This window comes from Cryptomeria japonica, chromosome 11 (assembly GCF_030272615.1).
Source record: "Cryptomeria japonica chromosome 11, Sugi_1.0, whole genome shotgun sequence".
NCBI classification, from domain to species: domain Eukaryota; kingdom Viridiplantae; phylum Streptophyta; class Pinopsida; order Cupressales; family Cupressaceae; genus Cryptomeria; species Cryptomeria japonica.
In genome coordinates this window covers 115,361,504-115,433,592 of record NC_081415.1, presented here as the reverse complement: position 1 = coordinate 115,433,592, position 72,089 = coordinate 115,361,504, and the positions used below count along the sequence as shown (strand labels likewise).

At 34.0% G+C, this 72,089-nt stretch overlaps 1 protein-coding gene across 1 annotated transcript; it reads right to left on the bottom strand.

Annotated features, from left to right (window-relative positions):
• Nucleotides 1-52,995: 52,995 nt before the first annotated feature.
• LOC131037619 (uncharacterized) lies at nt 52,996-54,374 on the bottom strand. Its single transcript, XM_057969809.2, has one exon. It carries the CDS (start codon nt 53,939-53,941, stop codon nt 53,375-53,377), a length of 567 nt encoding a protein of 188 aa, XP_057825792.2. The 5' UTR covers nt 53,942-54,374; the 3' UTR covers nt 52,996-53,374.
• Nucleotides 54,375-72,089: the final 17,715 nt, after the last annotated feature.

Genomic DNA, 72,089 nt, shown 5'->3' with positions numbered 1-72,089 from the left:
TAGAACCAGATCCTATGACTGTTCTTACATCCAAAGCAGACAGAGTAATTCATATTTGTCAGCTCTGAACTTAGCTAATACTTATTTAGTTACAATCTTTTGTTATTGTTAAGATTTCCTGTAACCATTCAGTTGTTATATTTTTGCTTGTTTATTTCAAATAGACTTAGTTGTTGCAGTAGTGCACAATGACTATCATAGGAACTTAGTGCATATACAATGTAGACCCATTTCAAATAAACGTCCCTGGGTCGACAAGTAAATGAACTTCAGTCATGGAGATAATAGCTACTCAGAATGAATAACTAATCTTTGGGTTAAGACTTTAGCTCTAGTTATTGTTCCTATTGGTGAGGCAAACAATGCTTACGCTCTCTCCCCCGCTTTGAGCAATATTAGAGATCATAAGAACCTAGTGTCTCTTTTCCTTTAGGAAGCATGTTTGGGTATTTCATCACCCCAAGGGGTGACCTCATTCATGGTTTATGACAAGATATAGAAAGGGAGGAGAACGAAAGTTGTACCTCAAGGAATGGAAATCATCATGTTTGGTTGAGCCCTAAGACCCTTGGTATGTTAAGAGTAGGTGGTGAAGAGTCTAGGAGGAACCATCCTAGCTCAAGCATTCATAGACAAGCCCTTTGTTCATGTATTTGTGCCTTGGAGTACCTTGCGTAAATTGAGGACTCCCTAGATGTCTTGTATTTATCCCATTGTAAGACCATCAATCATTTTTTTCGTGTGGTACTTTTTCACTAGTGGAAATGCTCACATGTACCTTCAATGTTTTGAGATAGAGTCTACTTTGTACCAAGTGTGAGTCTCCAAGGTAAGGGATGTAAGGTGCTACATGACTTTGCATCTCCTATCTATTTGATTCTGTGCTATATGGTATTGATGGAATGAATGCCATCATTCTAGTTGAGTGGAGATGGAAATAGTCATCTTGTAAGGATTAAGACACCTTGAATAAATCTAGGACTTATGGCATGTTTAGCATGTCTTGAATGTGTTAGACCAATAAATTCCTTTATCCTACAAGCTTTCAAGTGTCCATCCAAGTTTTTTCATGTTTTCTATGTGTTAGATCCTTTATCCAAAACTTAACCATTTGGAAGATCTATTATGTACTTCAATGGTTCTATCTTACTCATATAGAGAGGCTATCCTAAAAAAAAACTATCCAAAATTGTTAATCTTTAAATCAAGAAAATTGTCATACTTTCAATAAATTCTTCTTAATTTTTAATAGTTTCATCCTATCTAATTTACTAGTCTAAGCTATCATTCCATATAGTCTAAAATTGTCAAATAAACTTTCAACGATCATATCCATAAACTAGTGGGTCCATTCTATTTATCAACATGGATTCTTCTTGCCTTTGTTTGACCACTGAAATTTCCATCAAATCTATCAAACTATATTTTAATAGTCTTGAATCAAATTTAATGAATCGGTTCTATTTCTCTATGGTTCTATTTTTTCTTTATTATACCTATCTTTATGTCAAAAAAAATTCAAACTGTATTGCAATAGTTGTGTCATTGTTTCATCAAATATGCTCTATGTTTCAGTGGTTTCATTTTCCATCCAAAATTCATAGAGATAAATTTTGGGTCCAAAACAAAGTAATAGCTCCCTTGACTCCAAAAAAGTAAGAAAGCATCCCATAACACACCATATTCAAACATAACAATTATATCTTTCACCTCAAACATGAGATATCAACCCCAAATCACATTCCCTTTGACAGGGACAAATTTTAAAAACAGTATCCCCTATATGTTTCATAAAAAACATCATTACACCATCTAGTATCAAAAAATCTAACTTCGGAAACTTAATCAAGATATTAAACTTGAGAAAAATATCTCATATACTTTCTTGAGAACATAGCCTATCTCAAGTTAGTAATCCATCTACTAGTTTATTCACCTTGATCCAAGGAAATAGTTTGTATCCACACTCCTTCACTTAAGAACTTATCCTATCTCAAGTAAGGAATCCACAAAAAATAAATTTAATCCTAAGATTTTGACTATAGTCAAAGGATATTATATAATCATCCAACCATACACCACTCCACAACAATAACTATATCCTTGTACTTAAGGGATATTACACTAAACACTACTTCACCGTAGCTACATCTACACATATCAACTTCATGCTCATTTCACACTTGCAAGATAAGAAAAAAATAGAGAAACAATTACCTTTTTCCCAAAAAATTCCTAGATATGAGGGCCTTTATTTTATAAATCTTGGAGAATCATCAAATCAACCAAATCCACAAGAGAAATCAAGTGAACAAGAAATGATGGAATAAACCAAAATTTTCTCCATGATTCCAAGACTTCATAATAAATCTTTAGAATAGGGACTTGGTTGATAGGGTCATATAACTAAAGAAGAACATCATCCTTGAAAAACTTATAAATTGAGGTGTAAAACTTCCCCATTATTTTGGCTTGTCTAAATTGGACAACATTTTGAGACAACAAATTATCGAACCATATTTTGAAAACCCATGGGGTAATATTTACTCACAAGACCTCATCCTTGGTAGTATTGTATTGTTACAACTTCCACACTCTCAATATTGCATACCTTCTTTGCCTATCAAACCCATAATAATTTTGGGTCATGACCTCATTTCCATGTCTTAAATTCAACTTAAAATATCATCTATTCTAGCTCAACCTAATACACCATGAATTGCAATCCATGCTCTTGGTTTGTCCCTCCTATTAATACATCCATTCATCTTCAATTCCATCTCCCTCCCTTATTATTATCTCAATCTTCATACGTATGTATGTTCTCACATCATGTTATTTCCCTCACTCATCCTCCTAATACATTACTCAACCACTTTCCTCATATGTCACTAAACTACCTTACTCATATGTCACTCAACAACCCACTTTCTACATCCAACAATCCTCTTCTTCTTATATACCATAAATATCTCCATCATACACCCCTCAACCAACTCACGTATCTCAATTTTTCATTTTTAGGAAAATGGCATCTTAAAGTTGCAATTATGAAAGGTTACTATTGGCAAATGAGCACAAGGGGTTGCAATGGGGTACCCCACTTGCAAGGTCTAGGGAGAATGGCCCATTAGGGGGTTTAGGGGTTGTGTGCCATGACAGGGGTTTGAGAGAAACACCCCTAAAAGCCACCATTTATGTATAATTTATCATTGTAAATCTTGATCGTTTATCATTATGTCATAGATCTAAAGGTGGATATTATATGTTCTTTCTTTGCCCTAAAGGGCATCCCTAGTTTATGAGGGTATTATATTACAACTATTTATTATGAGATTTTGATAGCTATTGAGTTGCCTTTGGATCTCCGGTTGGTGTTACTCATATGAGAAGCTTGCTCTACAAGTATATTATAATTTGTTATTGATTTCTAAATAATATACTGGGTATCTTTTGGAGTGTGTGTTTTTCTGTCAAAAGGGTTTTCCCCACATAAATCACTATGTTGTGGTATGCATGCTATTTATGTTTATTTCTTTTAAGTTTCTATAAGTATTGCAAAGATATAAAAAAAATGCATTACCATCCTCTCAAGGTTAGTGTAGGAAGTTGTTATGCTACCTTAACTTCCCTTCAAATGCTATCAGAGTCTGATCAGCTTTGGTTTCACTTGTGGTTTGTTAGATTTTTTGAGCTAATCTAGATTTGAGTGGGATCCTGTGCAAAAGAACAATTTGTGATCTTTTTGTAGGAATTTTTAGATGGCAAGTTCATTAGTAAGAATAGAGGTGGAGAAATTTTCAAGAAATAATTTTAAGATGTGGAATTTGAAGATCAAGGATCTATTAATAGATTGAGATCTATGAGAATCTTCTATTGATCAGAAGATATTCAGACTTAGGAATCCTACTTTGGTTGGTCAATATGATGCTATGGACCATAAATCTAGGGGTCTAATCAAATTGGTCTTGGAAGACTCTCTTAATCAATGTCCATGAAGAGTCCTCTACAAAGAAGCTATGGAAGAAACTTGGTGAGATGTATAAACCCAAATCTTTAGTGAACAAGATGTTCTCGAAGAATAAATGTATTCCCTGAGAATAGAAGAGGGTGGATGAATTACAAACCACCTACAAGAATTCAATATGTTAGTGGCTCAATTAGCATCCGTTGGTGTTAAGATGAACGAGGAGAAGAAATGTTGCTATGTTCTTTGCCTGATTCATGTGATTCTCTTGTTATGGCTATTATAAATACTTATATTATTTTGAAGATTGAATATATGGTGGGTTTTCTTCTTTATAAAGAGATGAGGAAGAGGGTATTCATTAGTGCCAAGGAGGCCCTAAATGTTCACAAAAGACCTAAGTAAAAAGGAAAGAAGAATGAGAAGCATGATATATCCAAGTCGAAGGTGAGATCCAAATCTCCTAGGAAGTTCAAAGTTATTTGTTGGATTTGCAGTAAGCTTGGACATTTTCGTAAGGAGTACAAAGAAGGAAATAAGAAGAAAAAGAATAAATTTGATTTTGATTCTAGGTCTAAGAAGGAAGATTGTGATGCATTATTTATAGTTTTAGTCACTCATGCAGGTAATGATGCATGGTAAATTGACTCAACTACATCTTTTCATATGACCTCTTTAGAATACAGTTTAGTTTTCTAATGCACGGTCAATGGTATTCCCCACATAAATCATTGTGTTGTGGTATGCATGCTATTTATGTATATTTTTCTTAAGTTTTTGTAACTATTGTAAATAACTATAAAGTTTTGCATAACCCTCCTCTCAAGGTTAGTGTAGGAAGTCGTTCCACTACCTTAACTTCCTTTCAATTTTGAGATGTGGCAAGGGTATTAATGTTTCATTAGGTTTTGAAGTTAAAAATTGGTATATATCAATTCACCCACCCCCCCCCCCCCCCCCGCTCTCTCTCAATGTATTTGTGTGATAACAACAAGAAAGATGAATATCATGTGCAATAGATTGGTTTAAAGGAAGTAACATAGTTGAGTATAGAAATTGGAACAACTATATCATAAAATTTTAATGAAAAGAAAAATTGAACTATGAGGAAAGCAACATTGGAATGATAAACATAAGAAAAAAATTCTAGGGTAATAAAGGAAATGAGGATTGGTAAAGTGTGAGTAGAAGGAAGTAATTGTAGTCTTATGAGGTGAAATATAGTAGATTGGGAGAGTAATAAATTTTAACATAAGAATTTAACTATATGATGGATATGCTAGAAGAGTTATAATAGAAGAATAAAATATGGTACAAAATTGGTAGTGTAGGAACTCATTAATAAAGAAAAATGTGAAAGTGATAGGCAACGACTAGAGTAGGAAAAATTGCACTAATAATAGAGTGCAAAATTATGTGTAAGTAAAGGTGCAATGATTTAGGATGCATCAAAACAAGGTCTAAAAGTGAAAGGTAACATTGAGAAAATGATTTAAGATAGTAACAAAGGAATAATCGAACATGGGAACTGATGCCCTCCTAAATGACACAAGATTAGTTCTTGATCAAACAACACAAAACACACAAACCATTAGTGTTAGTCAATCGAAAACTAATCTAAAAAGGCATACCAAAAGAGAGACTAAAAGCATGCAAGCATATTTAACTATCAAAGCAAACATGATGAGGCATCTCCAAATACCTCCTAACATACTCCTAGTTCCTTCTCCCTTGTTCCTCTCCTCTCCAAGTTCCAAAATAGTGTAGCTCTCAGCAGCTTTTTGCACTATGGATGCTTATGGAGGATTGAGATTTATAGAATAGCTCTAAATATGAAATGAAAAGCTATTTTAATGCTAAAATGATGTGTTTTAACCAAAAAGACAATATTTAGTTATGCTATTGCTAAATGCTCTCTAAAATGGCTATAGTCTAAATGCATACAAGTTTTCAGGATCTGGATTATGAAGGAATGGGCTCTATTTATAGGAAAAATGGAGCAATGGATGGTTGAGATTGAGCAATCTCAACAAGGGTCAGGATTGAATGATTTCAAATCCATGTGAGGGCTTTCAACCCAATCCCAGGATGACAAGTGTCAATGTGAGATAGGTTGAGAGGAGAGGGAATAAGCATTAAATGCCTGATATGACCTTGGGATTTTGAGTCAAGGTTGGTTGAATGAATAAACTCTTTATTCAAAGAATAAAGCTTTTATCCAATGGATAAAATCTTGTGCAAATGTGAAATGGATGAATATGGTCAAACAATAAATGTTTGGGGAGACAAGATTGAAATAACCATAAATGGTTATGTAAGAGACATAAATGGTCATGTAAGAGCCATTAGTGGTCTTGGAAGACTTTGGGAGATTAAGTGGTTGAAAGTTGGAAGCCTTTAATGGTTTTCAAAGACTTTGGGGTATTTGAGAAGTGACTCCATTTTGCTTAGGAATGTGACAATAATTAGGGGATGGATTAGGCTAATTAGGAAGGGGTTAGAAGAATCTAGAAGGGGATTAGATTTTGCAAGTGGATTTGGTGGGTGAGGGAAAATAGGATTTTATTTAAAATAAAAATTCATTTATTTCAAAATGTGTGCAAGTTGCATTTGTAGGAAAATGCAAGTGGGATGGGGATAATGATTTAAATAAATGTTTTATTTAATTTATTTAAAAGAGGAAAAGGGGATTTAATTAAATAAATTGATTTTATTTATTTAATTGATGGGAATTGGATTTAATGAATTAATTAAAATAAATTGAATAATTTATTTAATTAATAGAAGAATGTTTGGGGATGAATTAATTAAATATTAATTTAATTAATTGATGGCTAGTGGATTTTTAATCAAATAAATACGAAATATTCATTTAATTAAAATGGACAGATTTATGTGACTACAGGAACAATAGCCCGATCATCCCCAAATATGTTCCTATACATTTTTCATTATAGTAAGAATAAATAGTGCTCTCCTATCATTTTGATCATGCCCATTTTTTCAAACTACAAGCCTTTCATACATATTTTTATCTGTACTTTAAGTTCCTTAATGGGGATATTTAATTTTCATGTCATGTCCATTAACATGATTAAATATATGTATATAAAATTGTTGATTTTCAAGCTGATTTCGATTCATAAACTTTGCTAAGGAGATGTAGGGTCCTCAAGTTGGTTAAAAAATCTTAAAATTACTACAAAATACTAAGTATTGGTAAATTTTTAGAGTTCAAAATTGTCCTTGAAAATGTATGCATTTTGCTTGTAAACCTCACAAGTTTTCTAGATAACATGATATTAAAATTGTGGAGTTCTTTAACAATTATACACAAATTATGTCAACCTAGCTTGTATATACCCCTCGAGATTTGGTAAATCATACTGTCTAAAAAACCTAAGGCTTCACAAATATTTGTGTTACACTTTTGAGAATTATCTTTTAACTTCTTCACCCTAACCTTCTATATATAAATCGAAGCTTCACACAAACTTCCACTTTGTGTGAACAAAACTCAATGTTTGTAAATAACTCTCATGATCTTTGCCCCACAACTCTATCATCACTATGTCAACGCACTGGACTATACGCCTTAAACATAGTCATGTACACTATATAAACATGTTTACATTTTCACTCCCTATTTTTCCAAAGCTTAATGTATTAAAGATGTAGACATTTTACATGCTCATGCAATTTTTTCTCTTCGTATGCTCATTGCCAACTCCCAACTTCACACAAACATATTGGATTGCATATAGAGTAGTGCAGCTAGCACTCATGCTTCTCGAACTTGTAATTTGATTTTTTTCTCCACACTCTATATTCACACTTCCCACCATGTCTGTGTAATCAAGAGTGTCTTTTGCAATTAATGGATCAACAACTTGGGACTCCACAAAATGCAATAAAACAAAACCACCAAAAACATTAATGGAATACATATGTGAATGGGATTTATAAATCAATTTTCTTGACTCAATTACACACCCTTGCTCACATGTCTGCATGTATTGTGTTGTTGATTGAAATCCCTTATAATTTCACACTTCTCTTTTAGGACCTTTCTTTAGTGTGCCCTTTCCTATGTTATTTCAAGTTTATCTAGGTTCAATCCTATTTTAAATTTCAAGGCACTTTATTCTCCTCTTAAATGTCATTAATCTACAAGACATTTATAGAACCAATATTAGGCCCCTAATATCTTGCTTCCCACAAAAGTGAGGCCTATTTTGTCAGGCCACTGGTCAAAATTGAATAGTGACTAATTCTTTTTGGCTAAAATTTCAAAGGATTAGCGTGTTGGCCTTAACATTGCAGAATCTAGTCTCAAAATGTGGATATGACCATTGTAAGTCAGCCTAAATTCAAAAATACCTTGAGAAGTTCTCTATATAAGACATCATCTCTAATCCATTTTAATCAATCTTTCATATCTAGCAATTTTCATTCCAAGAGAAATTGTTCCTTCATTCAAGAGAAAATTTGAGTACAAGGAGCATCAAGCTATAACAAGTTATCTTCAAGTATGCTTTTATGGATTTTGTTATTATTTATCATGTTATTGCATCAACACTTGGAGGACTTATCTAAAGATAATTGTATCATCAATCAAAGGTATAATCATTTCATTTTAACACTCCAATTCAATATTTCTTTCAGATTTAGCCTCTTCCCTACCATGGGTAAGCTCTCTTTTTATCATTGTTGTAGTGGAGGTTAAAACTATCGTGAGTGTGAAGTAGGGTACTTGCAGCTGCAACACAAACACTCAATAGATCATTACAAGCATGGTTAGCAAATTGAAATCAAATGAAGGATAAACCATGACAAAACGACCTATCGCCTCCTAAGAGATGCGAGTGTGGATTTGCTCTCATATCTATATGAGCAATCCCAGTGACTTGACTACACCAAGACGGGGGATTTAAAATGATATGATGTGCAAGCTAGATAAATGCATGATTAAGCTAGATTGATCCAAGAAGCTAATTATGTTAATGGTATGCATGATTATGGTAAATGATAGATGCAATTAAGCTAGATGAGAGATTGATTATGCTATATGATAAAAACAATAATGCTATAATATTAAGCTAGATCTAAGATGCAATTTCCAATAATAACAAATGATATGCCTATAATAACAATGCTAAGATGAGATGGGATGGGATCCTTTGTGCTCCAAAATGGGGGATATTTATAGGATTTCCAAAGCCAAGAGTGAGGTGGCAGGAATCAACGGTCAAGATTGAGTCTAAAGATATCAAGGGTCAAATTGGAGGAGGTTGGAGAAGAGGTTGGAGGGAGGGACACTTTTCATCTCTATGGTGACAAGTGCAAGGAATCTTGCTCATAAGAGGGAAAGTGTCCAAGGAAGGAGACATGTGGCATAAGTGCCATGTGTCTCAAGGGGAGAATATCCAACCCATAAGAGGTTAGGATAAGGAGGTTAGGATGAGGAGGTTAGGATAGGGTTAGCTAAACCTAGGATTAGGTGGAATGGGTCAGGTGGTTAGAAGTTAGGAGGCATGTGGGAAATTTGAATTTAAAAATTTAAATAATAGGAAAAGGTTAATTAACTTTCAACAACTCATAAATTGATTTGTTTTAATTAATTAGGGGATTAGAAGAATGAATTAAATGGGGGAGGATCAATTAATTCAGATTAATTAATCAAAGGGGACTATTGAAATGAACTTATTAAATAAATCCTTAGATTTATTAATAAGCAGGTGAATGGGGGAGTTTAATCAAATTGCTAGTGAATTCAATTAAATTGGGAAGGGGGATTAATTAAATAATTGCTTATTTAATTAATTATCTTCAGACCATTTTTAGGTGTATACATTTTTCCCCTCTTTGAAGTGAGGTGTGATGATGCATTGATTCAAAGAATAACCTCATTTTGATGATGTTGATGATATTGATTTGATAGGATGCCCCATACATTGATTGATAAATTACATTACGATGATGCCCCCTCGAGAGATCAATTGAGATAATTTACATTTGGTGTGTTTGAATCTTTGCGAAATTGATTTCCTGATTAGAAATGATTTGATTTCTGCAACGTTGATTGATGAAAGTGTGAGTTCTTCGATCACCGTAATGTGGTTCTCGATGTGATGATTGATAGAGTTTGATTGAATTGATAAGATTGATGAGATCAAGATCTAGTTTGGTTTCAGGAATGACACCTCCTATATAAGACAAAGATGATCAAAGCGTCTGGTTTCAGGAACGATATATCCTGTATAAGACTCTGATGTTGGTACATTTGAGGGAGTAGTATAAGATTCACTTTGGGTCGACAACACCTGGAGAGAGATGAGTCATCATTCTGATTGTGTATACACCTATGATGATACATTGATGATTACTGCGATAGATTTGGCCTTGGATAGGATGAGATTTTGTGATCCTATGCAAGAATGAAATGCAAACTAAATGCCAATGCAAATGCAATGTTGTGATCGGACCAGTCATCGGGTTATTGTGTTTTGTCATCATTGAGATTTTTAAAATGTGGGAAATGAGTGCAAATATTGATGGTATAATTGAACCATGATGACTTGAGCACTACTTTCCTGGATTTTGATATGGCAAGTTAGCACAAGCATTGAGGTATAATTGAACCAAGATGACCCGAGTGTTGCTTGCGTAAAACAAGTAGTATTAACCATGTCTATATGGAAATTGAAAATGTCTTCAATGATACTTCGATGATCATGTCCTGAGACAAATTTGCACATATTAATGATTAATTTACAAATAACAAACAAGAAAAATATCATGTTTCATCCTTGTTCCTCTAGTCAAAGACATCCTAGAGTCACTCAGAAATCATGATAGTAAAAATCAAGATAGATAAGTTGAACCAAAGTGTTGAAATCGTTAGTCAAAAGATATCATCCATTGAAAAGTGTGTGTCATGCTTAGACTGACATGTGATAGGTTTATGGTTGATAATTTGATCTCATGTTCAACGTTGGATGTGTCTCTGTTTCGCTTGATGAGAGTTGTCTAACTATTGGTCTACCTATTTGATTAAGCTCAAAATGATTGAAAATTTTGCCCCCAGCTAGGTTCAGGATTTTGCCCCTAGCCTAGAAACAAACTTATTATGATATGCCCAATTATCCAAACCATGGTGAGAAATTAGTTGCAATGCTTGCGTATGTACAAAGGCTTATTTGTGGATATGAACAACGCTGACAGAAAATGAAATGCAAGCGGAAGGATGCATGAACTAATAGATGGAAGAGCTAGTTGACAGATAGCGCCTATTGCCAGGTTTTCACCATCTGTTTATATTGCACTTTTTTTTTCATATTTGATTTTTTTTTCTTTGTTTTCGTTATTTTTGTATTTTCTGATTTTCCCCTATTTTGGGATTTTTCTGCTTTTCCACTATTTTTGTTTGGATTTTTCTTCTTTTTCACTGTTTTTGGATTTTTCTGCTTTTCCAATGTTTTTTGGATTTTCTGCTTTTTCACTGTTTTTGGATTTTATGCTTTTTCACTGTTTTTTTTTATTTTTTGACTTTTCAGACATAAAACTTCTTCAGATGCATGCTATTGATGGGTTCCTTGAGCTGATCCACATCATGTGTTGATAGCTGATATGCTCCTGATCCAAATAGTGTTGTGACCACAAACAGACCTAACTTGTTTGGTTCAAACTTCCCTTTCTTTTCTCGAGCTGCCTAATTGCGTGGATTTTCCTTTAGTACTAGTTCTCTAATTTGAAAGGCTCTTGGTTTGACTTTGTGATTATAACTGCGACACATTATTTGCTGATACACTTTTAATTGATCAAAGACATTTTGTCTTCGTTCATGGATCAATTCTAGTTCTTGTAGTCTAGATACTCATTGTTCTTCATCTGGGATAAGGCCTTTTAAGGATACTCATAGAGAAGGTACCTCTACTTCTATTGGTAGTATTTCTTCCAATCCATAAATAAGAGAGAAAGTTGTGGCCCCTGTTGGTGTGCGGATACTGGTACGGTAGGCCCATAGAGTAGGGTTCAATTGAATATGCTAATCTCTGCTAGCATCATTCACTATCTTTTTGAGGATTTTCAGAATAATTGTGTTTGATGCTTCTGCTTGCCCATTCCCTTGTGGATAGTAGGGTGTGGAAAATTTGTGTTGGATCTTGAATTTCTCACATAGCTCTTATACATCCTGGTTCTTGAATGGTTGCCCATTATTAGCGATAATGGTTATGGGTATGGCATAGTGACATATGATGTAGTTCAAGATAAATGCAACAATTTATTTTCCTATGATATTTATGAGAGGTACTACCTCAATCCATTTTGTGAAATATTTTATAGCTACAAGAATGAATTTGTGACCATTGGATGAAGGAGGATTTATCTTTCCTACTAGATCAAGAGCCCATTGGCAGAAAGGCCAAGAGGTTTCCAAAGCATGAAGTTCTTGTGCTGGTGTATGAATCAAATTTCCATGGATCTGACATTGTTTGCATGTTTTAGCTATTTGAAAAGAATCTCATTCCATAGTTGGCCAATAATAGCCCAAGCATATGAGTTTTTTGGAAAGGGTAAGACCACTTGAATGAATGCCACAAATGTTGTTGTGGACTTCATTTAAGGTCTTCTCAGATTCTTCTTGCTCGAGACATCTTGAGAGAGTATCGTCCAGACCTCATTTAAAAAGGGTATCCGTGACAAGAGTATAATGGGAGGATTGGCGAATAAATTTTCTCTTTTGGTTCTTTGACAAGTCAGGAGGGAGGATATTATCTTTCAGGTATGTATAAGTTTGGCCATAACATGAGGAATCGTGCCCAACAAGGCGACGGGTAGTTTGGGAATTAGGACAATTATGAGAAGGGTAAAACAACTCTTCCACCAGGAATTCGTAAGGCTCTTGATTTTTCTATGTCTGAAGTAGAGAATCAAGTGTTGCCATTGCATCTGCTACTTTGTTGTCATTCCTCAGAATCTGCTCAAAAGTTATTTCGACAAAGTATTTATTGACATCATCAACCATCTTCTTATAAGGCATTAGTTTTTCATCCTTTGTTTGATAATCATCATTGATTTGATTGATGATGAGCTGAGAGTCTCCAAAGACTCGAAGCTATGTAATGTTCCATTCTATGGCCATTTTGATTCCTATGACCAAAGCTTCATATTTTGTTGTGTTATTGGTACATGGAAAGCTTATTTTGTATGCTTTTGGAATTGTATGACCTCGTGGTGTGATGAATAGAATGTCTACTCCTGATCCATGTTGTGTAAATGAACCATAAAAGTACAACTACCATGTCTTTGTGGTGACCATTAGGATATCAGCATCTGGAAATTCAATGTGTAAAGGACGATCATCTTGAAGTGGCGCCTCTGCTAGCTGGTCTGCAATGACTTGTCCTTTGATAGATTTTTTGTCCACATACTCAATATCAAACTCGCTTAGAATCATGATCCATTTTGCTAATCTTCTTGTTAATGTCGCCTTGCTGAGAAAATACTTCAATGGATCGATTTTAGCAATCAACTTGGTGGAGTGAGATAGTAGATAGTGTCTTAATTTTTGAGAAGCAAAGACTACTGCCAAGCATGCTTTTTCTGTTGGTGAATAGTTGAGCTTGTATCCCACTAATGTTCTGCTGATGTAGTAGATAGCTCATTCTTTTCCTTCATTATCCTGTTGTGCGAGCAAAACTCCAAATGATACTTCTGTGGTTGATACATATAGTAGCAATGACATTCCTTGAATTGGTGACATTAGGACTGGTGGTTGCATGAGATATTTTTTGATTTTGTTGAATGCTTCTTCACATTGATTATCCCATTTGAAATTAGCATTCTTGTGTAACAGATGAGTAAATGGTTGACATTTATCTGGTTTGGAAATAGGAACGATGTTTGATACCCATTGAGGATATACTACAGGTCTGATGAATCCTACATCCAATAATTTCTTTAGCTATGCTTTGACAAGAAGAGCGATATGAGGATACATCTTCCTTAATTTATGTTTAACTGGTTTGGCTCCTGGACCGACATTTAAGTGATGCATAATAAGATCTAGATCCAACCCTGGCATGTTTGCATATGACCAGGCGAAATTGATTTACCATCGTTTGAAGAATTCCATATATTGTTGTACCTCTTGTTTTGATAGAGAAGTTGTTGGATGTAGAATCTTTGGTTGCTCGGTTGTCCCAATGTTAACTGCCTCTATTGGTTCGATGAATATGGATGACCTTTCTTGATAGTATTTAAGTAAGGTGTCAAATCTCCCATCTTTTGGTGCCTCTAGGAGGTTTTCATCGTTAGATACATCCTTTCTTTTTATTTTTTCTTGATCCAATGTTGCCAATAAATGGTTTTCAACATTAGACCTGATATTGTTTTCTTTATTTTCACTTTTGCCACTGGGAGATTTGGCACCCACTTGACTGGAAGATGTGTTATTGAAATTCCTGGTGAAATTTGTTGCGGGTTCGATTGCATTAAGATATAAGGATATGGCATGGTCATTAGGAAAGGTATCAATGGTAGTATGTCTTTCATTTTCCCAGTCAATAAGTTCAGGATGGATTAGAGGTAAGGGGTCCTCAGGTTGAGATGATTCAAAGGTATTAAGGGTCATGATAGAGATGTCAAATTTTTCGATATGTATTTCAATGTCTAGCATGATACTCTCATCAGAATAACCTCTCACAAGTAGCTCTTGATTGTCCTCGATTAAGTCCAAGTCAATTGAATGTGATTCTAATTCAAGTGGGCTAGTTCATAATGTTTGCCCCGCGTATGCATGAACTACATTGACTCCTACATCTTCTTCAAAGCAAGTTTCTTCGGCTGATTGTTCAAAATGATAGGAATCCCATTCCCATTCATTAGAATTTGTCTCACTTGCAGCTTGTAATCTGCATATTTGTTCATATAGCATTTGATTTGTTTCTTCTATTTTTCTTGCTATATCTTTTCTTGTCTCATATTCAGCTTCCTCTGGGCTGATATCGAGTTATGTCAACCTTGCTATTAGCTCTCCTTGATTTGTACCGGCTTCTTGTTTGTTTTGATTAGGAGTTAACTCTACTTGGGAGGTGCCTTTAGTTTGTTTTTCCTGTTGATTAGAAGCTTTCTTCTTTTGCCATTTCATGTTTGTTTGTTCTCGTTGTTTGACATATGTTTCTTTCCTTTCAATTGCACGTTGCTATTGTCTATTATCATGTTCATCTTATTGTTGGCTAGAAGATGTGTCCTCTTATAGAGTAACTTGGCCATACCCTAAGCCTGATTTGTCTGTAGCCTGCTAAGTATGAGGTTGGATAGGTTCTGAGATACCTTCTTTCCTTTTTCCTACATGACCCGTTCCAATGTATCTCATTTTCTGAAGGATGTTAAATCCTTTTCCATATTTTTCTGTAGGTATTATGAGAATGCTGATCTTTTGTTGGACTTCTTCATCCTTGTATAGCCATTGTAGCACATCTTTGTCTTATGTTTCTTCAGATAAGGTCCTGACACTAACCAATTCTCCATCAAATTTTGGAAGATGTTTCACAATTGGTTGTTGTTTAGAGTTTGATGGTTTTCCATAGGATTTAGGAGAAAGTGGCAACTGTGATAATGAATATTCTTCGTTCCCTCAATCTCTTAGAACTGCATTTTTTTTTCCATACTTGACAAAATTGAGACAAATGATTTGTCCTTGGATTGTGTGTTTGAAGACGATGCCTCCCTATTATGAGGAACAATGACCTCTTGAGCTGGTTTTAGATTAATACAGTACTGGAATGGATTTGAATTTGCTGAGATCGTGATTTCTTGCTCATTGTAGGGAAATTTCAAGCACTGATGATATGTTGATAGAATAGCTTGTATGTCATGTATCCAGGGTCTTCCCAAGAGTATGTTGTATGATAAATCCAAGTCTAGAACTTGGCATGTTGTATCTTTCTGCAAAGGTCCCACGCTGATGGGTAAGACCACAATTCCTTTAGAGGAATGCTCTTCTTCATAATATTCTTTGATTGTGATCTTTTTCCAGGGATCAACTGCATCTTCAGAATAACCTAGAGCACGAACAAGACTTAATGAGCAAATGTTTAAGCCAGCTCCCCCATCTATTGGGACATGTTTAACGTGCATCTTGTGAATGAGGACTTCAATATGCAAGGTAGCATTATGGGTATGTTGCAAGGACATGTCTTCTTCGGTGAATGATAAGCAGTGAGGGGTTGTGAGGTGTCCCACCATGATTTGGAATTGATTTACATCAAGATCTTTGGACACTGTCGTATCTACTAATGCACTTTCAAGAATTTCTTTTTGTGTAGGTGAAAGCCTTAAAAGTTCTAAGATGGATATTTGCATGAGAGTTTTCTATAGTTGATCCACTAGACTGTATTATTTTGAAGTGGAGGACGTGTTAGTTGTAGGACCCAACAAAACAAATTTGGCTTTGTTTCTTGTGATAGCATGAGCCGGTTCTTGATATTGTTTTTCTTTAACTACAATCACATTTACCACATTATTATATGCATGAGCATAGTTCACCTTTTCTTTACCCTTACCATTATGTGTTGTTGATGATTCACCCTTCTCATAGTTAGGAAGCAGAGTTGTGAAAGCTGTATGAACTTCATTTGTCGTATGTCTATCCACAGTCATCACTCCATTATCAATCAAGTCTTGGATGATATGTTTCAACTGCTGACAATTATCCATGTGGTGTCCCTTGTTTCGATGAAAATTGCAATAATGGTTGTCATTCCACCAAGAGGGTTTCACTTGAGGTTTGAATTTCCTTCCTTCTGGCAAAGTAATCAACTTGTTTGCGAGAAGCGTCTTTAATGTTGACCTAAGTGGTTCACCAATGTTTGTAAATTTCCATTGAAAGAAATTGTTGAAAGTTGATTTTTGGTGATTGTTGTTTTGTTGAGCCATTGTCGAGTGATTGGATAAATTGAAAACCGGTTGCTTTGGTTTTATATTGTTGTTATCCACTATCCCATCATTGACAATATTTCGATTTCTATTCCAAAATTTGGGCTTGTCATTGTTGTTGTTGCTAGTATTGTTGTTAGGAGGATTAACTCCTTCTTTGTATAGCTTCAACTCACCCTTCTTTACCATGGCTTCCTCCATTTTGATTCCATTATCAATCATCTTTTTAAAATTTTGATGGCTTTGCATTTTTAGATGATAACTCATTTGTCCGTTTAGGTTGTCGATGAATATGTCCATTTTCTCGTATTCTGGCACCGTACGAGGATATCGTGAAGCTAACAATTTCCATCTTTGTAGAAATGTCATGAAAGGTTCTCCAGTCTTTTTTTAGTATTGCATAGGTCTAGCATTGTGACCTCATGTTGAATGTTGTAAGAGTATTGTGAAACAAACTTATCCACCAATTCTGCGAATGATCTAATTCCATGTGGAAATCTGGAGAACCATTCCATAGCTAGTCCACTTAAGCTCTTTGGAAATAATCTCATTAGGTATGTATCCTCATGTGAAAATTTCATACTCATCGTGCAAAATTCTTGTATATGATCCTAGGGATCAATGCTTCCATTATATATATCATATCTAGGAGTTTCACAACCTGTAGGAAATGGTATCATGTTTAGATTTCTGTCGAATGGGTAAGGACAAATTTCTTGAAGCGAGTATCTTCTAACTGTTCCTCTCTTCATATCTTGAATCTATGTTTGCAGCGTTTGTATTTGTTGTGTAAGAGCTGTGATAGGATTGTCAACATGATTTATTCTTGTATAACCCTGAGTTTGTGTCCTAGTATGATCTTGATCTATTCTTATATCATCTCGACTCTTTCTTGTGTCCTCATTAGATTTAGCCTTGTTGAGAATTTCTACGTCATCCCTTTTGGGAATGAAAGTTTCCTCATGAGTTCTTGTGTTATCAGGAATTGACGTGTCATCCTTTTTGTGACTAGAATTCTCCTCGTGTCGTTCATTATCATGGAAAGGGTAACTTCTTCTTTGTCCTAAATTGCTCACATCAAAATCTTGGGGGAGTGTAGCACTAGATTTTGCTAACATTAGGAAGTATTTTTCTTTTTCTTCCTCCAATATTTTCTCCATAAATTTATCGAATTTAGGTTCTTGTTTGATTTCTCTGATATGTTGATCTGTTATGTGTTCTTCTTGTATTTCACTTTGGTAACCCATGTTCCTATAATCTTCAGTCATTTCAAATGTTTCTATTTCCATTTTTGCGATCTTATGTCTCTGCGCTCTAGTTAAAATGGACATACACGTGTGTTGAATATTGTGCAAGGATTCAATTGTCGAAAAGGTGTTTCGATAAGTGACCAATTGTCAATGTAGATATGATAGAGTGATATGACATGAAAAGATAATTCAAGTATTTGTAAGTTTGTAAGTATTTCGATCTTCGGTTAGAGTGCAATGATGATGATTTTGATAAGACCAAGTCCAATAGGAATGATATATCCTATGATACAGGACGAGGTTATCCTGATCAAACATTGTAGTTTCGTGATAGAGGATGATAGATCCTGATGAGAAACTATGTTTTGAGTGATCAGTTTATCAAAGAGGTGATGATGCACTTTGAGATTTTAGATCTTGAACTTGTTGAAGATGAATACTTGAAAATCTTGGGGTGTCTAGTTCTAGAATCCGTTTTGATAGAAGATTACTTAACCGAGCAAACTAAGAAGATGACCTAAGCACAAAATGACAGATATCAGGTGTATATGCTCACTGTAAATTGACCAAGCAAACATGATAGATCTGGAAAAGACATACAATAAGACAACTCTGGATTGACAGAGACAGAACCTCGTACGACAGTTTAAGGACTCCCAAATGATAATTTAAACAGTCCCATATGATAAACTAGGAATCCCATACAACAATCTAGAGACAACCATACAATAACTGATAACAAAGAATCTTCTGCTGATTTGACTCGTACGGCAATTTAGACATGACATAATGATGAACTAGCTTCCTTGTACAACGAACTAGGAAATTTGTATGACTTATGACAGAGCAGAGACAAATTTTTGACTTGGATAGATTTTTTACCAATGATGTTTGATGTTTTGATTATGTTTTCTAGTTTTAGATGTCTGAGTTTTTGTTTCAGGGATGAAAACACAACAAACACGCGATATGATAAGTGACCTCAAGTACAACATGCTAAATCCTAAGGAAGTTGGCTGAGAGAGAAAACCTTTTGCTTGAAAACTTAGGTACACACCTAATAGCTAATCAAAATACGGTCGTTGAGTCTCACGCAATGGATTCTCAATGTCATATTATCCGACTCCAAATGCTAATGGGGGCACATTATGGCAAGTGTCTTGGGAGAGTTACTATCTCTCTTGCACAAAGATTATCCCCTTTCGGAGGTGAACTGGGTAGCTTCTATCTTAGGGTTCTTAGTAAGGATTTCCATCTGGAATTGCTCCTTGTAGCGCTTGTGGCCTATAGCCCAACAATGTACCGAAACAAGAAGTAGTCACGCAAGCGTGATTGAGACCGCGAGGCCCTACTAAATGTTCGATATGAGAGATCTCAAAAGAGAAAACTCAAATAATCCCATCCTCTGAGACTTTAATCCTGAGAGGCCTATTTTTTAGAGTGAGTCAGAAAGCTTAGGTCTAGTTGTACTCACTTGGGTCGTTCTCACAAGGTGATTACTTTTTCCCACTATGACAGGCCTGCTAAAGGTATTCAAATCTCAAACATAGAAGCGCTTCAAGGGTTGAGATTTTTGATTATCCATATAGACAAGAGCATACTCTTCTACCTTTTAGACAACTTCTCAAGCATAGAAAACAAGATTGTTCATTTACCAATAGAAAATTAAGTGTGCCTAGAAAACTTTAAGAAAACACAAAGTTTGGTTGAGTTCCCTTAGGCAACCTGCAAAACAAATACATTAGTAATCATGTTGTTTTGGAGTAATTGATTCTTTGGCAAGCATAATCTTCAACAATCGTCCTGTAAAAACTAGTTAGGCTGATAGAAAACTGTAAAGCGAAAAATCGCAATCGAACCCTAGTTGCTCTCCCCTCTTCCAACTCCGAGGAGAGAGAAGGGAGATCGCTAGGGTTGATGGTTTTCACTTAAGGGAGAGACTTTACATTCAAAAGAGGGGTTGAAACCCACAAGATCCAATCCCACGCAATGCAAGATTGGATGCTAAATGTGTTTCAAGGGGTTAAGAAAGCAAGGCTACCCTCTTTTGTAAAGAATGTGCATAGGAGAATTGAGCTAGGAATGCATAGAAAGTGACAAAGATTCGCTTATAAACTGAGATAGGGATATAGGATGAAGCTACGGACCTGGAATTAACAGTAAAATGTCGATACGACGCTGTCCTGCAAATTTGAGCAAAAGTTGTCGGGATGATGGCGCCCGGCGCCACGGTCCTCCGAAAAATCCGTGAAACGAAGGGGGATCCGTTCGTCTCTGCACAAGGATTCCAGATCTTCAATTTCAGCCGCGTACCTGCAACCTACACACAGAAAAGCGAAGACGATTGGGGGGTTAGGGATTAGGGGTTTGCCTTTAGGTCAAACCCCGGTTTTGGAATTAACCAAGAAATGAGAAATTGCTGTAAATGTAAATGTATGTAATGTAAAACAAGTACTAATACCTTGTTCTAAGGATGTTTGTATCCTTATGTGCGAAGGTTTAGATGTTGTTGTTGTTGTAGTGTTGTATGTTGTATGTAGTAAGTGATCTCCTCTTCAATGGTTGAATCCTTGACTTGAATGCAACACTTAGCCTTGAATGGAGACTTAGAAGGAATGCTTGAATGCTTGAATGCTTGAATGTTTGAATTTTGCTTTTGCCTTTTTTTCCATCCACCCAAATGAGAGAGGAAAATGTAGTTTATATACTTGCCAATTAGGGTTAAAAGACTGATTTTCCCAACCTTAGGCCGACCGGGGAATGTAATTTCCAATTTGCAAACAAAAAGACCCGAGACCCCTTAGGAGACTGGGCCCAAAATAGGCCCAGGGACCAGGGCGCTCTGGTCCCACCTCCTGGGACAGCAGGGTGCAAGGAGGTTCAGGCCAGGGTGCTTGAAAAATGCAATTTTTAGTGTCGTGAGCAAGTTTCAGGGTCTCCATTCAGGTTGCGTGTTGCGTCGCCATCGTGAAGACTGAAATGTAGTCGAAATTGCAAGTGTCGCAATTTTAGGACGCTACAAAAACTCATAAACAGACCTGGGTTAGCATTAGTGATATCAAATTTCAAGCACAAAACTCTAAAATGCAATCTGTTTTGAAATGACAGAAGCAGAAAACCGTACGAGTATCTTCACTTGATAGTACGAGTATTCCCACATACCCGTACGAGTGCACAAAGAAACTCGTACGATTCTATAAAGGTACTCGTATGAGATTATGAAGTAGATATGGCCAAAAACCCATGAGATTGAAGATTTTGAATATGCAAGAGGCCAAGAAATTAGATTTTCGGCCACACGATGGGCGCCAAAATGTCGTGGTTGTGAAGTAGGGTACCTGCAACTACAACACAAACGCTCGATAGATCATTACAAGCATGGTTAGCAAATTGAAATCAAGTGAAGGATAAACCATGACAAAGTGACCTATCGCCTCCTAAGAGACACGAGTGTGGATTTGCTCTTATATCTATATGAGCAATCCCAGTGACTTGACTACACCAAAATGAAGGATTTAAAATGATATGATGTGCAAGCTAGATAAATGAATGATTAAGGTAGATTGATCCAAGAAGCTAATTATGCTAATGGTATGCATGATTATGCTAAATGATAGATTCAATTAAGCTAGATGAGAGATTGATTATGCTATATGATAAAAACAATTATGCTAGAATATTAAGCTAGATCTAAGATGCAATTTCCAATAATAATAAATGGTATGCAATAAATGATATCCCTATAATAGCAATGCTAAGATGAGATGGGATGGGATCCTTTGTGCTCCACAATGGGGGATATTTATAGGATTTCCAAAGCCGGGGGTGAGGTGGAAGGAACCAACGGTCAAGATTGAGTCTGGAGATATCAAGGGTCAAATTGGAGGAGGTTGGGGAAGAGGTTGGATGGAGGGATACTTGTCATCTCTATGCTGACAAGTGCCAAGGAATCTTGCTCATAAGAGGGCAAGTGTCCAAGGGAGGAGACATGTGGCATAAGTGCCATGTGTCTCAAGGGGAGAATATCCAACCCATAAGAGGTTAGGATAAGGAGGTTAGGATGAGGAGGTTAGGATAGGGTTAGCTAAACTCAGGATTAGGTGGAATGGGTTAGGTTAGGGGGTGGTTAGGTTAGGTGGTTAGAAGTTAGGAGGCATGTGGGAAATTTGAATTTAAAAATTCAAATAATAGGAAAAGGCTAATTAACTTTCAACAACTCATAAATTGATTTGTTTTAATTAATTAGGGGATTAGAAGAATGAATTAAATGGGGAAGGATTAATTAATTCAGATTAATTAATCAAAGGGGACTATTGAAATGAACTTATTAAATAAATCCTTATATTTATTAATAAGCAGGTGAATGGGGGAATTTAATCAAATTGCTAGTGAATTCAATTAAATTGGGAAGGGGGATTAATTAAATAATTGCTTATTTAATTAATTATCTTCAGACTATTTTTAGGTGTATAAAAACACCTACCCAAGGTTTGACTTAGACAAACCCTTATACAACCCAACACCATTTTCCTCTTCTTTTGTGCATTTGCAAGCTCAAGAATAGGTTCCAGACTCAGTTTACAGGTACAGGAACATAAAGCAAATAGAGATAGAGACCAACAAACCAAATTCAACAAAAAATGAATGGTCAAGGTTGCCTAGTGTGATAGTCCACTTGGTCTATGGTGCCTAACACCACAGTCCAGGTAATTTGACCTAAATTCTGATAGGAAGTCAGTTTGGAGGCTCTTGAGATCAATTTTGAACCATGTTTGCACTCAGACACCTGTCAGGACAATGTCACCTATCCACAATGACTAGCCATTTTGAGCCTTGATTTTAGACACACATTCATCTCTATATCTCATTTCTAGTTCTATACATCTCAGTTGGCTTTTAGTTCTGTATCTATCTGTTTATTCTTATTATTGTCAATTTTGCATCGTTTAACCTAGTTCTCTCATTTTCACATCTAAATCATATCAACAATCAAAAGAGAACAATTAATGAAAATGCCCAACTCTCCTAAGAAACTAAAGTTGGGTCTAATTGATTGTTCTCTAATGAAAATGATGAGATTAGATTTGATTCTTAGTTTGCATGTTTAGACTAATGAACCCCATTTTCTCACATTTCAACATGTACCAAATATTTTTATACTTCCTAAAAAATATTTTTCATAACAAATTTATAATCTTGTATTTATAATTCATTCCTATTTATCAATTCACACTCATTTATGTGAAAAAAAATGCTCATTCAAATAAGGCTCCAATTTTTTTGAAGCAAGTTAGGGTATCAGGGTTTCTCTGAGTTTCATCCAGTGGTTCATCCATACATGCATTTCTTTATGATTTCATTCACCTCCTCTAGTGTTCCATGTGTTTGAGTTAAATCATTGAACCTTAAAGTTACCTTCACTGCAAGTTTGCCTTCAATCATATGGCTCTATTTCCACATTGGTTTTCTTTTCTCCACGTTACAAGTATTGACACGTGTATTTTGCATAAAAATTTCTTCAAACGGTCGCCACTAAGAATTTTATAGAATTTTACTCACAACGTGCATATTTTTAAATCTTATAATTTGCTAACCCGCCTTTATGCCTCACACTTCCATGATACCTATACTTTTTAGGTTTGTGGACCCTCTATTGCATATTAATAAAAATAAATGTAAATTGCATGAACATTTACACATTGCCAACCTGATTCCACACCTTTTAAGCTCTCGTGACACTTATAGCCTATAGAGTTTTGAACTTTCCATCAACATTTAAATCTTTTGCTGATTATTCACTTGTTTATGTGCCCTACATTTCTAACTAGCTTCCATTTGTTCATATAGCCTTTTGTATTGTTTATTCTAAATCCAAGGTAAGGATTTTTATTTGTCACCACCCAAGAAAATTCCCCCCCTTACAAAGTTACATCTACTTTGGGAGATGTGTTAAACACAAACTTGGCCTTGTGAGCAAGGCAGACTTTCTAAAAAGAACATATGTAGAGGACAAAATGTGAAAGCGAGATGCATTATGGGTAGTGGGATTGTTCAAATTGTTGCTTTTCATATTTTAGTTCAATTTCCCAAACTAGTTTTTTTTTTTTTTTTTGTGTTAGACAAAACTTTTAGATTGGTAATAGGATTGAACAAAAAAGAGATCATTACAATGTGCTTTCACTAGTACTTTGGATGACTATTGCTTTGTTTCCAAAAGTTACAAATGATGTGATCTGGGATGTTTTTTTTAAAATTTGGAATAGTGTTTTCATGAGTAATGGCACACATTTCACTTATTTCTCTTATTTTATTGTTGGTAGTAGGTTAGGGGAAGAGCACCAGTAGTCGTCATAGCTAACTTCATGCACCCACAAATCTTAAATGGTACATCGGATTTTGATTTATTTATTTTTAGTTGTCTTCGTATGCGACTTAACTGCTTATAGCTATTGATCTGGCTTCTGGGTAGTAACATTGCATGTTGTGGAATCAGTTATGCACACAAAGGTCAAAAAGTACACATTTCAAAGTGTCGCCTGATACATAACTAAAGATGTTCCAGTAACCGTCAACTCAAAATCGCTAGTACTTGTTGACAAATGTCTCAATAGTGGTGCACAAATGTTCCAATAGTGGTGCACAAATGGGCCAATTATGAACAAGAAATTACAAAAAATGATCGACTATTGGTACAAAAGAAATTTATTAATGGTGTTTTCACTATGACGGCTATTGGGGGGTCAACTTGACAATAAGGTGACCGTTATTGGAGCTATGTTATCTACTGGTGCTCTTCCCCTATAATATGTCCATGAATTGGTTGGTTGGATGTTTTTGCTATTTGTCATGAGTTGGTTGTTGTTTCCTATTTAGATACTAAGCAACACTCTTTAATGTAATTCATTTTGAAACCATCATTTTCTTTATCTAATAAAAAATATTGATATTCATTCTAGGAGAATTATCAATTTAGCTAATGAGACTTTCTTAGATATCAACCTTTGATAGTATCGAAGAAACTTTTCAAACAATTCATCATGCAAAGTATGCCATATTGATTATTAATGTTATCACTGAGTTCTTGAATAAGGATCCTAAGTCTTTTTTGCAAGCTTATAAACAAAAATTATCCAATCAAATTATTGTTATATGGCTCAAGATTACCTAATGTGCTCTTTATAAATTATTTTTAAATTAAATTTAATTATTTGATAATCTCAATGAATATAGTTATAGGCAATCCAAATTTCATATATTTCTATTATTTTATAAAAAAAGGCCATAATTGATTGGTTAACTTTCAATAGCGATAATCTAAATATATAGTTATGTGTGAGAAAGTAAGAAGTTTTATATGACTTCTTATTTGGTATATCTAATGGTGAGAAGAGTCATATTTCAAGATTGACTAGAGTTGGAATGATCACTATATGATAAAAAAGTTTATGAACACTAAAATTAGCTTAAATTCATAAAAAAATTGTAAACATTTTGAAAGGATTGATGATTCCTTTGTCTTTGATTTGATTGGACTAATGTAAAATAACCTTAACAAATAGATGTGTCTTGAAAATAGATTCATTCTAATACAATGAAGAAAAATCTTTATTTATTTTCCAACTTTTACATAATTTAGGGTAGATAAATGTACTAGCACCATACAAATTTGAAAAGAAATAAAAGAGCAAGGAAAGGAAAATTAATCCAAGAAAGTTTATGATGAAGTAATTGTTACCAAGAGAAAAGCAATAAACATGGAGCATCACCCAAATGTGAAGGAGGCACAAGAACTTTTGAAAGGGGAAAAGCAAAGAAAAACCCCTTGTGATATTATGAATGAGGCAATGCCTAAAAATGAGAGAGAGAGAGAGAGAGAGAGAGAGAGAGAGAGAGAGAGAGAGAGAGAGAGAGAGAGAGCAAGAAGCTCTTTACAATATTGTCATTAAGAAGAAATGAGAGAGGAGGCATCTCTTAAATAGAGATGAGGAGAGGAGTTACAAAGTAACTCCCAAATCTATGAATGCCACCATTCATAAAATGTGTGTGCCATGTGTCCACATCCTCTTATGGAGGAAATCTAATATTCCTTAATAAAGGAAAATAAAAGAAATGACTTGTCCTCACACATGTACTAGAGGACAAATTACATGTAGGAATTCCAAAGGAATATCCTAAACTAAATAAAAATAAACCTAAGCTAAGTAAAGATTAAATATTCTAACACCCCCCCTTAAGCTTTACTTGGGGAGCTTACATCAAACCCTTCAATGGGTTGTAATCCAAGATTTTTACAATGAAATTGGAACTTTTCTTTACAAAGTGGCTTGGTCAAAATATCTGCAACTTGGTCTTCCCCCTTGCAATAGAGGAGTGAAACTTGCTTGTCTTCAATTTGTTCTCTAATAAAGTGGTGTTGGAGAGCAATGTGTTTTGTCCTTGCATGGAAAACTAGATTTTTAGCCAAGGCAATGGCACTTTGGTTGTCACAATACAATGGAGTTGGTTCGTGTTGAGGTAGACCCAAATCTTCAAGTAATCTTCTAAGCCACAAGACTTCTTTGGAAGCATTAGTGCATCCTTTGTACTCAGCTTCAGTGGATCCAAGAGAGGTAGATTGTTGCTTTTTACTATTCCAAGAAATTGCGCCTGAACCAACAAAGAAACAATAACCACAAGTAGATTTCCCATCATTGGGATCTCCACCTAGATCGGAATCAGTAAAACCTTTTAAAGTAAAGTCAGAATTTGCATCATAAAACAAACCTACATTAATAGTTCCTTAATATATCTTAAAATTCTTTTAGCAACTTTAAAGTGTGTTTGTTGAGGTTTAGACATGAATCTTGAAACCAAACCAACACTATAAGCAATATCTGGCCTAGTAAGAGTTAAATAATTTAAACTTCCAACTAATTGTCTATACAAAGTAGCATCAACAAGAGGAGTTTGCATATCAAGCATTAACTTAGTGCCTAATTCAATAGGAATTGAAACATGATGAGCATCATTCATTTTAAACTTATCTATGAGATCTTGAGCATATTTACTTTGAGATAAGAAAATTCCTTTAGAGGTTTGCCAAATTTGCATTCCTAAGAAATAATGTAAAAGACCTAAATCAGTCATTTGAAATTTTTGATTAAGTTGAAACTTAATATCAGAAATCAAAGTATTGGAACTTGAAGTAAGAATCAAATCATCCACATACAAGATAATAATTATAATATCATCTTCACTATGTTTAATATACAAGTTAGGATCATTTTTACTTCTAATAAAGCCTTGAGAAAGAAAGAATTCATTAATCTTTGAATACCACTCCCTAGGAGATTGCTTTAATCCATAAATTGATTTCTTTAATTTACAAACTAAGTGTGCATTACCTTCTTTAATAAAACCAGGAGGTTGAGACATATAAATTTCTTCATGTAAATCACCATTAAGAAAAGCACTTTTAACATCCATTTGGTGAATAGGCCAATTCATTCTAGAAGCTAAAGCAAGCACAAGTTTAATTGTAGGCATTTTAGCAACAGGAGCAAAAGTTTCATTATAATCTAAGCCTTCAATTTGAGAAAAACCTCTAGCAACTAATCTAGCTTTAAATTTACTAACTTGATTATTAGCATTCAATTTAGTTTTATAAAGCCACTTGCAAGAAACAAGATTTTTACCATGAGGCAAGGGAACTAAATCCCAAGTTTGGTTAGAAATTAGAGTATCATATTCTTCCTTCATTGCTTTTTGCCAATGTGGTTGATTTTTAGCTTGATCAAATGTTTTAGGATCATTAGAATTCATAATAGTAGTCATTAAAGCATAATTACAATAATTAGCTCTCCTAGCTTGAAGTTTATCCATTCTAGCTAAGTATTCATCACTATCTTGAATTAAAGATTTAAACCATTTAGGTCTTCTTTTAGAAGTAATGGATTCATCACTAGAAGAGGAGTCATGAGGAGTAGAGTTATTATTATCATCATCACTATCACTAGAAGGAATAGAAAGAGATGCATTAGGAGTAAGGTTAAGAGAAGGAGGTTGGTCTTCCGCAAGCACAACTTTGGTTTGACCAAGTTCATCATCCTTCACTTTAGAACAATCATGAATGCCCTTTTCTGCAATACAAACATCTCTTGCAACTTTTACCTTGTTAGTAATAGGATTGTAAACTCTATAACCTTTAGTATTTTCATCATAACCAACAAAAATAAAAGGAGAAGATTTAGCATCTAATTTTTTTCTTTTCTCCTTAGGTTTGTGAACATAAGCTATGGAACCAAAAATTCTTAAATTCTGCAAATTAGGCTTTCTACCAGACCAAGCTTCTTTAGGAGTTTTATCCTTTAAGGCTTTGGTAGGTGTTCTATTAATTAAATATGTTGCACAAGCCATAGCTTCAGCCCAAAACTTGTAATCCATATTTTTAGCATGCAATAAACATCTAGCCATTTCAACAATTGTCCTATGCTTCCGTTCTGCCACACCATTTTGTTGTGGTGTATAAGGAACGGTAAGCTCATGTTTAATTCCAAAAGATTTCAAATAAGCATTAAATGCATTATTGACATATTCTCTTCCATTGTCAGTACGAAGAATCTTAATTTTAGAACCAGATTGCCTTTCTACAAACATATGAAATTCAATAAAAACATCAAGCACTTGATCCTTACTATGAAGGAAATATATCCATGTTCTTCTGGAAAAATCATCAACAAAGGTAAGTGCATACCTTGAACCTTGGATGGAGGGATTCTCCATGGGACCCAAGAGATCACTATGAACGAGGTGCAATTTAGTGTATGCCCTCCAAGATTGACCATGAGGAAAGGGTTCCCTATGCATCTTACCACTCATGCAACCATTGCAAACAATTTGAGAAGGAACAATACTAGGCAATCCATCAACCATATTTGCTTTTTGCATTAATGAAATATAATCAGAATTGAGATGGCCAAGTCTTTCATGCCATATAGTAAAATCAACAGTAGTAAGCAAAGAATACTTTGGAGGAGCAAATTCATAGAACTTGAATAGGTTATCACTATCCATTTTAGCAGTAGCAATAACTTGATTAGTGTTTGGATCAATGATATAACATATGCCCCTATAAAAGTTAATCTTATAATCTTGACAAAGTTTAGGAACTAAAATCAAATTTGATTTTAATTCAGGAACATAAAGAACATCATGTAATTTCCCATTAGGAACATTCACATCACCAATAGCTTCAACTTTACAACTATGATTATTAGCTAATTGAACAGGAATATTAGAAGTATCGGGATGCAAAGATTCGAAACATTCTTTATGAGAAGTAACATGTTGAGATGCACCAGAATCAATAATCCACTCAAGTGGTTGAGAAACATTATAAGTACATGTAAATGCATGACGAGATGAATTTCCATTATTATTACCCTTCTTATAATGAGGTTTATGTTGATTATTTTGATTATTTTGATTCATGGGCTTTTTACCATTTTGTTTCTTAAAACAATTATTAGTAATATGTCCATCTTTCCCACAATATGTGCAATGGGGTCTTGTTTGAGAATTATTCCTTTGATTATTGTGATTATTATTATGATTATTATTATGAGAATTATTATGATAGGATTTAGAATGAGATTGATAATTAGAAGATTTGTGATTGTTATGATGATTATTATTATGATTATGATTATGTTTATTATTATTGGATCTAAAAGTATTATTATGATTTTGATTTTTAGACATAAAAGCATGTTCACTACTTTTAAGAGTACCAAATTGAATTAATTTAGCTTCCTCTTGATGCAATAAATTACGAAAAATATCATATGTTAATTGAGTAGCTAAGCTAGGGATAGCAAGTTGAGCATGAATATTCGTAATAAATTGTTGAAATTGACGAGGAAGACATTTTTTAAGAATAAGATGAATTAAACGTAAATCAGCAAGAGTAACTCCTAAACCAGTTAATTGACTATTAACAGAATCAAACTTTAATAAGAATTCATCCATAGTTTTAAAATCCGTATACCTTAGATCTTCAAGTTGATCTTGAAGTTGAATTTTTCGGGATTCATTTGAGCTATCATAAGTAGTTTTTAAAATTTCCCAAGCTTCATGCGCTTTTGTACAATTTCCAATTAAAACATACAAATTAGGAACCATTGAAATACCAATTAAACCAAGTGCTTCCTCATTTTGAGCCTTCCATCTATCTAGGTCGGCTTGAGGAGCAGATGTAGCGGGTTCAAAAGTTTTATCAGTCGCAACATCCAAAAGGTGTTTGAAACGAAAAATAAACGAGATATGTGTTTTCCAAGAATGATAATTGGAACTATTTAATTTAATTTCTGGAATTAATGTAGACATGATAGCAAAATAATAGTTTGTAAAAAAAAATTACCCCTTTGATTAAAAAATAAAAAACAAAAAATTAACCTCCTTGATTTAAAAAATAAACCAGATTTGAGTAATAATTATAGCAAAATTTATGTTAAAAAAAAATGTTATAGTTAAATCTTAAATAACAAATTTTTTAAACAAAAAAATATTTACCAAAGAAAAAATTATATTTTAATAACAAATTGAAATTGATTTTTTTTTTAAAAAATTTTATTTAAATAAATTGTAAGTCTTAATAACAAAATAAATCGATTTTATATTAAAAGCTTTATTAAAAACACTTTATTCAAAAAACTTTAATTAAATTTTAAAAAAAACTTTATAACTAAATGTTTTTTAACGTTATTAACTATTAAACTTTTTGTTAAAAAGTTAATAAACTATCGAAAATTTTGTATATATTAAAATGGCGTTGTATCAGAACAACTTAAACGGCCCAATGCTATGGGAGTTGGGAAGGCTGACAGAGTTGTAGAGACGTTAAAACAAAAAAAAACAAAGTTGCAAGGAATACAGCAACGTTACAAACATGCAGCGCACAAGGAATATGACGTTACAGAAAGATAGTTTGCTGAGGAGCTCGGTAAAACAGGTGGAGAAGACTGCAGCAACGCTGGTGGAGTTGGATATCATGCAAACTGCCCTCTGAACCTTGGCAAGATCGCCTCCAGGAACCACAGTATGGGCAATGGTTCGAAAGCCTGAAAAAAATTGGTAGAGCAGAGGACTGAAGTGGGAAACAAAATCCCTAAGAAATCCTTAGGTTGGAAACAAAGTCCCCGGGCCAATTTGCAGAGATTGCAAGCTCGAAAGAGCAGATCTTCGCTTTGAAGTGATCTGATATTGCTGAGGGTGAGTTCGATATTTATGAATAACCTTTTAAGAAGTCAAAAAAGAAACCGAAGATCTGATATTGCTGAGGGATTTTGTCACACGGTGTACGGGGGTCACTAGCTTTGAGAGATTTAGGATGATAGAGGGCAGGTCCAAGAGGTTCGAGACTCTTTCACCCCGTTAAGTTTCAGTTCACAGAATAATGTGAAATTAAAATGTTATTTGTAGAGATTCAAATCTTCTATTTAACTAGTATATTTATATTTTTAAGGTGGTAATGTTGGGAGAAAGGAGGCCTTGGTGGGGAGGGGAGATTAGGAATGCATTCGGAATGCCTGCATTAAGTTCAGAAGTAGGGCTCACACTCAAAGGCTGAGCTCAAATGAAGCCAATCTTAGAGTCTAAGGGTGTAAAGGCATATGCTGTCTGTCCCTTAATGATAAACTTATGCAGGTCCTATCCTTACGCAAACCTCAAAGGCTTAAATAATTCTTGTTGATGAGTTTCAAAAAATGAATACAGTGTTTAAAAAAAATACTGTAATTTCTTTAGCAGACCTCTTTGTACTATTCAGAATGAATGAATATAGTGAACTAAAACACAACACCCATCAAAATTATTTAAATATGCGATTTACTGGAAGATTACACGCATGTGTTGGTGAACTTGTTTTTCTGAATAAAATGTATTCACTTATTCACACAGACTGATTTCTCTGTGCATGATCAAAATATCTCACAGAAACAAACTTCCAGAGAGGAATAAAATGTAAGATTTATTATTTAAAGTAAACCAGGTTGAAATAAGCACAAACATAAAAGAGCAATAGATATTAAAAAAATTAGTATTCTGTGAATGAGGTTAGAAAATGAGAAAATTTGATAACAAAATCCTGCAAGGAAGCTTAAATTTCCTTTTTTTTTTTTTTTTAATCAAAAAAGCTTGCAAGTAAACAAAATGTGAGAACCTGCAATATGAATAAGAGAAGCAACTTTATGATGAAACTGTTTTGGCGGCAAGCCTTCCAAAACAAATGAATATGAAATCTAAAGTATGCAGAAAAAGAACTTAGCACCGGAGTTTTGGCGGCAAGCCTTCCAAAACTTTAAAAAATAATTAAATTTAAACTAGAGAGAAGGAACTTTGGCGGCAAGCCTTCCAAAGCCCCTTTTTTTAATAAAAACTAACTAGAATAGGAGATTAAACCTGCAGGCAAACTTGTTAACAAGTTTGAAAAAAAAAGTTAAAATCTGAAACCAAAACCTGCACAATAGAAAATATTAGTAAAAGAACTTCTTCTCCTCTCAAGAATGTCTCCAACAAGGTGAACTCCACAGAATGGTAACCTTCATCAATGTTAACTTAAAACAAGGATTAGAAACCTGCTATGATACCATGAAAAGAAATAAAAGAGCAAGGAAAGGAAAATTAATCCAAGAAAGTTTATGATGAAGTAATTGTTACCAAGAGAAAAGCAATAAACATGGAGCATCACCCAAATGTGAAGAAGGAGGCACAAGAACTTTTGAAAGGGGAAAAGCAAAGAAAAACCCCTTGTGATATTATGAATGAGGCAATGCCTAAAAATGAGAGAGAGAGAGAGAGAGAGAGAGAGAGAGAGAGAGAGAGAGAGAGAGAGAGAAGCTCTTTACAATATTGTCATTAAGAAGAAATGAGAGAGGAGGCATCTCTTAAATAGAGATGAGGAGAGGAGTTACAAAGTAACTCCCAAATCTATGAATGCCACCATTCATAAAATGTGTGTGCCATGTGTCCACATCCTCTTATGGAGGAAATCTAATATTCCTTAATAAAGGAAAATAAAAGAAATGACTTGTCCTCACACATGTACTAGAGGACAAATTACATGTAGGAATTCCAAAGGAATATCCTAAACTAAATAAAAATAAACCTAAGCTAAGTAAAGATTAAATATTCTAACAAATTACCAAAGCATAAATGATAACATGGTATTAATTGAACTCTCAAGATAATTATGTGAAGCACATAAGGTGTTATTGAGCAAACATAGGCCAAGTGTCTAGTTTCCCATTAATATTGATGTTTATGTCTCCACTGCATAAAAAGATTTATGATATCAATTTATACATTAATGATACAAGACCCAAGCTTGATCCCACAATAGCAAGAGAGAAATATGGAGCCTTATCCCAGCCTCAAGAAATTATGAGTTGATTGCCATGATGAACATGAAGTTGAAAATAAGAAATTTTCTAGACTAATAAATTTTCAAATTAAAGCATTTGGAATTATAAAAGTACCTTAAAAATATTTATTGTTACCTGTTTTTACCCCAACCAAAAATAAATCTAAAATTTATTTTTAAGGTTTGTTTTAAGAGCTTTTGAAAAGAGTCAAAAAGTGCAAGGGCTATTTGAATCATTTTTTTTTCCCTTCTTGTTGAAGTTTTATGCTTAGATTGATGAGAATACACATTAGCCTTCGACCTTGAAATATTTCAAAGAAGCTCTGAAGTGTCTTTTTACTGATTTAAAGGAAATAGTTGCAATGCATATACATTCTACTTTCACCACCATGAAAGGAGTTCTCACTGAGAGCAAGTAAAGATTTGCCTATTGAAATTGAAGCCTTGAATAACAATACACAGTGAGCAACATTGAGAGAAGACAGTGATTATTTTTGTTTCTTCTAAACAGTGAGAAGGTTATAATATGTCAGGCATAAATGCCTCATGCAAACCCTAACCAAGAAAGTGAGGCAAGGGTTCATTAGATATGGTTTTCATTTGACAGTAAAAAGGACAACAATAGTTTCTTCTTGCAGATAGAGATCATGTATCAACAAGGATGTAAGCCATTTGACAGTCCAAAAAACAATGAATTTGCAAGGGTTAAGACAATTATGTAAAGCCAAGTCAAAGGACAAGACAATCATAGTGAGTGTATCACAAAGAGAAGATATCAAAACTCTCACATCATTTATGAATTCAAATTCTCATTGTCTTTTAAAAAGCAGAACAATTAACTCAAAAGCCTAAGACGACAATCAAAGGCACATTCAGTGAAATGACAAAGTTCTGTGATGAGTTTGTTTTGTGATGAAGTTTGAAGACATCCAAATACCAGAGAACCCTTGAGAAAGAGCCAATGGCAGGTCTAAAACAAGGGAAATCAGAGACAGTATGTTGGTAAATGACATATATTCAAAATAGTGACCTTAAGAGATGATATCTACAATAGTGAAATGACAGAGAAGACATAGTTGCAGCATTCAAGGAACAGTTTTGAGAGTGGCAAAAATAGGAAAGCTTGTTAGTGGAGTGCAAGCAAAAGAGAATCTGCTGCCTGTCATGAGAGTCAATGCAGTCATGAGTACAAAATTAAAGACAATCATAATGCATGATACTAAACAATCCAAAAAGAAGGTGTGAGAGCTGTCAATTATACATTATAAAGTGACCAAAAACTTGATGTCAAAATAGTGGGCAGTCCTTAAGGAAGACCTAATAGCAATCTAAGATAGAACGACAGTGATTTTGCAGAGGTAAATGAGGATCGTCACAAGCAAGGCCTCTGTCTCAGTCATAGGGGAGATGTAACAAACTGATTCAACACAGAGTTCATGGGATATCATAGCAATAGAGGACAATCAGAGCAAGTTTTGAACAAAAGTTTGAATGAAAAGCAAGTCAAGTATAGCTTCTTGAAGACTTTCACAAAGATAAGGAAGAGAATGAAGGGTTCAAATAACAATCCTATACAATGAAAACAGTCCAAAGTCAAAAGACTATCACAATTTCAGACGAAAGTACAATGAATACAAGTGTTGCAATTATCAAATATGATATAGTGCATATGAACAAGGCATCGCAGTTCAAAATGCAGATGTTCAAGTGGTAGGATTTTCAAGGATTTTGTTATCCCTTGTCCTTGTCACAGTTTGGTTAGAGGAAATCAGAAGAATACTAGCTTCAAATCTTTCAGAGCACCATGAGCAGGGAGTCACAGTTTGCAATTCATTTTTAATGCCAAAGATAGATTCAGTGAAAAGGCCAAGAGCCAGGTACGATGATATTGGTATAATATGATCTCTTCAAGACAGTAATGACAACCCCTTCCAACTAGGGTGTAGTGGAAAGAAATTTTGCATATACCTGTTAGCAGATCTAAAGAGAGAAATAGTACCATTCTATAGTCCAATGATAGAGCATAATGATGACAGAGGAGAAAATGACAGTCTAAAGCATGCATCTCTACCAAGATCATCCATTGTCTTGTCAAGCTCAGTAGTGGTTTGTTGTAAAGAGACAGAGCAATGAGGGTTACAATATAGCAAACCTAAAACTCCTACACTAAACCCTAATCATGATGAAAGATAGAAACCATTTAGTGGAGAAGAATTAGATATGTAGAAGAATAGAAGAACACCATGCAAACAATTGATTGAACAACTGGGATGAAAAGATAAAATTGCAAGTGAACAATTCTAAATGCTTTTATGGTATGCACAATCACTATGAACCCCAAAGAAGAACTCAATGGTATTGGTAGCGTTATCTAATGGAGTTGACTGTGAACAAGGAAAGCAGTAGCAATGCTTCAACATTTGACATGATAGTGCATCACTCAAGGTAGGAAGATTGTTTGCTAGTACGATTTGAATAGCTTTTCAGGGTGCTCAATGACGTCTTTGGATGTTCGATATTGCTCTATGATATTGATGCAATGATAAATGGATTTGATAAAAAGATAATGGATATGGATGAGTGTGAGTAGTGATTTTGGAAGAGTACAATGATGCAAGTGAATGAAAAGTGGATCTGAAAGAATTTCGTCTAAAAATGGAGGGATTAAATAGGCAAGATGAGGAAGGAGAGGAGAGGTGAAGAGGAGACTCAACTAGATGGAAAAGGAATGACGACACGTGTTTTTTGGGCAAAGCCACCCAAAAATAGAAAGGGTGACATGTGTCCCCAAGGATACATGTCTATTTTGGGCAAAGCCACCCAAAATAGGATATTTTCCTCAAAAGGGGAAAAAATGGTTAGGATGTGCACACATGTGTGAGAGGTTGGAAGGGATAGGATAAGGTTGCTTAGGATAGGATGACTAGGATAGGATAGGGTTGATTATGATAGGATTTGGGGGAGGCCGGGAAGAAAGTGGTTAAAATGTAGGAGCCATGTGCTCAAATAGGATTTGAGTCTATTTAATTAATTAAATTAATTAATCCATGGGGGTTGGAAAGGGGATAATTAATTAATTAAAGTAATTAATCAAAAGGGATGGACAACAAGGATAATTAATTAATTAGGTTAATTATTTGGGAGGATGGGATAATCAATTAATTAGATTAATTAATTAGGAGGATATGATTGAAAAATTGATTAATTGGAAGAAAGGGATGGGAAAATTAATTAATTAGAAGAAAGGGATAGGGAAATTAATTAATTAGATTAATTCATTGGAAAAATAGGATTTAAATTTGACTAAATTAATTAGCCAAATTTAGGTGTCTACACTAATGGAGTTGACCGTGATCAAGGAAGATTGTTTGTCAGTAGGATTTGAGTAGCTTTCTAGGGTGATTCATGTTTGGGGCACTACAAGAAAATATGATTAAAGAGTCTTAAAATAGGCTTATACATGAAGGTAAGTGGGCATTGTTTCTATAAAAATGAGTTTCTTGGCTTTGTATAAGAGGGTAAATCACTCTTCATCATCACAATCCAAAGGTATAATGTTCTTAGGGTTCTTAGCTAGAATGATAAAAAAAATCTTCCAATGGACATGTCTTTTAATTGCTCCCAACTAATCATAACCCACTAGAATGGTAGAGCTAAAAACCTACCCTAGAGTGATGAAATCCTAAGAAAACTCCCTTAAAAAAGGTATGTTTCTCATTCTCAAGATTATACATGTGAGAGAAAAGTATACATATTCCATTTCTCAGACATAACAATCTAAGTAAAAAACAACAAACATTGGAAACACTATTGATGCTCAAGATTGCCAAGTGATGCAAGAGGAAAGCATTCATGAAATTTCATTCTCTAGGAATACATGATAATCCAGTAAAATGAAAACTAAGTTCAATTTTAATTTATTTTTGTAAAACTATATGACCTAACAAATTGTCAAGTGTCTAAGAAAATAAATCTTCGATGATCATGAAAAATTATTTAAATGTCTAATTATGAATCTTTAATGTTCATGGCTACAAGAAAAAAAATGCAGTAGTTTTTTAAAAAAAGTCTTCACATTTTGACCTATAAAAAGAAAAAATTGAAGACAAACCTATACAAAATGTAATTAGCTCACAAATCAAAATAAAATTGTGAGACAACTTTTTTTTAGATTTCTTATTTTGACATACAATAAAATATATGAAACTATATAATGTAACTAATAAAAAAGAATTTTATTTATTTTTTATAATTTAATTTTTGACTTTTTAAAGATTTTACAACTTTCTTTATAACTTCATTTTCTATTTTGAAAATAGAAATGGTGTTATCACAATTTCAACCTTTGGTATATTTAGGTATATTTATGGAACAATTATGTTTGCCTTTCACATATGAAAGAGTACCAAAGTTGAATTAATTGAAATTACTCTATTCTAGAACTTAGTATGGATTTACAACATTTGGTTAGATTGATGAAATAAAGAAGATTGTGACATTAACTTGCAAACAACATTCATAGCTATGATTTGTATTCATTTTCCAAATTAATTTTTTAGAAGCATTAAGGAAGCACATGAAGATTAATAGAAATGAGCATCATAAAAAAGAGGTGCATGTGTAGCTAGGTAGGGCCATGGCCATTGCAAAATTCATGATTACTAGTAAATATAATTGTCAAAGTGCTTAAAAACCACTTGGAAATTGGTAGAAAGAAGATTACTCACATTTAGATCAAACCATCTTATACTATTAAATAAATTTGTTTGCCTATGCCTCTACCACATAAACTTCATCTATTCACTCCCAAATATCTAGCACAAGGGTGCCCATAAACACCAACCACATTTCTTGATCTTAAATTAAGCTCAAAAGTAGCTAAATAAACCTATGTGACTATTCATGTATCACACACAATTCCACAATATTTGCTTATATTTTATAACTTTTCATTTCGATATTTAAATTTATGCATGACATTGAATGCACGTAATAAACAAAAGAGAATATTTGCAAGAAACACCACTAAAAATGAGAACCATACTTTTTAACATATAACTCAACAATGCGCTACAAGATTTTTGTAAATAATATGATGGAAGTTTGTGTTGACAATTTTGAGAATTAATTACTTAAAAGTATTTACATTTAAATTAACACACTCTTAAACATTTACAAAATAACTTGTTATTACCCTTACACTATAATTGATCACATAATAAAGCATGGTGTGCAAGACAAAATAACGATCAAAATGGAGATTTTGATCAATAACATGACAAAATTCTCAACCACTAGTATGCAATACATTATCTTTCAATGATAGAAAAATAATGCACCCATAAAAAAAATCAAATTTGATGCTTGTCCAGGAGATAAAGGTTTTAGAATAATAATTATTCAAAGGAAAGGGAAAGGTAAACAAATTTCATAAACAAGTAAAAAAATGGAAATGAGGTCCAAAACTACACAATAATTCTTTCATTCAACTTCTACCACATTGAAGTGAAAAAAAGAAGAAAAATCAATAGATGTTAGCATACATCAAATCTACAAATTTGAGTTAGACTTAATTCTATTGATTTTGGAGTTAACCAGTAAAGAGCAATTAGTTAACTGAAATTGATAAGGAATTTGTTAAATTAATGATGGGATAAAGTCACGAGAGAAAAATTGTGAGATTTATTAATATATTTAATGGATAATTAACTCATACTTATTAAATAATAAAAAAGAATAATAATGAGATTATAATGATAAATAGAAGAATTATTTTAATATCTACACAAACTTTAGAAAATTTGGAAATGAATGATAATATTAGAGTTATATTAGATTTGGAATATCCTAAAATTAGTGAAGGTATAGTCCTAAGGTCAAAGTGTATAAGGTGTAAACATGGACAAGTTCAACAAAAGTGTAAATGAAAATATAGTTTCCCCAAATTAATCTAAGCTAATTAAAGTGGTGCCCCATAAATTAAGAACAATCAACCTAGATCAATTAATTACTTAGCTAAGAATAGATAATTGAATCATATTAAATGCTAATTATCTAATTAAATATGAAGGAAGGTTTACTTAGCTCTAAGAACACTAATGAAGGACAAAAATTGATGTAACTCTAAAATTGATCACCTTGGAACTGAAAAATAACATCCCCCATCTATACTTCACCTCCAAATTAGAATAGTCCATCAAGTTGTTGTGAATCAATCCCACAACTTTGGACCATTGCTACATAATACAAATCTGTCTTATGACCCATATATATAATGTGGGTAAGTTTATGATTTTGCTTTCTAATTTCTTGAGTTCTCTACCTTGTGTTGACTATAAAAGTCTAGTGGTATTTAAAAATACATTAGGGAGATCATTGGATCTCAAGAGTAATGATCTCCTAGATCAACCCCTTTACTACACAAACTTTATATTCATGAAAATGAACAAAGACAATACTCTTCAGTAATGCAAATACTTTAGAATAATGATGTAGATTTAGGTTCCTTTTATTTCTCCAAATTAAAATTTCTAGAATGACTCTCTCTTTAATGCATAATATTTTGGATTGGAATTGTGTTGATCAAATGATTTAGATAAATGCATATTGAATGCCTTTACATACCATTAATAACAAATACACTATGAAATGTGTACTAGTTAGCTCACAACAAAAAAAGAAATATCTCAAAGATAGTAAAATTTAAAATTTAGTGGTCAATTCCATTGGGCGTGATCATATTGTGTCTAGAATTGACCCAAGATTTGTGTGGAGTGAATATGTGGACACAGAAGAAATAATACACATTATAAATATCAATTGTATGGGGTTGTGTGCAAATATGAATAAAATAAGATCAAATATATAAGAGTGGGAGTGAATAAAAAGAATATATGAATTAAAAAGTAAACCCAAATTAAATAAAAATTGACCTAAAGAATCACTATTACAAACATGAATCCTCCTAATAGATGATATATTTTTATATTAAAAAAACAATGACAACCTTAAAATGATGTCATCCAAAATCCTATTCACCAAATGACTTTATCCATTGTACTAACTTTATGGTTATCAATTCCTTTACCTTGATATTTGATGACATTACCTTTGGTACGATGTACTCTACAACAAATTTTATATTCAATTCATATCTAATGAATTCTTGTCTACCATCCCCTTTTTAATATTTTGTACAATGCTCAAGCTCTCCAAACCATGGGTATGCCACTAGTCTACAAATATATAAAAGTTATAGAGTGGACAAGGGAAGTTAGATTTTAACCCAAACCAATCATGTCCGCAACTATTCTAGCTCCAAAATAGACCTGTCGTACAGTGTGTTAGTGACATGTTAGTCAATCGCATCTGTTAACTATAAAATCGACGGTGTAAAACGCACGACTAACACGCGTGTTAGTCAATCCGTACTATCTTTTTGGAGCCAGAATAGATTCGTCCACCAACCATGTGTATGCCACTAGTCTACACATCCTAAAATAGGGCCTAAAAAGTGTCTCATCATTCGTCTATAAGATGCAAATTATTTTGGTCAATCAAATAAAAGATTACTATTACAAGCATAAAACCTGTTGATATATGATATATTTTTATATAAAAATGAACACAACGATAGCTTTAAAATGTTGTCATCCAAAATCCATTCACCAAATGACTATATCCATTGTACTAGTTATAGTTATCAATTTCTTTACCTTGTTATTTGATGGCATTGCCTTTGATATGATGTATTCTCCAACAAATTATTTATGTAGGTCATATCTAATGAATTCTTGTCCACCATTTCCAATTACTCAATCCACTTTTTAAATAATTTGTACAAACCATGGGTATGCCACTAGTCTTAAAGTATATAAAAATGTTACCCGTGTAATTTAAAGAAATGTGTGTTTCATAAGTACATAAAAATGTTGGATATTTTTTTATTAGGGTGTGATTTATAATTAAGATAATGAAAAATAAAAATAAGACTTATTTGGGTGGAGTGAATTCTTGTAATTTCAAGATGCTATTTTGAATTAACAAGTCATTTAAGTTGTTTTTTACCAAAATATTATTTTTAGTTAATATTCAATTTAAGTAGAACAAACTTTTAATGTGGAATGTAGATGTGTATTGGCTTATCTACCATTGGATATGTATAATGGAGTACATTTTGAATCCATTGCAATCATCTTTTTATTTTTTTATAGGTTATGCATAATATGATATAATATAATTAGTTGTCTATTATTTGTAAGGTTTTGCATTCATTTTTTGATGATGTAAAGATATAGAATGATTGGTAATTATTCCTAGCTAACCTTCTATATTATGTGTTATGTCATTGTTTAACTTGTGCTTTGTTATATTATATTTTCCTTCTTATTTCACATTCTATATTATGTCTTGTCTCTTGAGTTGAATGACTTTCACATGTTATTTTGGTCTATAATCTATGCTATGTTGAGGACATTCTCTTCACAATATTTGAATTATATTTTAGATCTTATGTGTTATTACACTTGCATGCAAATGCTTGGATCTTGCTAAAAGAAAGCTTATGCTTTCATGAGATCATCTTGTATGACATTATTATATCCTTTCTACTTAGATGATGAAATTTAAATCACTCACATGTTTATGTCTAACATTTTGACTATTATCTTGTCTCCCTATCTCTGTGTGTTTCAACAACTCCCAAGATGTTTATTGTGTTTGATGCAGTCATCTTTGCATGTTTTGTTGCAACTGTTCTCGCTACCCCTAGCCCTATTTCAAATGGGGATACAGGGACTTTGGGTCTTCCCTCAACGGTTCCTCCCCTAGTGCCTACCCCTCCACCCTCTCCTTAGGCTATGGGTGGGTCGATTTCTACTGTTGATGGTGCTTTGGCTAGGGCTTCCACTAGTGTTGGGGTTCCCCCTCCTGAACCTTTTTCCATTGTTGGTGGGCGAAGCTTTACTCATGTGGCCAGATCTACTAGTACTCATCCTCCCAAGGACAAATCTTGTCCTCTTCCTTGTGCCAAGACTTCTGTTGTGGTGGTTTGTGGCCAAGATGTGGTAGAAAATATTGGTTTCTACCAACACTCTGGGTCGGTGTGCAGATTTGTTGTGTTATGGCCTTCTCTCCCTAACCTCCATCATTGCGTGAGTGATTCTTGGAACCTTTGGTTGCTAGTAGCATTGAGCTTTACCTTTGTGCTAAAGGCTTTTTCATTGCCTCCTTTGCTTCTTCTAATGATCGTGACTTAGTATTGAGCAAGTTGTGGGCTTAGGGAGTTAACTCTCTCTTGGTCAAACCCTAGACACCTTCTTTTAACCTTCTTACCGAACCACTCAATGTGTGTTTGGTATGGGTCCGCCTTCCCAATCTTCCCCTTCATTTCTGAGAGCATTCTTGTTATGAGGCCATTAGTAACTCTATCAATCAATTCTTGAAGGTTGATGATTCCATGTCCTCCATGGGTCATTATACCTTAGCTCACATTTTAAACGACATTGACATCTTTATGCCTCTCCCTGGGGATGCGGTTCTTATGGTTGGGGATAGGCCATGCAATCAATCGTTGGATTATGAGTGCCTAACCTTTTGTTGTTGAAGATGCTTCTCAATAAGTCACTTAGCTTCAGATTGTTCTCTCTCACGCCATAAAGGAGTTGCTACCTGGTGGAAAGATGCTATTGCTAATCATTTGACTGTCATGGCTTCTAATTTCAATGATACTGATGACTTCTCACATGGAAATGATGACTCCTCCTAGGATGAAGTTGTGCCTCTTACAATCATTGAGGCCTCTATTGGCCCCCTAGTTGCTACTAGTGTGGCCTCCTCTAGCCTTGAGGCTTCTACTCATGTTGCTCATTATTTGCAACAATGGTATTCTCTTAGTGAGTCCTCTGGATGCTATTTCACAGCAATAGTCTGCTCCAATTGCGAACAAAAATACTAAGGGGATCTCCCCGCTTGATCCTTCTTATGATGTTCCTAATAATAGTATTGCCTAGACTATTGTTCGTTGCAAGAAAAAAGGTAAGTCTCCCCCCCCAAAAAACAAACAAACAAACAAACTCCTCTAAGTCGAGTTTTGGGTGTTTCCCCCACTCGAGTCATGTCCTTTTGGGTTGTTGTTGGTTTGGTAGGCCTTTAACAGTGGTCTTCTAACTTGTTGTTAAAGGCATGTTCAACCTGTGTTTGTTTAGGGTTAGCACCCTTGTTTTGTTGCCTTTCTTTTTTGTCGCCTACGGGCTATTTGTATATAGGGTCAACACCCTTGTTTTGTTGTTTATTTAAATAAAAAACATTCTAACTATTATCACTTAATCATTGTCTACACTATTGTGGGCAACATTGGGGGGCTCATGTTTTCCCTTCTTATATGAACTTTTATGATCACTTATTGCTTTATATTTATTGCATGATGTTGTTTATGACATGGCTACATGATTATTGTGCCTTACATGATCATATCTTTTAAATATTACTTTTTCTTATTTCCTTCAATTTCTTACATCATTTGCATGCAACTAGTTAGAGGGGGCATATAATATTAAATTTTGACTGATGGATCCTTCACAACCCTCCATTTTATTTGATAGCTTCTTCAAAGCCCCATATCACTTTTTGGTGATGGCTTCTTCATAGTCCTATATCATTTTTACTAATGGCTCCTTTGCAAACATCTATTGTTTTTTATGGATTCTTGACCATTCTATATCTTTGTTTTTTCACCTACATACATTTGTTGACATTGTTAAGTAGTTGTCTATGTGTGTTTTAGATTTCTCTCATATCTTACTAATGAGATTTTGCACTTTTAGGTTTAAAGATGGAGTTATTATTGCAAGAAGCATCTATAGATCACCATCCACATTCATATCCTTTATATGTGTATTTTTCATTTTTGTGTTCATTGCTTTTTTAATTCGACATACATATGTCATAATAGTTCACATGCAAAGTCCAAGTGATGTAAAATTCTAAAGGTGATTTTATCATTCACTTTGGATTTACCTTGATCCCTTTGTCTTGAATGTCATAACTATGGTCCATGTGGCATATGTCATGCAAAAGTTGGCATCCAGCTTGTACCTCATCAAACTTCAAGTCTTTATCCCCCAATTGTTCAAGCCCAACCTTCATTTTAGTTGTTAATTACATTGATTTAAAATTATAGATGTTCCCTTGACTTGGTGCTAGATTGCAAGTGCACGATTGACCCCTAGTTTTCAAATTTCAATTTAAGCATGACAAAAGTTTGATTTGAACAATAAAATATACAAATTGTGGCGTTAAAATGTATAAAAAGATAAAGCTCTAGTTCATTTCAATCATCAAAGCATCTGTAGAGAACATTCACATATCACTAGAGCGTCATTTAAAGAGCATTGTGTCAACATTTCTAAAAATAAAGATAACATAAACATCATGTCATGTCTTCCAACTTGAATTGTTCAACTTTTAAGTTGATTGAAGGGTGTGACTAAGAATAAAGGTGAAAAGTTAGTTGTCATCCTCTTATAGCACAACACCTTCTACTAGCGCTTATGAATGCCACATTTTCAAATAGCAAAGGCAAAAAAACATTTTAAGGCTGAAAGTGTAAAGATCAAGCTACAATAAAATTTTAGAATTGGTATACCAAAGGTAGAAACCATGTGTGGGATTTGTTTGATAGTTGTGAAATTAAAAACAAAAGCAAAAGTCATCTATTAGTTGTTAAAGCTTTACAATCTTAAATTTGATAGTGAGAACTAGAGCTAGGTTATTAAGTATGAGCTACAACCAAACATCATATCATCATAAGCTAAATATTTTAATCTTCTTCATTGATTTACTCTTTCACTTTATACACACGAGCGCGCATGCACTAAATATTCTAATCTTCTTCCACACACACGCACATGCTAAATATTTTAATCGTCTTCCACACACACACAAGCTAAATATTTTAATCTTCTTCCACACACACACAAGCTAAATATTTTAATCTTCTTCCACACACACACACACACACAAGCTAAATATTTTAATCTTCTTCCCCACACACACACACACACACACACACTCAATCTAAATATTCTAATCTTCTTCCCCACACACCCGCGCGTGCATGCGCGTGCGCACATCATGAACAAGGGAAGCTAATTTAAGTTGTAGCTATTGATGCTAGAATATTTGTATATATAGGGGTTGAGGTAGTGATCTCGTGGAGGAGGTTTTCTAAAATATTTGTGGGTAGTGCTTAGAATTTTAAGGAGCTTTTAGAAGTAGATGCTTCAATATATTTTTGTAAGAACAAGCTGATAACTCTAAACTTCAAAATTTTGGGATGGTAGTAGTCTCATGATTAGTTTTTAGCAATAAGAATACTAAATGTACCATATAAATCTATAACCATATAGCTAGATTTTAAAAAGTATTAATAGAAATATAAAAAGATATAAATATATAATATCAACAAAAAAAAATTAAGATGCTACTAGAAGAACTTTCAACCCCAGCCTAAATCTTAAAATGTAATTTAAAAAATAGGGACTCCTATTTTCTTGTATAAGATTGTAATGTAAGGGTCACATGGGGTTTCAAGATCTATTTTGAGGGAGCCAAGGGTCCCATGAATCTAAAAGAAATGCTAATTACAATCTTTTCCTCAACAATACTAACTTTTACTTTTTAGGTCAAAATTTTAAGCCCTTACAATTAGAATGGGGCTAAAAATTGCCCCACAAACTTAAGATTTTCTCTCTACTACTTGTCAATCATATGGAGTTTCAAAATTTCCACCAAAATTTTTAATATTTTATATTTATCAACATATTGAATTGAATATGCAAAATAATAAAATTAATGAGACTGCCAACTTCCATAGATTTAAGAACTTTAAACTACATTACAAAATTCATGAGACCACTATCCACTATAAAACAACCAATAAAATCTTAGCAACACATTCTGAAATTTTTAAGAAACCTTGTTCATATGACCCTACCCTAACTTATCTTCTTCTCATAGAACCCTAATTGACAGGAATATCCTTACAAGAACACCATAAGACAAATTATAAATATTTAACTCAAAGGATGGTATCATTATAGAAATTTATAACCTAATTTATTTTTGATATTAAATCTAAATAAGCAGTAATAAAACTTCCATCAATTTATCACTTTGAACAAACGTTCTCATTTGGTTTGGGCAAACCCTTGTGAGTCATGATATTCTTCTACCAACCCACTATTTCAAGGTATGCCCTTCAGTTAGGTATGCAGAAGGGCACAGGCTATCTAACACTCAGCAACCTATGGTCATCCCAGGTGCAGCCTGTCTTTACAGCCCAACTTTAAATTAATATTTTACAAACTTAAATATATTATTAAATATTATCTATCTTAATCTAACTAACTCACAGTAAGGGACAGCTGTGCTAGGCCAGGACATTGATGGCTTGTTCTGGTTGTAGGCCCTAGATTAAGTTTAGTATTTTAAACTGCTCATTGATGGTGATGGTCAGTTTATTAGCCCGCATTTACTGTCTCCCCTATCATAAAGTGTTTCAGAAGTTTTTAAAGAGTGAAATCCCCATTATTCTTGTTTGTTAAGCTAGTTTTTCCATTAGCGAAGTCCAGAAAAAGTAAAATTTGGTTAGAGGGTTTTTTTTTGTTTTTGTTGGATTTTATACCATGTGGTTAAATGGTTAAATTGTCTGAGACACAAGTTCAATCACATATCATATGATGTCACAGCCTTGCAATCAGCAAGACTTGATTTCTGATGGGCTCATCAAGAGTCCATTGACGAAGGTCCACCTTTTTAAATAAGAAAACAGAATTTCTTGAAGAATGGAACAGCCAAACAGAACAGAAAAAACACAATTGCAGTCAAACTGTTTGATCACAAAACAACACTTAAACTAAAACCTAATTGATACTAGACCCTGCACTAGCCAACCGCACACCCTTAACTCTGTTGTGTGATTGACAGATGAAGTTGGAAATATTTCAAAACTGAGGGACGGATTTGGGAAGACCTTTTACCACTTTTGAACAATTGTCCAGGAAGCACAGTTATCGAGGTCCTTGGACCGAGAAGAGGGGGAGGAGACGGTGGCCCAGACTGGGGTGCCGTGCGAGTAGAAGAACATCTAACCGAAGATATCAATCATGGAGCAACCGCAGCAGGAACAGAAAGTTGTAGCACCGAAACTGGGGGTACATTAGAAGCAATGTAAACAGAAAAATTCATTGATTGTTTGATCTTACTATTGGATAATGTTTGCAGAACAGGTTGACAAGAACCATCCACAATTCTTTATTGACACTCTGGTTTTCTTTTCTAATTATGTCACAACTACCATGTTTGTTGAAATATAAAAAAATATTGGATTAAAATATATCTGAGGATCCCCAGATTGATCAAAGCCAATTCCAAATATAAGAAAAATAACCTTATATTCTTACACAACAAAATTGGTAGAAAATTCACCAAAATCAAAGGGCAAATTTGATCATATTTTCCCAAGAAATTTGGGAAATTAAAGTAATTTTAACTTGTATGTCCCGCAAAATCCAAATAGCAAAACTTCCAACAGGACCCAAAAATACATTTCAACCCTTGATTACTTGTCGGTTTTATCAATTTCATTTGGTTTGTGCATTTGAAGTACATTTTTGTGAAGAAAATTAAGGTCATAATATAGATTAGGACTTGTTGATAAGTATATAACAAAATAACTGTCGTCCAACATGGATGAGCACTCTAAGCGGCATAACATATTAATTGTACTTGTTTTCAAGGAGGACATACTTCGCAGATGAGAACAGACTAAAGCATATTTATATTACAATGTTGCGCTGTTATTTATGTCCAGTTTATGTGCAGAGAAAAAATTGGAAAATTATAGTTGTATGTACACAGGAATAAACGATTTCCACAATAATTTTCTTCATAGGTAAATGTTTGAAGGAAGGCGTAGTTGCAGAGGAAAAATTGCTATTGTTTATGTCAACAGGAATGAGAAACAAATTTTACCAAATTTTGGCACTCCAAAACTTGAACCAATTTCTGTGTCCGTTCATTTCTTTTGCCTTTTATCTCAACAAATTTAGTTGTTTCTCATCAATCTTGCCAGCAAACCTGGGACCACACTAGGGTACATGAATTTTTAATTCAATTCACACCATCAGCCCTAACTTTTTTGGGTTGGTACAGTTCTTCTAGACACAAGACACTATAGAAGCAATTTGTTGTATTTTAAATCTGTAATTTTTCAGAATCTTTAATTGCATTCTGATCCTCTACCGACTAAGAATTCCTTTTGCCACTAAGAGAAAGGACTGCAGTCAATAACAGCTAGATGCAACTAGCGTTTTGTTATGCAGGGTTTAGTAAGTACAGCACACCTAAAGACTCTCACTGCATTTGAATCACTGAACTGGGAAAAAGATAACTAATTCAAGTGTTCTAGGGAGGACCATGCTGATCAGAGTAACGTGCCTCTCAAAAAAGTACAAGCTTCTACTTCAAGAATGCACTGTTAGGTTTTTACAATAGCTATGAACCAGTCTCTTTCCATATGTTTATTCATGCAATATTACTTTTCTTGCATTTTGGGGTATAAAAATACGCATATTTACCACCAAATATAACAGAGTAACGTGCCTCTCAAAAAAGTACAAGTTTCTACTTCAAGAATGCACTGTTAGGTTTTTACAGTAGCTCTGAACCAGTCTCTTTCCATATGTTTATTCATGCAATATTACTTTTCTTGCATTTTGGGGTACAAAAATAAGCATATTTACCACCAAACATAACAGATCATCCTATTGTTTCAAAATGGGAAGCCTTGCATGCTCAAAACCCACAGTTATAGGATCCACCCATTATCCAATTCATTCATTATTTGTGATCTAAAATGTTTTGTGAATATATAAATACATGGTGGACATGAATTTTGATGATTTGTGATCTAGATGCTGTCATGAAATTTTCAAGGTTGCTAGACAAACAATGGGAATAACATTTGCGCATTTTACCACCATTTCCTGATTGCAAGCATTAAAAGCAAGGTTACCAAGAGACGGGTACTTGGAGACTCCGGAGACTGGTACCAGTACTGGTGCGACTAATTTTCAAAAATAGGAGATGGGGTATTTGTAGACGCCAATTTTTTTAAGAAATAATATATAATAATTTCCAAAACATATTGTGTCACAGAACTTTGAAAATAGGAACAGTGGTAAAGTTTAACATTAACTTTGAAATTGAACAAAAATTGAAATTAAAATTGCTTATATTGCTTATACCATAGCCAGTTTAAATTGTTTAGTGAAAGTAAGGTAATATAGATGTTGAGCACACTCAATACTGTTGGATAAATAGTAAAGGCAGTTTCTCTTTAGACTATTACAATGATAAGAAATCTCAAATCAGTCCTTTCAAAAAGTCTACTGTCAATAGATCTGATCACTATAACTTTGCATGGATTTTTGTCTTCCTGTGAAACAGTTTCCTTATTAGTCATTTCCCTATGACTTTGCTTTGCTGCAAGCTTATCTTATTTGTTTGCTTTATTTTTTTTGGTTTTTACTGCATTTTGCCCTAAATTTTCTAGGTGGAGACGTCAATTTTTGGTCGGGAGACGGCAGCCAAAAGCACTTATGCGTTAAGAAGTTTCTGGAGAAATATCTGGTACCGGATACGAATCTCTGGTATGTCTCCAGTACTGGTACGGGTCTCCAGGGGTAGGAGACGGGTCTCCTGGTAACTATGATTAAAAGTTTAAACAAAAACCCACATTCAACCTGGGGTCTGGACCATTAAATGATACACCAACTATCCTTTCAACTCAGAAAAGACTTCTTTTCCAAAATAAATATCAAAGGCCCAGAAAAGGAACCAATTTTTTGTCAGATGGTTTGCGGTGTAATGATAACTGAACAGACGTAAGGGTGTGACACGGGTTCAAATCGACTCCCTACAATAAGACAGTAAATAATCATACATTAGTCTTTAAGGCAGCCTATAACCTCACCCCAAATCAATACTCACAGTGAAACAATTAAGTTTCCCAAAGTAGTTTGCATCATCCACCAAAACTGGAAATGTTCATTCTTAAGATGGCAATCCTTTAGATGCCCGAGGCCTCATAGAAGATGGAGCAGAAATGGCTTTTAATTCATCAATAAACTCAAGATGTAATAACTAGGGAAAAACAGATAACAAGGCAGACAACTGTACAAGAACAGAAATAAGTAACTGACCAAGTTGAAAAGTACTTATCGATACAGGTCACTGAGATAATCTGATTTTCTTATTTATTAAGCAGAAAGCTACATGCATGCTACGGTCAGGACGAAGTGTTTAAATTATTTATAAAAAAAAGGAAACTACAAGGACAGTGAATCAGAAAAGAGAGTAATTATAATCTAGAGAACTGACGTAGCCAATAATTCAAAATTTCCCACAGAAATTGTTAAGCAGGACTCTGGGGTAGGTAATTCAGGTGAACTAAATATGCATATGCAATTCTAGATTGGTACAGATGCATAAAATATTTTAAATTATAATTATATTAGAAAACATGTCTAAGGTCATATAGAACACTTTTCAACCATTTCACACAGAAGGAAGGAATTGTCGATATAAATTAAAAAGTCCGCAGCAAGAAATGATCCACACGTTGGAACAGTTGAACAAGTATTAAAAGTACCTCTACATCCATCTGAATGGTGAGATAAAACAAATACAGGAAAGTAGAAACAACGAAATAAACGGTGGGGTGCAGGTGCTAGATGCCATTGCAAATCATGAGTACTAGAACAGAGGAATACAGTTACAGATATAATGTATCTAAATAAAGTCACCAAGTGAGGCAGATGCAGGAATGGGGTTGTGTACCCCATGCTAGAGTTTCCATAGGACTTATTTTTCAATAAAATGATTTGAGAAAACGATCTCTCCAGGAATACATCTCATTGCATCGTGATAAATTATAGTAGCTGAAATCTGGTGAATGTGAGTCAGAAAAAATTGATTCACGATGTCATGTTACTTTTTAAAATGATTTAGAAATTCTGAAAAAGAATTTGTATTAAAAAAAAAATCCGAGTAATTATAACAAACATGAATTGAATCACAAGCCATCTTTCAGATTGATTCAATTGGTGTCAAAATCCAATGCAGCTCTCTATTTGGAATTTCTATATTGTATTAATGTCATCAAGAACAGAACCCAAAAAGCTCAATACAGGTTCTGTTACCTGCCAAAAAATTGACAATGTCTGCTGGAATTCGATAAAGAGATATTAAAGAACAATGCCATCTTTCAGATAGAGAATAGTCTTAGAGTCTCAATCTCCAATACAGCTCTAAAATTTGGAATTTTTTTAATATCATATCCTAATCAGGGCAAGGATTCAAAAACCTCAGAATAGGTCCTATTATCTGCAAAGTATATCTCAACCATTTCAACAAAAACAAACATATGCACAAGGTTTTAGATGGAGTTTATCATCCCCAAAATGCATTAATACATTATATCGTAATTGATAGATACATCATATCATCTGTGAAAAAAGAAAATTCAATGTGGTTTCCAGATTAATCTCCTTTTAAGGTTCATATCATCTAAAACAGTTCTTCCCTAGAAGTTTAAAGCGAAAATTAAATGTTGTTTAGTTCTTAAAAAAGGAAAAGAGATAATACCCAAGTTTGATCATGAAATCTCCTACACAATGACAGACCCGACCAGAAACATCAAATAGAAAAATCACATACCTCATAAATATCAGTCCTCAGTAAATTGCATCCAGAAGAAAATGCCTGAGACTCCATGTTATCCGAAGCCATCAAATTCAAATCTTTGCAAAGTCTTCCAATAAGATCTTAATTAAAGAAAGGATTTCTACCTTGAATCAACTTTTATCCTCATAATCTATTTTATCTGCAACTTTTTAAAATGTTGAATCAATCTTCCAGACAGAAGCAGGACGGCTTTTAAATTTAGGATAAAGTTTCCGTACACACAAAATTAAATTATACATAATAATAAACATATCAAGGCAAGGATCCAAAACCAAGAATGACTTCTAAACCTGGCTCATCTTAACAATTAATTGAAGCATTAGGACATCCATCATATGGAGCCAATAGTAACAGTGTTCAATAAATCTAAAAACCAATTTAGGAATTCTTACATTATCATGTCCGAATCAAAAGTAAAGATCCACACAGTACGTGTATCTGCGGATTAAGCTACCTAACTTCAATAAGCATAATTTTTGGTACAATGTTAAATTTTTGAGGACCCAAATGAGCAATGCAGCTCTAAAAGAATATATTGTTTTCTTAGATTATCATTTTATCTTATTCAAAGTAAAGATCCAAGATGTTCATGATAAATTCCACTACCAGAATATAAATCTGACAAACTCCAATAACTATAAATCTGGCAATGCCTCAATGTCCAATGCATATCAAAGAATAGAGAATTTTACATTATTACATTCGAGTTCAATAGAATCGGGATAAATCTTATCATAATACTCAATTCAATTTTTTTCGGATGAAACCCTAATCTACCTACGTTATCCAATGCTTCACGAATTTTAAATTATTACAACATAATGGAATAAACTCTGTATAAAACGTATTATGCAAAAACAAATTCAATACAATTTTTTCAAATCAAGCCCCACCGCACATCGTGCAATGCAGCTCTTTCCAACACATCTAATCGCTACTCTAATGTTATTTTCCCTAGAACTAAATGCCCATAACAGTAAAAAAGAAATAAATTCAAAATCAATGCACCCATCACAGCAGATCTCGGCGTGTTGCAAATCCATACTGTGCCCTGCGTATATTCTCCTGCCTCTTCTTGTATATCACAAACACTAGTCCACCCAATGCTACTCCGAACATAACACCGATAACAACACCAGCCTTCTTCCCCGCATTCATGCCCTTAGAGGAAGAAGAAGAATTCTCTGAATCTTCCCCTACCTTTGAATCTTGTACAGCTGACAGATCTGGGGCAGGGACAGCGGCAGAGACAGGGGCAGGAACAGGTGCAGAATCAGAGGCAATTGACGGAGACTGTGATGGAGGTGCTGGTGGAGACGGACTCGGTGCCGATTCTGGAGAAAATGAAGGGCTTTCAGAAGGGCTGCTTGATGGTGAACTTTCAGGGCTAGGAATGGGAGTGTCTACAGCATTGTCAGGGCTCGGCGACAGTTCAGAGCTTGCAGTGTGTGGAGATGGAGCAGGGGATTCGACGTGAGAACTAGCATTAGATTTAGCAAGAGATTGATGTGTAGCAGCATTGCAAAAAGCTACAAGCAAGGCTGTTATGACCAAAAACTGAGCTAAACCTCCCGCCATGGATAAAATTGGGATTCTCTAGAATACAATGCTGCTTTTCTTTCTTCCTCTGACTGATTGCAGATCGTTTCTCTGATACCCAGAAGAACTGCCAGTAGAAGGTTTGATGGGTATGGAGTAGCAGTGGATTTTGAGAATTTGGCGGATCTGGGTGTGCAAATCTGGCAGTAAATTATTGATTAACACTTGCATATGACGGCACTCATGTTCTTGATAGCGCTAAATGTAAGGCTTGTTTGCATGCTTTTTGTCTCTTTTGGTGATAAATATAGGATCACTTTAGTGCATGTATTTGAATATAACAGAATAGCGGTGGATCTCTGGATGGATTTAAATATTCTTGGCCTGTGAGTTTGTGGTCTTATGGTCTTATGTCTGTTTCTGACCTGGTTGAAGTATCTCCATCTAGAGGATGAGATTGCAACAATATGTTAGGAAAGGGATCGGACTGTTTATATTGATCCCATTTTGAAGGGTTACTTCATCCTATTTTAAGATATTTTTAATATACCTATTGAAAAGTTTTATTACATTATTTATATATATATATATATATATATATATATATATATATATTTGGTTAGATTTTAGCTAGATTTTTTTTATAGATTGATGTATTTGTTTGGGATTCCACTTCACATTGAGGGTTTGTTTTGGTATTATCATATATATATAAAATAATTAGATATTAAATGAAAAATTAATAATATTAAATTGGGATAATTACAAAGTTAATTGATTGGGTGAGGGAGATAGACAAATTGTTTGATCAACTAAGAGTGAGTCAAGTTGAGAAGTAGAAGTGAAGATATAATCAGTATTAAATAATAAAAAATACTTAATTAACTCCCTGGAAGAGAAAAAAAATTAAATTAAAAATAATAATAATAAATATTATTTTTGCTTTTAATGCATTTGTGTCACTATTTTTTATGGTGGAGGCTTTTGCATTCATATGTGAGTATAATAGGCTTTCCATAAAGAAATCTATTTGATAGATAAACACTATAAATATTTGTGAATAAAAGAAAAAAATATATATACTTCAATGTTAAACATTTTAACTTTTTAAGATTTTAAATATTAAAAAGAAAATTAAAATTCAAGTTGTAATTATTATTGATTTTATTATTGTTGTACATATACAATCGTAATGGTAAAAGTTGTTATGCTTGTTATTTTTGCTTTAATTTTGTGTATATTTTAGTGAAATGTCTTAAATACAATAGCACAAGATGTTTTTTTCTAGGTTTTGGTTCATGGCTTGATCCCTAATTGTATCCATTCAATCTCTATTTATACTTATCTCTATCCATTCAACATTTTTTTAATGGAGGATTTTATAACATCCATAAAAAACTTTTAGCTACTTGGTACTAGAGCACAAGCCTCTAAGTTGAAATCTCTTCGGTTGAGAGCCAAGGACTGGGGGGTATCCATTATTTGCCAAATTCATAGGAGGTATGATCCTAGCCCCATCCCTTACGATGTTAGGGCCTTGAACTCAACAAGACTTATCCCTAGCGGGCTCATTAAGAAACATTCAACTTCATCATTAGATCAAGGACCTATTGACTCTTCAGTCAACATTTACTCTCATTTATTTATTCATATTTACACTTACTTTTGTCTATTTTCTCTATGCTTCAAGATTACCATTTTAGCTCCATAGTTTTTTTAGGGGAGAATATTGATCTAATTCAGTTCAACAACACTTGGGAATGAACCCAAAATTTAAATTTCTCTAATTTGAATTCTAATTTTTTCACCACTTTTTACTATCCATTGTGATTTGACTTAACACATGCTTCTACAACATGCTATTATATCATTATATTTAAAGATATTTAATGAACACTTAATTTCATACCAAGAAAAATAGAAGGAATTCAGAAAATAAGGAGAATCATTTGAACATATATTTCAAATTCTAAAGGGACAAAGAATCTCCAACATCATTGTTTATGCCACCTACATGTTTATGTATGATATGTTCAATATCACTCCTAGCCATTAACCCTAAGCAATAAGGGGGTTGATAAAGGGGAACTAATTCACCTATCAAGTTAAAAATCTCCCATAGGTATTCATAAACATTGTGGATACCTTAAGGACCTAGACATGTATGAGTACAAAATTTATATGGAGCCATTTGATACCCCAAAGTCCTCGATTTTGATTAAGATTAATAAAATGAGGCAAAGCTATAAGGGGCTCTATATAAGGACCCAAATTAATCTTTTGGATACTATAATTAAGATAGACATTAATCAAAAGATTATAAGTTTTGGTTTGACTATAATATATTTTCTCAATTTCAACTACTTTAGCAATAAATAGTGTGTTTACTACTATAATGTTGAAAATTGCATACCCTTGCAATTTCATGTCATATCTTTTACTCACCCTGGTACCTTAGCTTGCATTATGTTAAAAAAAATGTGTTAACACTCTTTTGTTTTTGTTTTTCTAATCTTTTTGTCATTCCTAGTGTTTTGATACTTTGTTTGGTATGACTTGTTTGAATACAAGCAATACACACAAACATTTGCATGGCAGACTAGCACCCTATAACAAGTCATGATTTAGTGACTATTTCAAGAATTTCAACTATCATAATACTCACATCTCACCTTAAAGATGTTCGAGATGATCATCCACCATGTTGGAATTTAATACCATAGTCCAAAATTTGTAGTGAGCCACAATTTATTTGCACACTTAGGCCTCATTTTGCCATTAATTTATAACTAATCTAAGAAACCCTTTTTTATGTCTTTATTTGTTATTTCATGTAAATGTCATCTTCCTTGTGTTCCTAATTAGTCAAAACATGCATGAATTTATAAAATGCTTAATTTTAGGTAGTCAATTGAGTTTCAAACTCCCTCATGTGAGCATATCTTTTTGCTTAAGTCCAATTTTCTTTATTTCTATCACCCCATTAGACTCAACCATGTCATCTTCTTGAAGTTTGAATTTTCTTGTATTTTTCTCAATCGGTTGCACTTCCCTCTCCCTGGGTTCCTATCATGAGGTATGCCCAAACCTTGACCCTAGATGGTCCAAAAATGTTTAGCATTTTCCACTATAACTCTCACCTACCCCTTACATGATCTAAGTCATTTATCACTAGATTCGATGCCCTAACTTCCATAATAGGTGTTTTACCATGCAAAATACATTATTCATTAAGAAGAGGTAGATTTACACACCATTTCAATGGTAAAAGAGAAAAATGACCCAAATTTGTATTAATGATCCAATGAGGGCCTACACCTACCAAATAAGATTTGATCACACTAGAATTTATTTAATGTGTCAATGCTTTAATTAATGTAGCAGTTAGGGTTTTCAACACTTGATACATTTGCACAATTCCTAGGACACCTTTCAATGGATTTTGTGAACCCTTTTTTAGCTCTATACACTCATATAGATCCCTGGCATTAATGCTCAGAATGATGAAAAATGTAATGATGACACTTTTCCCACATTTATAGGTATCTCTACCGATCCCAAAGGATCCATTTCTATATGCATAATTAAATAAAATGATGACTACAACATGGCAAATCTTTGTAATACTATGCAACAATGTTTCCTCCCACAAATTTGAACACCTAGGCTAGTGATCTATAAATACATGTTCTTTCTTCATTATAATGGTTGGTCATTTATAGGTTCCCATAAAATTAAAGCGTGGAGTATACTAGGATTTCAAAATTTATTATTTTACTCACCATTAGAGATGTTCTTTAAGTTTTATAGTTGGCCAATGTAGTTGGTGCACACAATGGTATGTCTCCTTGGCTAGTGATTGGCATTTTAGAGATTATTTTTAAGTACTAAGGTACATGATAGACTCTCTTTCTTGAAAGAAATTCTTATACCACAATTGTTGGTGTGACTATAACAAGGATTTGATTAGTGTTGCATCACTATAAATTATTATGTATTTTAATGTGTAATAATCTCTTCTTGTTGTAGGTGAATATTAGCTATTTTGGAAAAGGATCATTAATGATATGGTGAGGTGATATGGTGAGGGCCCTACACCTACTAGATAGTATTTGAACACACCTTGAATTTATTTTTTATTTGCAAGCATGGATTCAAAGAGAAGGAAGGGTAAACACACACATTCTTTAGTTAATATAGTAGTTAGAGTTTCATAGCATGATACATTTGCACCATACCCAAGCCACCTTTTAATGGATTTTATAGGTCCTTTTTTCACTTTGTATACTCTAATATACCTATTGTTAATGCTCAAAATGATGAAAAATATAATGACATGTTTTCTCTCATTTCTAGGTATCTCCATAGATCCTAAAGGGACTATTTCTATACACGAACTTATTCAAGAAAATTATGAATAGAAAATGAGAAGTCTCTATAATACCATGAATCCATATTTATTCTCTTCGACTTGAATAGGTTGGTGATCTACAAATACATATTCTTTCTTCATTGCAAGATTTTTTCGTTCATGGGTTTCCAAAGACCTGAAGTGCAAAGTATTCCAGAGGCTTTCAAAATCTATTAAAGTTTCTTCACCATTAAAGTTATTCTTAAGTTATAGCAAGGTAGTTAATGAAATAGATGTATGTAACCACGTGTCTCCTTGATCAATAGTTGGCATTTTAGACAGTTTTTTGGTATTGAGGCATGATAGGTACTCTTTCTTGGAAAAAATTATTTCACTATAATTTTTTGTGTGATAACAAGGATTTTATTTAGTGTTGCAACATTGTAAATATTGTACTTTGTCATTTGTAATAATTTGTTTCTTTCTATAGATGAAAGTTAGTTAGTTTGGAGAAGGATCATTAAGTAGATATGAATGTTATGCATCACACCTCTATTATTATTTAATGTTATTTATTTCAAATAGTTGGATATAAGTGTATGGCCCAATAAGGCATTGGACTTGAAAACCCTAACCCTCCACATATATTAAAAAGAACAAAATATTTTACTAATATTTATAAGGATTAGAAGTAAGAGTTACACATGTTCATGTTTCATAAAGACAACTAGGGAATATTATTAGAAATTATAAACTAATATATTTCTAGAGAATAATGTCCAGTGTGTTTATACTTTTCCAATATCCATGAAATACTATTTAAGAACATCTTAAGAAACCATACTAATATTGTTACCTATAGATATATGTGCAAAGTATTATAATTATTTACAAAGAGATCTTTTTAGCTAATTAAATTTGGCGTATAAGGTTAAATATTTTTCTATCTATATAACTATGAATTTGTTCTATTCATTGTTCATTTTACGTGATTTCAAAATATTCTAATGATAACTCTAAGGAACACCCTCCTAAGTCCAAGATATTTATGAACCCACATTTACCTTCTTGAAGATAAAAACTTAGCCTTGAAGATATAAAAGAGTTATAAAATTGAGGACACATGGTTTAAGACCTAACACACACTTTTTTTTTTCTCTTTGACCTTGATTCAAACTATGTTCTCTCAATTTTATCATTAGCAAAACTCTCTCAAGCTCTTTATTAGTATATTTAAAGTTTTAGCTATTTGCAATTTTGATTCTTAAGCCCTTACTAATGTGCTTTGTATAAGAAGATCATCATATTATTTTTCACTCATGGAGGTGTGGTATCAACTTCAACAAACAAAATTATACCTATTGGACACACATTTTAGAGGTGATTCTAATATTCTTGTTGTTGTTTAGATCTCTTCTCTTTTTTCTCAATTCATCCATTATTATTTCTCAAGTGCTCATTGAACTTTTTAGAATTTAGGATTTGATACTGTTATTATTATAGTGCTCTAATATTCTAGTATAGTAATGTAATTGTATTTGTCATCTTTATTTTTTTAAAATATGAAAAAACTTAGTTGATGTGGAGGAAGAAATCAAAAAATAGGGATTTAACATTAAGGCAAACCTCCATAAAACAACAAAAATATATTTTTCTCTTTCTCTTATATAATAATTTACATGAAGGAAGGGTTATTTAATCCACACTAAAATTTGTGATATCTTCCTCTTTTTCATTTCTTTGTCATTCTATGAATTTCTTGCAATAGATGAGTTTTTTATATATACTTTTTCATCATTCTTGTAATTGGCGATTTTAATGTAGTCTCTATTTCATTTTCTATATGTATGTATGTGGTAGTTTCCTAGATAGAACCATGCTTTTAATAACTTGGTCATACACGGGAGAATAACACATTACATCTAGATGTCTTTGTAAAGTGCTTACATATACCATAGTTGGCTCTAATATTTTAGTTCAAATTTGAGATGATCCACCCTCAGATCTTTAATGTAAGTCTGATTTTTTTGTTTGGAAATTTTCTAATTTTTTAGATTATTTTGTGTTTTGTGTAGTTTTTCATTTTTTTGAGTTTTTTGCTTGGTTTGGACTAAGAAGAAATGTACAAAATAAAGAATGTTGAAAGAAAATGTTACAACAAATAAACACATACAATAGATATTTTTTAATGAGCCTTTATTGAGTGATTTGTTGGTTACATACCCCTGATCAACATGTACAGGTCTAATACAAAATCTCGAATAACAAGTTTGCCTTGATGAGTTAGATATTTCACCCAAGAGCGTTGTCCATCATTTTGATCTACATTATCAAGCTCACATGAGGTATGATTAGTTCCAATAAAAGTCTAAAACCCCACGTCCCAGCTAAGGATTGGTTACAAATGTTCCCAAGAAGGTACAACTAGCTATAGGGACCAATGATTTGTTGATATATGGCGGGAACTAGCTCAGATCTACAAATTACTTCTCGAGACTTGCCCTCCACCCTTGCAGATCTCTAATTCTTTCACCAATAAATCTCAAAATAGAACAATAACCTTTGAGAATTCCCTTGGGTGATCTCCCCCACTTGTAGGCTCTCAATGCTCTAAGAGTTTTCATTCTCAAAGTCTGATTTCTTGTTGAAACCCTTGCTCTCTAAGAGCTCCAAATCCAAGTTGCTACTGTAAAAATGAATGACAAAATGGGCCCCCAAATGTCACTTTATTGAAAACACTAATCGAACTCTTTCAGGGTTGCAAGATTTTAATTTATTATATTTTAAATTGCCTCCTAAGGTTGATCAAACTTTTCCATGAAGCCCTTATTAATCATTAGGTTATTTTTAAAAAACATCTTATGTTTCCTAGGATCATACCCCTCATGGTGGCCCCTCTTATTAGTCACTTTATTAAATTTTATAAAGTAGCATTATTTAATAAAGCAACTTATTAATTTAATTAAAATATTAAAGTCATTACTGTAATATTTCATTTTTTATTCTAAAATCATCATTTGTCCTCTCCAATTGCAAATTGATATTGCAAATGATTTCAAGGTGATGTTTGGATGAAGCAGGGCAACTGCCATTCTCCTCCTTAAAAATATGAGACTTTCTCTAATCATCTGAAAAATGCTCATAAGGCCTCCTGTTATGCTTCACAAGCTCTGACTGGTCAATAAGTTAATTGCCAGACCCCTCCTAAAAAATAGGAACCCTTCCTAAAAATAGGAGACTGGCCATGATCTCCTGAAATGCCTCCCAAAAATCTCCAAAGGGTCACAAGCCCCCTAAATGGGCTCCCTATCCACCGTATTAGCCTACGGGAGCCCTATTGATAGGATAACCTTGCTAAAAACTCTAACACTAAGGAATGCACAAAAATAGGGACATTGTAGTCCACCCTCCCCAAAGATTTCTTGTCCTCAAGAAATGCCAGTACAACCTCCAATCAATGAACTGCTCCAAATGGGAATCAAGAATGATCTTAGGGTTCCACGTCAATCTCAGAAGGAATCCACCATGTTGGTTTTGCACCACTTTGATTATAACTGAAATACCATTGTGTCAAATCTAGATCCTCCTCTCTTGGAACCCTCCCAAATAATCACAACTAGAACCCAAACTAAAATGGCGGAAATCCATATCAAGAAACATCTCCCGCGAATGCATCTTAGTGAGGTCCATAATTGCAATCCTTGTACCTGATATGATCTTAGGTAACAAAAACCTCAGCCATAAAATAGAAACCTCAACATCTCCCTTCATGATGTCCCATAATCGAAACATATCGATCTCTAGCAAGGGACTAGTATAGAATATTCCGACCAAACCATCTCTAAAATCTAAATCACCTCTCCAAACTTGGGTCATTATCTCACAACTGAAAACTTCACAGAGGTCCCAAATCATCACTCCAACACATCCACTAATAACGAATAGACAAATATCTCCCATAGTGTAACCATCACTAACTATCCATCTAACTTTTAATGATCTTATAGAAATGTGATAAATGCCCATCAAGGGTGCATAGGAAAATATGCTAATCCATACTAGGCTATTGATATAAATCAAAACAACAGTATGCAAACTGAATATTATGTTGGCAATTGACATTCATCCGGTAAGGCAAATTCCATTTAGGGTTGTCATTGTTGGCATGTTTGGCATAACTGATACAGATGGAGAATGATGGCTGAATCGGTACAAGACTGTTTGAGATGACATTGTGATGAAGAGATTGAAATTGCATGATGGATGACTTTGATTAGTTATTTATGTTGTCATTTATGGGAACTAATGTTTATTCATGTCTATTGATGTTTACTTATGTTTTATTATGTCATCTAAATCTTTTGGTCTACTGGAGAGGGCTTACCAGTAAAGAATCAAGAAACTGAGAATTTAGCCTTAATCGGTAAGTGAGGAAATATTTTGATTGTATCTGGTGATTGGTGATGATTGAGGTTTTGTGGTTTTGAATGTAAGTTTCTATCATTGTAACATGTATCTGATCGCAACCGCATCATGTTGTGAGAACCGAAAGTTATGTTTATAATTTCTATTGAGTTTTTGCTAGGGTTTAAGAAGGGTTTAAGGACTGGTAAAGAATTCTCTTAACCAGTAATATTTTTGGTTTGGCAGTGATCTACATCAAGTTCACATGTTGATGATAATGCGGCACAAACCGCGTGAAGTGTTTGAAAGATGTTTTGGCATGTTTGGAGAGCAAATTTCTTAGGAATTTTCAAAGTGCTTAGCAGAATGAGCTAAGGGTTTGACTTTATACCAAATCGACTTGTTGTGATGATTTATGATCATTCAATGACTGATATTGATTTGTAATTGATTGTAATGATCCATATGATGATCTGTAATGAGTTGTAAAGATCTGTGATGATCTATGTAGTAAGTCTTAGGGTTTTGATTTTGACCTAGTTGTAAAGGTTATTTATGTTGGTAAGGTTGATGTTTTGAAGTGTCGATGATTTTGAGAAGTGTGTGAAGAAGACCAGAGTGTATGAGAAGATCTACCAGAATAATGTAGACTTAGAACTTAATTGGATCTTATCAAGCAAGCAGTTGAGTTATATACACAAATCATTCACTTTTCTTCTCTAACAATTACAACAGCTAAAATCCCTTAACTAGGTAGGTCCTAACATGCCTCACATTGTAAAATCCCCTAACAGGGTGACTCAATATCTGAGTTCTAAATCCTCTTGTGAGGTTGATCCTAACAGATTAAAGCTCCTAACAGGGCTGAGGTAAATCCCTTAACCGGGTGACTCCTAACAGGGCATCATTGTAAGCTTCTAACCGGGCTTGGCTCCTAATAGGGTGCATTCCGAAAGAGTGCAAAATATTTGTGGGTGTGTCGACTTGAATTTCATCCTTGGAATGTTACCTGCAATAAGTTAGTTTCACAAAATACAAATGGAAATGCTATAGGAAATCCAAACTCAACCAATGAAACTGCATGAAATACATATTAAAATAAAACATTATTTTTACCTTCATGGCTTATGTCCCATTGTGTCCTAACTCCACTGTTTCTGGTTGTAGATGGTGTGCTCTCAGACAATGCACTGTTGGCTTCCAAGATGGCATATGAAGAATGGACTAATAACTTGTAGTTAACTGATACTATGATATGCAAATACTACATAATTATGCTAAAATGATAATGCTATATGATTATTACTAAAATGATATTTGCTATTTTCTATTTGCTTCAAAAAAACTCATGGATGCATATGATTGATTTGAAGACTATTTTGAAGACTAACTCTCTCTCAACTGAAGCTCTTGATTTTATAGACTTTGAGAGGATTAGATGATGTGGCTCAGATCAACAGTCTTGATCAGATCTGCAAATTTGGATGACTGTGAGCAAAGGTGAAGGTTGAGAGAAAGGGGGAAGGAGAAGACAAGTGTCACTCATCTCACATTGACTGGGTTGTTGACTGAGGGAATCTAGGGATGGTTGGAGGAAATTTAGGCATGAGAGGACAAGTGGACTCAAGTCCTTCCTAAGATGTAGGGGTGTTGGAGAGAATATAGGAAATGGTTATGAAATATGTGTACGTACACAATATTCATTAAATTTGGAAGTTGGAGATAAATGATGGATTAATATTTAAGAAATATTAATTTCCTTAGCCACATGTTCGATGAGTTGGCAAAGGGAAGATGAAGTGGAGATGGAGGGTGAGTTGGAAAAGAGATTAAATAATTTAAGAAATTATTTAATATTTGAGACTATAGGATAGAAGAATAACTATTAAATATTAGATATTTAATTGTTTGAATGAGATAATTAAATATTAGATATTTAATTAACTTGGTTAGAGGAATAATTAAATATTAAATATTTAATTATTTAGAGGAATAGGATAGATGAATTAATTAATAAAATATTAATTAATAGAAAGACACGAAAATGAATTAAATAAATTAATCTTTTCAAATTAATTATTTAATAGAAGAATAAATATTAAATAAATATAGAATATTTATTTAATTGCTCATAGCCAATTTTAGGTGTATACATTTTGCCCCTCTTTGAAATGATGTCGAGACAACATTGTTTCAAAGATTAAATCAAGTCTCGATAATGCCTGATAGAAATTGAAAATCCTAATTTTGTGCCCCCTTAAGAGATTGATCGTGAAATTGTTGAAAATTCTAGTTTGAACGATTAATCTCATGATAATTGATTAAATTTATGGTCAATTAAATTCATTTGTAAAAAAACAAATTAAATTGCCCCATTTGAAATTAATTACTCTTCAAATAGTAAATATAAAATTAACCAAGGCTAATTTTAACTTCATTGTTATCCTTGTCAGCTTGTGGAGAAAATAGTCTTGCTGAGGTGAAGAAATGGTGATTTTCGTGGAGAACCATCGTTTTTAGTGAGTTCGGCAATATCAGCGTCCAGTCGAGCATGGGTATCCGGTATGTATCTTATCTCGAGCTTTGTTTTCAAGTTTTCATTCAAATTTACATGTTTTTAGGTGCGTTTTTTGTTTTTTTGATTTTTTTAATTTTTTTCGGTGTTATTTTAGCGCTTTTGCAATTTGTTTTAGAGCATTTGCAATTAGGTTTAGCGCAAATGCCTAGATTAGTGCATATGCTCTTTATGTTAGCACATATGCATAGGGCAACGCAAATGCATCGTTTGTTAGCGCATATGCTAAAAAAGGTAGCGCTTTTGCATGGGTTAGCGCGTATGCTTGTAGATTTAGTGCTTTTGTTAAAAAGGATAGCACATATGCACTAGGTTAGTGCATTTGCATTTAGTTTTAGCACAAATGTTCAATAGGATAGCGCTTTTGCTCAAATTTGATGTGTTTTGATAAGTGCAAAGGCTAAAAATCACTTTGATGATTAGATTTAACATGTTTAATACGCATTGATGATGAAAATAGGAACTGGATTGAGTGATTGCATGCTTGATAGATGGATAGATAGGTTGATTGATTGATTTGATTGCTTGATTGATTGATAGGTTGGATTGATTCATTGGATCGATAGATTTGATTGCTTTGATTAGCTTGATTGATAGATTTGATTGCTTTGATTAGCTTGATTGAGTAGCTCTAAGAAACTGATTTAGTTTCTGATGTAAGAGCTTAGCAGAGTTTTGAGTAAACTCGGTGATTGATAGAAAACCATGAATGATAGGTTTTAAAATGATTTGATAGCTTAAGTTGCTTCAATTTGATTTTGATAGATAGATAGCATAGATTGCTTTAGGTTGATTTAATAGATTTGATAGTTGATTGATTGAATTTGATTTGGTAGATAGATGATTGATTGATTTCTCTTGATAAAAAGGAGAAACTTGATGTTCTCCAGTGTCGAGAGAAATTGCTGGTAGTGCGTCATTTAGTTCCAGAGTTGACCCAGGCTGAGATTAGACATATAGATGCCTATGGTTTACCCCATGTATTGTATATGCCTAAGATTACACAAAATAGAGGATTGTTGATAACATTGGCCGAGAGATGGCACAACAAGCATAACACTTTCCACCTACCGACGGGTGAGATTAGTGTGACTCTTGAGGATGTCTACAAGATTCTGCACATCCCAGTGACTGGCGAGCTAGTGTAATATGATTTTTAGGATCGGGTTGGTATAGAGGCTTGTAGAGTTGTGTTTGCTGATGAGAGCATTGGTAGAGGAGAGATCTGATGGGTAGATATGGTGATGTATTACGAGGCTCTTCCTGTTATTCTTTCTGGTTTGATTGGAGGATTTATATGTCCTGATAGGAGATCACGAGGTTTTTCCGTTGGATGGGGTGAGATTCTCCTGAGTATGATGCAGCATTGTACTCAATATGTGTGGGGTGTTTGCATGCTGGCACACTTATATCATGATCTTCATCAGGTAGTGTATGATGAGAGTGTGAGTTTATCTACAAGATGCACTTTATTGTAGATCTGGTGTTGGGAGCATATTGTGGTTACTCGGCCTATCCATCACAGAGTTCGTGGAGAGAGGTAGCCATATGTGTATTTTTATGCAGGTATCCTTACTCAGCATAAGCTGGGTAAGGTGGAGTATTGGCATTGGGTGTTAGATTCATTGGATAGCTTTACTTGGAGACCATATCTTGATTATGAGCCATGGATGGATGATGCACAAACATTACCATTTATCATGCAGAGTAGATATATCATTGGTCGGACTCCTTACATTATTGAGCGATAGTTGATTGGTTGTATTTTAAGACAATTTGGTATCATTCAGCCTATGCCTATTGGTGGGACTATATATTCTCGACGATACAGAGATAGGCAAGATTGGGGACCTTTGTTGTCATTTGAGATTGCTCATGCAGAGTTTGTTGCTACTCCGAGAGTGGCTTATGATATGAGATTGCACATTCTTGATCTCGGGGTTACTGCAAATTATGCTTAGTACATATTAGCTCATCCATTTTCTTGCATTACTGATCCAGCAGATCCTCCTCCCAGCTCAGGAGATGAGGATGATGATTCAGATGATCCAGTTTCTAGGAGACGGAGATGGAGACAAGAGCTTAGAGCTGCTCAGGAGATTGGGGGAGGTGGAGATGATGGTGGGGATGGTGGTGGTGGTGGTAGGAGACCTGGATGGAGGGGAGGTTGATTGAGAGTCCATGGAGGACTATTTGGATCGACTAGCAGGATTGAGAGAGCATGTCCTATGGGTGGGAGGGATGTTGGACAGATTGGGAGAGATCATGGAAAGGTAGGTATGAGATCACCGAGAGGGTTACCATTGACAGGAGGCAGGGTGATTAGACTGGATGGGGGTTGCGGGAGAGGTATTGATTTTGGACAGATTCAACAAGATCCTAGGGTTATTGCAGCTCATGGTGGAGATGATGAGGATCCTGAGGATCATGTTCCCCTGATTAGACAATGGATTCAGAGAGTTACTCGGATTGAGATTCTAGCAGTTGGATAGGTTGGTGGTGAGGGGATTGGGGTTCATGCACCATAGCAGGATTTGCTAGAGCAGGTTGCACCAGAGCATGACATGCCAGAGCAGGTTGCACCAGAGCAAGTTGCACCAAAGAATGATGTGCCAGAGCAAGATACGATTGACAGTCTGAGAGCACAGATTGATCAGCTTCGAACACAGGTGCATACTCTTATTACTGAGTGGGATAGGGCTGTTAGGAGACAACAGGATACTCAGGGCCTTCTTGATCACATTCAACAGGTTGGATCAGGTACTCTCTCAGCTGATACTATTAGAGCATTAGTACGGGCTAGGAAGGAGACTTCCCACTGGCGACGACGATATGAGGAGGTAGTTGCAGAGAGCCAGAGAGCAGGTAGTTATCATACCACCATGTTGATGGACACTAGCAGTGGTGGAGTCCTGGGACCTCCTCAGAGGAGTGGTGATCATGTGAGACAGGCATCTGGAGGATCTTCTCCCCCACAACCACAAAGACGGGCAGAGTCAGATGGTAGTGGTATAGGACAACCATGACTTGATTTGTATTTGATGAGGCATTTGTATTATTTATTTGATATCATTGTATACTTGGACTTGTATTGTTTTATTATGATCTATATGCAGACATGGACTCTATATGATGATCTTTCTTTATTATGCATGTTACTCTTTTTGATGATGACGCTTAGATTCTTGGATTAGATGGATGATGATATTTATGCATGTTACTCTTTTTTTATGATAATCTATATGCATGGATTATATGTATGTAGTGATTGGATGGATGATGATCTATATATGAATGTTGCAATGATAAATGCTTTTGTTGATTTTCAATTTTGATGATCTTGGATGCAAATGAAAATGATTACTAACTTAAATGATATGCAAATGATGCAAATGTAATTATCTATATGGAAATGCAAATGAATGATTGATTTTGTTTTTGATGATGTAAATGATCTATATGAAATGCTTCTGATTTTTATATGTAATGTTTATAATGATTATGAATTTAAGTGCAAAGATGCAACTAAATTATCATTAATGGAATGATAATGCAAACTATAATGATGATACACTATATGATTAATGAAATGCACTTAACTGAATGCAAACTAATGCAATGATAAAATGCAACTAAATGAAATGGATAATGATTAAAAATGAATGCACCTACAATGATCAAATGCAAATGGTTTTTGTTTGTCCAAGTATACTCAATCTTTATTTACGACCGTTGATCTATTAATGAAATGATATGCATATAATGCAGATGAATAATGAGTTCTTATAATGTAGATGAATAATGAGCTAATCTAAAATCATCTAACTAAAAATTGTATTGCCATTCTTCATATGCTATTGTGTAATAGTGCTTGATTTCATCATTGAGCCTCAAAATGTTGTAAGAAAATACAAGCAACTTGACATAATGATTCAAGATGACCTAAGTATTCCTTACATGGATTTTGATATAGCAAGTTAATACAAGCAACTTGATATAATGGATCAAGTTGACCTGAGTATTGCTTGCAGAACAGACAAGGAGTATCTCCTTTCATGCATGACTTGGAACGTCCTCCTTGATCTTTTGCCGATCATATCCTGAGACAAGTTCATACCATATTGAGAGATAAACCAAAGACAACAATCAAAGAAAATAATCATGCCTCATCATAGCTTCTCTAGTCATGGACATCCTTGAGTTGCATAGAATACATGATTAGCAATAAAATCAAGATATAAACACTGAATCTTGCATGTCATTCACATGTTCTTATGGTCATTAACTGATATAATCATCTTGATGAATGATCTTTGATAATCCTTTATTACTTGTTAGTTGATCTGTTTCTGAGTTGCATGATTCAATTGTTGATAAAATTCCTTGATTTTCGTTGCTTTGTTTGCTCGTTATCTGTTTCAAAATCCTAGGTGTTTTGTTTTTCTAAGTTTTTCGAATGTTTTGGATTTTCACAGATTCACAAGATCACCTTAGCAAAAGGAATTGGGATTTTGCTCCCAGCGGAAACAAAAATTTATTATGGATGTATGAATTCATCAAGATCCAAACCATAGCGGGATACAAATGCAAATTTATTGTTTCTGATAAAATTGAAGATAATGACTACAACAAGTATTCCAAAGATTGATAATTGTTGGTAAACTGCATATTCTCAGCTAAATGGTTTAGAGCAATGGATGCAAAAGATGAAATGGATAAGATAAGATAGATGGAAGTGATAGATGCGGTAGAATGGAGTGGATAGGTGTGTAAAGCGATCTCATATATGGAGAAACTTACTTTGTAGATAGTGCTTGTTTACCAGGTTTTCACCACCTGAATTTATTGCATTTTTTTTTGTTTTGATTTTATATGCTTTTTATTGATTTTTTTCAGGACTTTATATCTCAAGCATAGAATTTCATGAGATGGATAGAATTGATAGGTTCATCAAACCAATCACCTTCAGGGGTAGATAACTTGTATGCTCCTGATCCATATTCTGCTACTATGACAAAAGGTCCTAGCCAATTTGATTCAAATTTTCTCTTCTTTTCTTGGTCTTGCTGATTTCTTGGATTCTCCCTTAGAACTATATCTCCAATCTAGAAAATACGGGCCTTGACTCTGTAGTTATAGCTTCTTGCCATTCTTTGTTGGTATACCTTCAAATGTTCTATTGCATTTTGGCGATGTTCTTGGATTAATTCTAGTTCTTGGAGTTGAGAGACTCGTTGTTCTTCTTCTAGTATAAGACCGTTCAAGGATACTCATAGAGAAGGTATCTCTACTTCTATAGGTAATATGGCTTCTGATCCATAGACCAAACAATATGGAATTGCCCCTGTTGGAGTGTAGACACTAGTTCGGTATGCCCAAAGAGCAGGATTTAGCTAAATGTGCCAATCTTTTCCAGCTTCATTGACTGTTTTCTTCAAGATTTTCAAGATAGTTTTGTTTGATGCCTTATCTTGACCATTACCTTGTGGATAATATGGAGTAGAGAACCTATGTTGGATATGAAACTGCTCACATAGCTCTTTCACATCTTGATTTTTGAATGGTCTTCCATTATTAGTGATAATGGTCATAGGAACTCCATAGCAACAGATTATATAATTCAAAATGAATGATGATATTTGTTTTCCTATCACTGTTGTTAAAGGCACTGCTTCAATCCACTTAGTAAAATATTCAGTAGCAATCAGAATAAACTTATGTTCGTTAGAAGATGAGGGATTGATTTTCCCTATCAAATCAAGGCCCCATTGTGAAAATGGCCATGATCTTGTCATAGGATATAACTCTTGTGCTGGCGCATGAATTAGATTTCCATGGATCTGACATTGTTTACATTTCCTAGAATAGGTGAATGAATCTCTTTCCATAGTAGGCTCGAAGTAACCCATATGAATAAGTTTCTTAGCCAATGTTAAACCACTTGAGTGTGTACCACAAATACCCGCGTGAATGTCATTAAGAACTCTTTGAGATTCATCTTTTTCAAGACATCTCAACAATGTACCATCTAGACCACACCTATATAGGATATCAACAATAATGGTATAGCGAGAGGACTGACGGATAAAGTTTCTTCATTGATTATGAGATAATTCAAGAGGAAGGATATGATCTTTCAAATATTGGTAGATTTGACTGTATAAGGATTGACTGGTTCCTGATAAATGGCAAATTTGATAGGTATGCTGGGATTGGATGGTAGGGGTTAATATATCTTCCATGAGAAATTCGTAGCACTATTGATTCTCCTTATTTTGCAAAAGAGATGCTATTGTAGCCATTGCATCTGTTGCTTTATTCTCATTTCTGGGAATCTGGGTGAATGTGATTTCTTTAAAGTGTCCTTTAAATTCCTCCACTAGCTATTTGTATGGCATAAGCTTATCATCCTTTGTTTGATATTCATCATTTATTTGATTTATGACAAGTTGTGAATCACCATAGACATGGAGTTCTTTGACATTCCATTCAATGGCCATTTTGAGCCCTATAGCCAATGCTTCATACTCTGCAGTATTATTGGTGCATGGAAACCGCAGTCTATATGATTTTGGAATTGTATGTCCTTGAGGTGTGATAAAAAATATTCCTGCGCCTGAACCATATTGGGTATAAGAACTATCAAAGTACAATTCCCAAAAGTTTGTACTTACTGTCAAGATATCTACATCAGGAAATTCAATATGCAAAGGTATGCCATTTTGTAAAGGTGCATCGGCCAATTGATCTGCGATGACTTGTCCTTTGATAGCTTTCCGGTCAACATATTCTATGTCAAATTCACTCAGTATCATAACCCATTTAGCTAGTCTCCCTGTCAATGTTGACTTGCTCAA

Excerpts from the sequence above, each read along its gene's own strand:
- LOC131037619 (XM_057969809.2), bottom strand. The coding sequence starts at position 53,941 with ATGGCGGGAGGTTTAGCTCAGTTTTTGGTCATAACAGCCTTGCTTGTA.